The 71264-nt window shown below is 36.2% G+C and overlaps 7 protein-coding genes and 1 pseudogene across 10 annotated transcripts; 3 read left to right on the forward strand and 5 right to left on the reverse strand.

The window, feature by feature from the left end:
• Positions 1-3979: 3979 nt before the first annotated feature.
• LOC131000401 (nifU-like protein 1, chloroplastic) lies at positions 3980-6098 on the forward strand. Its single transcript, XM_057926288.1, has 3 exons — positions 3980-4423; positions 5502-5638; positions 5725-6098. The coding sequence occupies exons 1-3, from the start codon at positions 4099-4101 to the stop codon at positions 5911-5913; spliced, it is 651 nt and encodes a 216-aa protein (XP_057782271.1). The 5' UTR covers positions 3980-4098; the 3' UTR covers positions 5914-6098.
• A 19-nt stretch (positions 6099-6117) lies between these two features.
• Positions 6118-10882, reverse strand: LOC131000400 (SWR1-complex protein 4). 4 transcript variants are annotated; one of them, XM_057926287.1, is made up of 17 exons: positions 10489-10882; positions 10315-10404; positions 10158-10223; positions 10015-10074; positions 9849-9905; positions 9288-9417; positions 9078-9145; positions 8828-8920; positions 8668-8715; positions 8319-8480; positions 8003-8113; positions 7498-7593; positions 6903-6977; positions 6752-6812; positions 6622-6656; positions 6459-6517; positions 6118-6353 (listed from the first exon to the last, which is right to left on the reverse strand). In XM_057926287.1, the coding sequence occupies exons 1-17, from the start codon at positions 10597-10599 to the stop codon at positions 6344-6346; spliced, it is 1332 nt and encodes a 443-aa protein (XP_057782270.1). In that variant the 5' UTR covers positions 10600-10882; the 3' UTR covers positions 6118-6343. The 4 variants fall into 4 exon arrangements, with proteins under 4 accessions (XP_057782270.1, XP_057782267.1, XP_057782268.1 ...); XM_057926284.1 differs by having other exon boundaries at positions 8828-8968; positions 10489-10856; XM_057926285.1 differs by having other exon boundaries at positions 6118-6517.
• A 2319-nt stretch (positions 10883-13201) lies between these two features.
• Positions 13202-14306, forward strand: LOC131000402 (uncharacterized). Its single transcript, XM_057926289.1, has 2 exons — positions 13202-13543; positions 13671-14306. Exons 1-2 carry the CDS (start codon positions 13217-13219, stop codon positions 13674-13676), a joined length of 333 nt encoding a protein of 110 aa, XP_057782272.1. The 5' UTR covers positions 13202-13216; the 3' UTR covers positions 13677-14306.
• A 7468-nt stretch (positions 14307-21774) lies between these two features.
• Positions 21775-25502, forward strand: LOC131000403 (gibberellin 2-beta-dioxygenase 2-like). Its single transcript, XM_057926290.1, has 2 exons — positions 21775-22293; positions 24686-25502. Exons 1-2 carry the CDS (start codon positions 21917-21919, stop codon positions 25314-25316), a joined length of 1008 nt encoding a protein of 335 aa, XP_057782273.1. The 5' UTR covers positions 21775-21916; the 3' UTR covers positions 25317-25502.
• A 15734-nt stretch (positions 25503-41236) lies between these two features.
• LOC130997990 (uncharacterized) lies at positions 41237-41779 on the reverse strand. The gene has a single exon (XM_057923429.1). The coding sequence runs from the start codon at positions 41777-41779 to the stop codon at positions 41237-41239; it is 543 nt and encodes a 180-aa protein (XP_057779412.1).
• A 7638-nt stretch (positions 41780-49417) lies between these two features.
• LOC131000404 (probable pectinesterase 53) lies at positions 49418-52292 on the reverse strand. The gene is made up of 5 exons (XM_057926291.1): positions 51925-52292; positions 51629-51821; positions 50208-50411; positions 49879-50114; positions 49418-49794 (listed from the first exon to the last, which is right to left on the reverse strand). The coding sequence occupies exons 1-5, from the start codon at positions 52272-52274 to the stop codon at positions 49629-49631; spliced, it is 1149 nt and encodes a 382-aa protein (XP_057782274.1). The 5' UTR covers positions 52275-52292; the 3' UTR covers positions 49418-49628.
• A 1227-nt stretch (positions 52293-53519) lies between these two features.
• LOC131000405 (transcription factor MYB108-like) lies at positions 53520-54548 on the reverse strand. The gene is made up of 3 exons (XM_057926292.1): positions 54340-54548; positions 54093-54222; positions 53520-54001 (listed from the first exon to the last, which is right to left on the reverse strand). The coding sequence occupies exons 1-3, from the start codon at positions 54512-54514 to the stop codon at positions 53530-53532; spliced, it is 777 nt and encodes a 258-aa protein (XP_057782275.1). The 5' UTR covers positions 54515-54548; the 3' UTR covers positions 53520-53529.
• Positions 54549-58676: 4128 nt separating this feature from the next.
• On the reverse strand, positions 58677-60663 carry LOC131000407 (uncharacterized; annotated as a pseudogene).
• Positions 60664-71264: the final 10601 nt, after the last annotated feature.

The raw sequence follows: 71264 nt of genomic DNA on the forward strand, positions 1-71264 counted from the left end.
ATGGTCAGCCACCGTCTGGCCCAAGGAAAGACGAAGGTAGGAGAGGCGGCTGCTTCAGATGGCGTGAGTGTAGAGATGAGGGGGTGGTGGTGGTCGCCGGCGAGGTGACGTTGGGAAACGACTGGTCGTGGCGGTGCGGCGAGAGAGGAAGATATGATGGAACCAAAAATGAAATTGTTGCTATGAAATCGAAGATGTGAGATGGAGGAAGCGACTGGTCGTGGCTTTCTAATGAAATTGAAGATATGGGAATGGAGGTGGAAGCGTGAAACTCGGATAGTGGAAGATATGGAATTGTGTAAAATTCCTAATTACACCCTCTAGACCGTAAAATTTGAGAGCATTTATTTTTTCACGCATTTTTGTTGTTCTTTTTTTAATTATTCGAGAATCTTGTAGCCGTCAGATTTACTAGATCTAACGCTAGAGAGTAATTCTCTATTCTCTACTAATGTGGAATTCTCTATGGATCCCTCCCCTATATATATATATATATATATATATATGACAATTAGAATTCAAAAAGTGATATACTAACCATAACTAATAAGTCCATTCGTGGTGAACATCAAAATCAAATAATATATTTAAATAAATAAATAAATATTTTTAGATACGAATATAAATAAAAACTATAAAAAATAATAAAGAGATAAAAGTACAATATTTTAAAGTGAGAATATATAAAACTACCCAAGTACGATATTTTTTCATCAGTATATACATCTTGTTCGTTAGATATACGTCTTGTTCATTAGTATTATGTACTATGTCTTATTCATTGTCCTCATGTATGTTACACGAAAAATAGGGGATCTCACTGGAACGTGCCCCTATATATATATATAAGTAAAAATAAATATAAATGATCTCAATTAAAAATAAATTGTCTACAATATAATCTAAATAAAAATATCAATATGAAAAATAAAGGGTTTAACATGAGATATTTGTCGTTCATTTTCAAAAATAAAATGTATACAATTTCAGTAATCCACTTGAACTGACTCCCGCTCATCTCATTTTTCTTCCTCCTCATCATCCCCATCAGACTCTGTTGATGAGACGTATTCCTCATCATCAATGTCATCATCGTCAACAGATCTTGTAGTGTGATAATTCATGGTCGGATTAGGAGTTAAATCTGAAAACCAATCAAATCCTCTCATTTGGTCTGAGATGGAATCATCAAATGAAGTGGGCAATGGAGTATGCTCATAAGTGGATAAAGAAGGTATATCCACTGAAGATCGATACACTTCTTGGTGCGGTGGACAACTGCTCCCTTTGTGAGTTACATAAACATGCAGCTCGACCTTAGTAGTGCATAATCGGAAAAGTTGATCATTAGTACTTAAGAAAGAGCGGATCAGCCTACCACTTCGAGTTCTTGATAAATAATATAGATCGTAGCTTGGATTGAAAGAGTTTGCAACCAGATAATAGTCGATACTTTGTCTTTAACACCAAAATGCTTATATTATCGGCTTGAACATAACAAAATGTTGCACTCCCACCATTGTAAAGAATATCATTCTAATATCCTCCATAATTTACAATAATATTCTTCCACTCCGTCATCTAAAACAACAAAATGAACACAAGCATCGTATTACAATATTGTAATTATTAATAGGAAGTAAAATTTTCAATGATGTAAATTCAATATAGCAATTTCAACGTGAAAGTGAATCAATTGCGCAACCATAGTACATCAAATAGAACTTTTTTGCATATCAGATTCTTCACGTGAAAGGGCATCAATTGATTCGCATTACAATTTTTAGATTAATTAGATTAATAAGCGTGCGGTAAATTACTTAGATTAATTAGTTTAATTAATTTAACATTTCTTTTGTAAATGCGCATAATTATGCCCATCAAATAATCTATACTATATTAAAAATGGAGTTCTCAATTTCAAATTGATTTCAAATTAATTTCAAAATTGAAAGACAATTTTGTAATTATAATAAAATTGAAGGTTTATGGTTAAACTATATTTTTCTTTTTATTTTTCATTTCTTTAACTTCTTATTTGATGTTTTATTTCTTTCCAAAACTGTGAAATTCGATTAATTATAAAATATTTAATATGCATATCAAATTAATGATCACGATAAAAGCTTTAATTTGATATATTTTATGTAAATATTTGATTTAAAATGTACAAATTAAATTTGTTTAAATATTAAAATTTTATAAATTTCTCTCTCACCTCTCATCTTTTTGAAAAAAAATGTATTTTTAATTCTTTTTTATTAGTATTTTTATTTTTTAAACTTATTTTCTTTTGCTTTTCACAATATCAAAATTTATAATTGTAAATTCTTAGTATTTTTTAATTTTTTAATATTCAATTCAAATATGTTTAGCTAAAATTAAATTTTATTATATTTAATTATGAGTATGCTAATTAAATTAATATTACTTTTTAAATAAATATAAAAAAATAAAAAATATTTTTCCGTGCATTGCACGGGATGCAAATGGTAGTTACTACTAAATGGCTATCAAATTAAGATTATTACAAAAAGGTTTTCTTATGCGCAACAATATCTAATACTACAAGATTAATTTATGAAAGCATGATCTCAAAAATTAAACAAATCATAATTGCGCAAAAAAGAACTACAATTGCGCAAAAAAAAAAAAATATGACAATTGCGCAATATTAATTTATGAATACAAGATTAATTTATTTTTTGTGCAAAAAATAAATAAATCACAATTGCACAAGAAATATACACATTAATCACAATTGCGCAAATATGTCAAACTCCCATCAGATTTCTTATTATTATAACAATGCACAAAAAAAGTAAATATTGCGCAAAAATTGAGCAAACTCCCATCGGATTTCTTATTAATAATAAATCACAATTGCGTAAAAAGAAAAATTCAGCAGATTTCTTCTGCATATAATACAATAATGCGGCAAATCTAACTCTCATCAACTATACGCACGAACAATAATTTTGCGCCTAAATGTTGCGCATATATAACGTCTATGCGGAAAAAATTATCCCGTTAAATAAAGGAACATTGTGCAGTACACGAAATTCCAAATGATATTTCAGACACCCAATCATTAACGTCCGTGAATGACACGAAATACAGCTTTATCCTGCCAAAGAAATATTAAAAAATAGAATGGATATGGGGTGTAGCAAAAATAAAAAATAGATATTTGATAAATATACTTTTGAAAAGATGGGTAGTTTAGAATTCCTCCCTCTAAAAAATCTATGTAATATAAAAGAGGAGTTTTTCTCTCCATCTTTTCCCTCTATTTTTCTCTCTTGTCTCACCAATTTTTTTACTTTTATTTTACTCTTGTCTCCTACTAATTTTCTCTCTTTATCTCTCCTCTTTTCATTTATTAATTCTTTTCTAAAAATAGTATTTGACCCTTGAAAAAAAAAGTCACACTTAAATTTAAGTTCGTGACAAGATTTTTAATATGGTATAAAAATAATCAGAAGTAAATTTAAAATGAATAAGTTGTGAAAGAAATTAAAATTTAAAATATTTTATTTTCTCTCTCTTTATTATTTTTTATAACTTTTTATTTATGCCTATGTATGAAAATATTTATTTATTTATTAAAACCTATTTTATATTATTTATATTTTAATTATATTTAATATTTATATTTATTTATTTAAATATGCCGTTCAATTTCGATATTCGATGATTCATCGTGCATCGCACGAATTGACGTTTTAGTATTTATAATAACTTAGAAAGGGCTGACATTTTTATAACATTTTAAAAATCATGCCAAATTACGAAATAAGTGATTTTTTCATGCATTACTTGTTTTTCTTTTTTTAGGGAGAATTACTTGTCAATTAATCTTATGTTAATCGGTTTTGTTGAAATTAATTGTTTTACCGATTGTTTTTGTTGAAATAAATTGTTTTATCAAGTGAGTTGTATTTTACCGCTAGAAAAACAAAATGAGGTTTTTTCTTTAAAAATGAAAACGAAAAAGAAAATGAGTGGACAGAAAATGTTGGGTCCACCGGCTTCTTAGACTTCATACAAATCGAGAATTTTCTCTAATCGACTCACGGAGCTTCGCCCAAAACGACTATGGCATCCATGGCGACGGCGACGGCGACGGCGAGGACAACCTTCACGACTGCAGCACTAATCTCGTCACCTAAATCTTCGAAGATCGAATCTATCGGATTTCAATCAATCCAACCGCTCAATATCAGGCGGTTGAAACAAAATCACCGGGGTTTTAATGTTGTAAAAGCATCGGCGTCTGGACTGTACTCCGCCGAGCATCTCGAGCTCACTGCGGAAAACGTAGACAAGGTTCTCGACAACGTCCGGCCGTACTTGATCACCGACGGCGGGAACGTCGATGTCGTGTCGGTTGAGAACGGCGTCGTCTCGCTCAAGCTCCAAGGTAAGCCTATTTTTGTGGTACTAATTTCCCCTGTTGTGAGGCAGCTTCGAGCAACTGTTTTTTGGTTTGGGAAGAATTCTGTTCTGGTGATGCTTAGAGATGAATGAATAATTAGAAAATTATGCGCGAGTTAGTAAACCAATTGATTTCGTGAAACCGAGATTAGGGATTCAATTCGATTGATTTTGCTGTGATTGGAGTCTCCACGCCCACTTTGTTGTGGCACTAGTAGCGTGCAGTAGCACTTAGAACACACAAATATTTTGATGTTTTTTGTGGCTATAGTCTATAGATGATCTTGTTGGCAATGAAGAGAAATGCTGTAAATCATAGAGAAATATCATTTAACGATTCATGAAATTGCCTTGATAAATATAATCCTCTTCAACTCGCTCAAAACTACACTAGTGAATTTCAGAATATATAACTTCTGCCTAACATCTATATGAACTATGTGCAAACGAACTATCAACGAGTAGATACTTTCACCAGGTGTAACGCGTAAAGAAATGATCTCTGACTAAGTGTGATGTGATGAATGTTCAAAACTTGCTAAAACATTCCTAGGTAGTTACATAGGTTAAGGTTATATTGCTTGTTGATGCATGTTGAAATGTCTTATCTTCCAAGATTAAGTTATATAGCCTCATGAACAGCTATTTTGTTATTCTATCACCTAGTTATTTGTTTTCACGATTAAGGGGTATTGGAAGAAGCATATTTCCATGTATAGTTGCAGTAAAACCGAGTGTGGTTTATCGGATAATAGGAGCATTGTCAAAGCTGTCTAGCTTAACAACCATCATGAAAATGGTAATTGAAAGAGTAGTCAAGGAAAAAATTGGCCATGAAATCAAGGATATATGTAATGTGTATGGTGAGCAGATCACCGAAACAATATATTGCTATATGTTATATTTCATGAACGGTTGCCTTGTTATTCAATCATTTAGTTACCAATTTTCACGACAAGGGTTGTTTGAAGAAGCGCATTTCCATGTCTAGTTGAAGCAAGCTATTAACTTTTCCCCAGCAACTATGAACTGAGTATATGCAATTGTGCTTTCTCGGCTGACAGGAGCATGCGAAAGCTGTCCTAGTTCAACAACAACCATGAAAATGGGGATTGAAAGAGTTCTAAAGGAAAAATTTGGAGATGAAATCAAGGATATATGTCAAGTATATGATGAACAGGTCACTGAAACTACAGTTGAGGTGAGGTCATGACATCTACAATGTCGTTTTTGTTCACTGAAGTGTATGCGTAGATTGTAATGTCATATGTATGCTTGCATCTACAGGCAGTGAACAACCATCTAGAGATATTAAGACCAGCCATAAAAAACTACGGTGGCAGTGTAGAAGTGTTGTCTGTCGTAGGCGGAGACTGTGTTGTGAGGTACATCGGGCCTGACTCTATCGGATCGGGGATCAAAGCAGCCATCAAGGAGAGATTCCCTGATATTGCCAATGTCCAACTCACCAACTAGCTATTCGGCCGAGGAATGAATTTTGAGTATAATGCTTTCTAAATTTTACTCAAATTCATATGTTACTAATGCTAGTTCGTTTCGCAGATGCAAATACGTTTTGTATATAGCAATAATTGACATAAATTTGCAGCTCGATGTACAAAAGGAATTATGTAAATTGATTTTTTGTTTTCTTTGTTTCACTAGACAGCATACATGCAATAAACAAGAAGCATACAAGCAAATTATCTTTGAGCAAATGGGGTGTACAAATGGATGAGTAATATTTACATTGTTAATAACTTAGGTCAATTAGTGGCACAGTTAGAAAAACATTCTCAAACCAAAAATAGTTGACATCATCTTGCCCCCCATCTGCAAAGTATGGTATCTCCTCTTCTTACCAACTATCAAAAGCTCATACATATATCTCCTCTGAGGAAGTCTACTAGTGTTGTCTGCAAATTTGGCGGCAAATAAGCCATTAATGGAAAATGCTTCAGGGCCTATATATATGTATATATATTCATGTGTATATATTTTACGAATCTGAAGCATTATACTTTCGTGGCCGTTTGGACTGAGCAGGCGAAGATGGAGCATCCGATGATCTTCCGGGTCCCTTCACAAAACCACCAAAAATAATTGCAACCACGTGCTTTAGATGTTGATACAGATTGATCTACAAAAATGAGAAATTAAATAACATGGTATAATGGAGCATACCTTGCGTTTCTGTTCCTTTTTGACGAATCTTTCCCCTAAAAACAGATGCAAGAATGTAATGTTAGAACCAAATAACATGCAAATGCTCAAATACGGGTAAGCAATAGATTACTAGTGGAAAGGGTATTACCACCAATCTGCAATGATTCAGGTGTGAATGTTCGATCAAGATCTGCAGCTCGCTGTGATTGCTGGTGCAAGAACCAATGTTTTATACAACAAGGAGGAGCAAGATTTATGGGATAAAAGAGAAATTTTGTTTAGTAAACCACATTGCCTACCTTGGGAGGTGTACCAGGAGTTTCAGTATATGAACCGTCACGAAATGATGGACCCTCTGCCTCCTTGTATTGCAACTAATAATCAATGGTCAAAATCAAAAGATGTGGAAAATTGAAATATAGGTAAGCCCTATATGATAACACTCGTTTCAACGTAATCAAGAAAAAAGTTGCACTTCAGATGATTCGTAAGAGGCAAATATAGAATACATGAAAGAGAATGCAAGTGCAGAGAGAATATATGAAGACGAATACATTTGACCTTCTTAAAGATCATTGAATAATTCGTGCGCTTAAAGTTATTCAGATTGAGAAGCACATATCGAACATACAAAATTACAGCAAAGAGCTAAAAGAATGTGAATTATAAGTGGCGATTATCACTCAACAAAACAAACGATTTATAGTTCTCAGAAATCAAAACAATTAACTTTTTCCGCTTCCCAAAACATGTGAACCTGGCAGATTACAAGTCAATGATCGAAATGAATATATCATATAAGTCGTAGTTAATATTACCAAGACAATGACAAGTTTAGGCAGCTAAACTTAAATTTCAAATGTAAAAGGTGATGTAGCAGAGCACAATAGAAACCTGTTTCTGAAGATTTAATAGAGTCAATATCTCCTTTCTTAGTTCAAGATGCTCAGAACACACAGCCTTTGTGGGAACCTTTGGTTTCAAATTCACCTGTCAAACGCGAGCAGCTGCTTCATCAATCCTTTCACAAAAGAATTATTAACGTATTATCTCAAAGTCTAGAGTGTTCACACAATCCCAGTACAAATTACAGAAATCAATTAGACACCCACTTTCCAAGTCAATATGCTGCATTTAAAAGAAAAATACAGCATATGCCAATATCTTGCATGCATTTCTTCTCTAATAACTATTCCTTCTAGTTTCTATTAATAGCCTGGACTTGGAGAATAAAGATCATTGTTCAATACAAAATTTCAAAAGTCTGATGGTAACGATGAGACGATGGGATAGAGAAGAAAATGCCAAACTACCAAAACTTCTGAATACTGTTTATGCAACGAACAACATGATTTTTTTTTTTTTTGGGGGGGGGGAGGCTAAGGAGCAGGAAACAAACCCCAAGATCTTGTAAGGTCTGCTCCACCCGCTTGATGGTCCGAAGTCCTGCTGACGAACTTACAGCTTGCACCATTTGATCAAGTGCATATGTTCGCAGATATACACGTAGCTGCATATTTTTCCAAATCAGGATTAGTAACAGTAAATTATCATGGAAGCATGGCATGCAAAAAGCAAAGAGAGAAAGCATAACATATGCAAAAATAGATACAGAGGTAAACCCCGTGAAATAAGGATGCAAGAGGTAGCCTAATTGGAAGCACGAGGCAATCTAGTGAGCTAGGAACTTAGTATCAGAACTTATTTCAGCATACCATGCGAAGAGAAGCCACAGCTGCAGCAGTTTCCGATACAGGATTTGTGGAAGGAAACTGAGAGTTTGTGGAAGGAGCCGCGGTGTCAGCAGTCATGCCAGCCTTGTCAGCATTAACTAGTCCACTCTCTGATAAGGTAGGCACTGGTGGCTCCTGAGAAGCCTAAAACCGAACAAGAAGACCAGAACCGAAAATACTCATTCAATAACGAAAGAAGGGAGGGAGGAGTATAAACCTAGCAAATTAAATATGCACAAGTAGCTTTCAACACGTGCTCCCGCAAAAATTAGACATAATAGAATAAATGAAGTGCCTTCCAGGAAGTATGGAACGTATGCACTATGCAGACCTTTATAGCTTTCCGAGCCTCAGTTATTCTTTTGGCATGAGCAACAACCTGGAAAGTATAAGTTGGGAGAATAATTAAGATAACAAAATAAAAAGAGGTGAAGATTATCTCGAACATTATCTGCTAACATCAACAGAAGGTCTAATTGAACTACTCAGACCTCAACATCCTTTCGCTCTTGCTGCTTCGTATGAGATAGCAGTAAATTCAATGCACGCTTGCGGTCAGTGTCTTGAGAAGCATTGTAAGGTTCCTTCATCATTGGACAACGTTCAGATGGTGAGGAGAATGAGTCATATTTCTGATCAAAATTAAAAATGGGACACTCCCCCTATTATAAAAACCACAAACAAGCAGCCAGATAACGCATCCAAGAATGCAATATTAGAGGGTAAGCAGTTTTATCAAACCTTAACAAGTGGATGTCCTGAGACATCACCAGGAGATGGGGCCCTAGCAGTCAGGATGGCACGAGATACTACCCAAAAACAGAAAACAAGATCAATGAATAATAGAAATTAATGAAATAATCTTCTTAGTGTGAATCATTCAAATAGCATAAGTTGCTGAGTCATGGCATGTCATATGCACACAGTAATCTGAGACAAACATAGCCATACCACTATAATAACGATCTTTAAGTTCCTCAACGGTTTTCGACGATGGAAACCTATCAGCTATCACGACAAAGCGGAGATCAAACCGCTCACATAGATCAAACAATTGATCTGTCTCTTCCTTTGTCCATGCCTAAAGGAAGGAAAGAAAAATATGAGCCTGAGACTGGCGGCATAGGAAATCTGTACAAGCTCAACATAAGAGCAACCTGAGCAAATATAAGAAGGAATCATGTCCTCTGAGTCCTCAGAATTATTGATAGGATTACAACAGTCAAATAATACCAGTCTATCTGGCATATACATTAGAGATTTAACTTTGTTATGGAACACATGATCATTTTGCTTCTACGAGTCAGTATAGCAACTTATGGACTAAAAAATCCAAGTCCAATTAAGAATCATTGCCGTATGATATTAAGACAACCTAGATATACTCAATTAGAGTCTGATCCCAAACCTAAGGTGATCAACATAAAGTCTACATAAAAAATCAAGTTCTTAATTTGATATGTATGATAAAAGGAAGACTAACTATTGAAAACCCAACTCCGGATTACTTACATGATCAGTCAAATGCTTCTCATACTCCTCGTCAGTATACTTGATCACATCAACAGACTGCATTACATAGATTAGCAATTCAACTACAACCATTTATAAAAAAGAAGACTAATCCTGAAAAATCGCAAGTATTCTGGGATATATTTGAAATAATAATTTAGCTTACTTTGTTATACTTGGCAAATGAATAATCGCCAGTTGGCGGAACACTATTTACCACTCGAACCTACAAATATAAAAGCTCAAGTACTTGTCGAACTTGCATGAGCACAAATAGACTAGTAACTGAATAAATTCCCCAAAACATACCCAATGGTAAAGCTGCAAATTGTCTTTCCGGGCAGAATTTGAAAATGGGAGCCATTGCCAAGTAATCTGCAGACACAGTTCTATACTTTAACTAATATCACTCACAAGAAGCTAAAAAAACACTATCACTCACAATAAACTAATTACACACGCGAACCTTCTCATTTTCGGATTGCACTTTTCGCTTCAAGTGATTAACATCAATGGCGGGCATCAGAGGTGCCAACCCCCCTGTAAGGGCATAAACCTACATCATACAAATCAGCTTACTAAAACGCAAAGTAATTTCATGAAAACCAAAGGAAATCACAAAAATTAGGCTTCTTAAAACCTCGCGCGAAATGCCATCAGGTTTCCTCTGAGATTCTTTAGGAGGCTTCGACTTCTTCTCCTGCATACTCGGTGCATTCTTCGGCAATCCTAATATATCCTTCGCGTCCATCTGTAGAACTACGGTTCTTTCCCCCCAAAAAAACGATATGAGATTCTTACAACAAAATGGATACCACCCGCAATTAGATTATTAATGATCGAAATCCGTGACGTAGTAGTATATGAATGGATAAATTGGGCAACAAAGGGTGATTCGAGGTCCAATTATCTGAAATTACGATAAAATTAGGGCTTCGAATAAGGGGAATTAGGGTTTTTCGAGCGCGAAGGTTGGGAGGGGATCAAACGGATTTAATTTCGATTTGGATTAATTCGAACCGTTTATCTTATCCGTACCCGGTAGGGGTGGTAAAACGGTTCCGACGGTTTTAACCGTAATCGAATCGGAAAAATCGATTTTCGGTTAATCGATAATCGGTTTTTATCGATTCGGTTCGGTTATCGGTTAGTGATGAACACACTAACCAGTTAACCGATTTAACCGATCGGTTAACCGGTTAAACCAATTAATCGGTTTATTTTATATTAAATTAATTAATTTATATTTTAATATTTTAATTTAAATAATATATTAATATTTCAATTATCTATAAAAAAAATTTGTTCTAAATTATCACAATTTATGAATTATGAATTCGTGTAGTGGATAAGACCTTATTCTTTCTTTCAAATGTCAAGAGTTCAAATCCTATTGCACACATTCTACAAATTTGAATTTTTTTAAATAAAAAACCGATTAATTCGGTTAACCAGTTAACCGATTAACTGAATTAACCGGTTAAATTCGGACAAATTGAGAAATCGTGGATTAATCAGTTAACCGGTCCAATAATCGGTTCAGTTACTGATTAGGAAAATGGCCCTTAACCGGTTCGGTTACCAGCCCTAGTACTCGGTGTTAGATCCGACCTGATTATTGGAATGTTATTTGGGCCAAACAAGTATTGATTGGAGCATTAAAAAACAATAGTATTTTCTATACATATAGATAATTTATACAGACTGCGGTGGGAGCCCAATGGTTATTGGGCCTCTTCTTTTGTTTCGGATATATACTTATGCAAGCCCTATTTGTGTTGAATAAGTTTAACAATTGCTATTTCTTGTGCTGAATAATTATATCTTCAGTTGTGCATCTCCTGATTACTATGGATATGGGTTCATGGACTGTTCGACTCTCCCCCTCTATTTTTATAACTTATTTTATTGTTTATTGTTGGGGGATTGACACACGAAAAATGTACCTCTCTTTTTCTCCCATCTGAACAGTTGTTAATTGTCCGCACTAAGCCCATGTTTGCTTGCATTTTTTAAGATTGAAAAGAGATTCAATTAATTAAATTCATTACTTGCTTTTTGATTTAGATAATGAGTTAATCATTATTCTTATTTGAGGATAACTCAATCGCTCAATTTGTTACCCTTTAAAATAGAAAAGAAACAAAAAGAAAGAGAATTTCTTACTAGTGATTTTTTTTTTATTGTTGAACCAAACACACAATAAGAGTAAAAAAAATGATGCAACATGCTCGACCAATAAAATGTAGGAAGAATTGGACTCTATGACTATATGTGTAGTTTTCAAGGGATATCCAAGCAGTGCCAACTTTTTTCTATGAACAATGAAGTTTATGGTTCAATTAAGTACAAAACTATATTTGTAATGGAACATATGGGTTTATAGTAGTTGGCTTCTATTCGACTTACTATAAGTTATTTATAGATGTATGTATGGTCGGTTTCAAAAAAAAAAATCAATTATATGTATGGTTTAAAGCACGCCTATATATGACAAAAATCAACTAATCTTCATCATAAATTACATGAATATAATTAACGAGTAACTTCAAATACTCAAATGTGAAATAAAACTAATTAAAACTGCGTCATTTTCCCATTGTCATTTCAGAACAAGCTTACAAAGGAAGAAGACAACGTTCATTCTTTGAGAATCTTTGTCACCAAAATTCAGCAGCTAGTTCATGTCTCGAACCGAAGTGGATTAATTTTCCAATCGATAAAAATCAAATTAAACAAAAAACAAATCATCAATTATTGCAACATTGGTACAAATGCACAAATTAAACAATAGGGGGTGCACGTTCGAGTGTGCAATCTGGTCCCCCAATTTAATAACAAGCATAATCCACTCTTATGTCACACAATATATAAAAGCTAGAAGCGTGATTAATTTCTTAAATCATTGGATTAGACCAAAGGCCTTCGCCTAATGCTCCACCTGGCAGTCGATTAGTGAGTGTATCAGAGAATTAATAATACTCCATAATTATAGTTATTTTTATTATCATTTGAATCGCCGATGGGTGTGGAAATTCTTTGTTTGACACTTGCCGGCCGGCAGTTATTGACTTCTAATCCCTTAATTTATGGAACATAAATATTTTTACTCAATTAGTAGGAGTATTATTTAAATTTGGGTTAATAGCCAAAAATACACGAAGTTTGCCCGAATTTGCAAATTGCACATGACCTTCAAAATTGGCCTCAGAATACATGACCTTCTGATTTTATCGTGATTTGCACACGGCGAGAATTCCGGCTATAATTAAGTTTGACCGGCAACGACGTGGCAATACGCGTGGCATTTTTAATGCTGTGGCAATACGCGTGGCATAAAAATTAAAAACAATGTAATTTTTTTATACATGTGGCATAAGAGAGAGAGAGAAAGAGGATTTTCGGAGGCGGGCGTCTTCCTCTTCTTCTCCAGCATCTGGCGCCGGTGTGGAGAGAAGGCAGGCGACGCCCTCGCCGGAGAAACAGAGGTGGCGGCGGTGCCAGATCTGGAAAATGGGTGGAGGCAGCGAAGCAGCTGTGTTGTCCGCCAAGGTGATAGCAGCGGCACCCGTTGCTGCCAGTCGAAGAAAGAAGGAGACCGCGCCGGGCTGGAGGAGACGACGTCGGGCGCAGCGGCGGCGATGGCTGGAGCAGCGGCCGCGCCGAGCTGGAGGACCACTGCTAATTTGAAGTCTGTAAGTTTTTGCACGACAGAGATGTTTTATGTGTGCATTTTCTCTCTCTAGGTTTTAGCGGTGGTTTTTTGCTGTGTGAGTGCGGAGATTTTGTTCCTCTGTGAGAAAATTTGGAGTGCGCTGCCAGATTTGAAAAATGGGTGGAGGCAGCGAAGCGGCTGTGTTGGAAGAAGGAGTGCGCCAGATCGAAGGAAGAAGGACTTCCCGCTGGGCTGGAGGAGACGACATCGGGCGCAGCGACGGCGATGGCTGGCTGCTCGCCGGAGCAGGGGGAGCGGCGTCGGATGGCCGTCTGGCCGAGAGGGTGAGAGGGGCCTGAGAGAGGGAAAGAGGTCGAGGGTCAGAGAGAGGGAGTCTGGGAGAGAGAGAAGGCGCCGGGCGGCGCCACCGTTAGCCGTCTGAAATTATGGCGAGGTGGGCTGATTTGTGCAGCAGTAATGGGGTCGCCGGGTGTAGGCGACCACCGCGCCGATCTCTTCTGTTCACATTCTTTCTTTCTTTTTTAATTTTTTTTTTAAAGTTTGACAAAAACGACGTCGTTTTAAATGCCCGGCGGGAAGTCCACGTCTGCAATTTCCGGCTGCCACATCAACTACGCTCACGCAGATGGTCAACGCGGGTGCAATTTGCGTTTAAATTAAAAGTTCATGTATTTTGGGGCTATTTTTGAAGCTCGTGTGCAATTTGCAAATTTCGTGAAAGTTCGTGTATTTTCTGGCTATTAACCCTTTAAATTTAATGTTCAAATAACTTTTTTGTTTTTGTTTCTAAATCTTAACGACGTTGAAAAATCCTGCACTAGTTGATAGTATTATTCTTATTTAAAGATTGAAAGTTGAATCATCCAGGTTACATGCATCTCAAGGTTGTCGCCCACTTAAAGAGTCCTTTTCATGGTAAAAAAATGTATATTAAGAAAGTGAACAAATTTAATAATAATAATAATAATAAGTTTCGGATTCTAATGTTACGTACTAACACTTTCATTCATCTCGTCTGCGTCGACTTCATATTTCTCACTCCTCAATCATCAATCATTTTAGGATAAAAAATAGTTTAAAAAAAAAAATCTGCAAATTAAGTATTTTGATTGGTTTGAAAAATCAACTGAAATCGATCAATTTTGTATCGGTTTTTCAGCTAGAGTTAATTTTTCAGTTGGAATCGATTGATTCAGATTCAAGATTCTCAATTCAATTCAATGTAATTATTAGTTTCAAAATTTAGTCATCAAAGATCGAATCAAACTGATGCACCCAAATAAATAAAAAATGTGTAATGAAGATAAAGAAATTTTATAGGGGCGACATTCGGCCGACCACCCTTGATAAAGGTATGAATGATTAAACCAGAAAGTGCGACTAACCTCGAAATTGGTAGAACTGTTTGGAATTAATTAAGGCAGTAGTTAATTTAATAATGCTATGGAATTAATTAAGGCAGTAGTTAATTTTAATAATGCTACATAAATATAACTAAAGTCGTGCTAGGGTCAAAATTGTTAGCCGTTTGGATTCTGAAATTGCCGCCAAATCGGGGGCACCCAAACAACTTCTCACATGTTTGCAGCTTTTGCAATTTCGAGACTTTTATGTGGGCGGCTAATATTTAATCATGTTAATTAACCTTCTACGGAAATTAACGATTCATTAATCTTTTAATGAGAGTGGGAGTGAGAAACTGATCTTAGTTTTCTTAAACTTACTTTTCTTGCAAAGTAGTAAATGGTGCGGGCAGGGGTGGATCCAGGATTTGAGGTTAGGGGGGCTAAATTTATTGATGTACGACGTCTAAAGACATTTACAAGGGGGTTCGGGGGCGGGAGCCTCCGAAACAATTTTTTTTAGCATTCCGTACACTTCATTTTCATGTATTTTTTAACAATCAATTAATATAATAGATAATTATTTGCAATTTAATTAATTCAACATCAAGTAGACTGAAAGTATACAAAAACATATTTTTATGCATTCTTTTGAAAAAATACATTTCATTTTCTAAACAAATAAACTAACTTTCATTGTTAAATAATTAGTAATTTTACTTTTAACTTTAGAATTGATTTAAATTCAACATTAAAAATTAAATAAGAAAAAAATTAGGATAAAAATAACATAAATGTAACAAATCAATGTACAATGTCAAATAATTAATATGGATAATTGGATATACTATAAATAATGTATTATATTTTTTCTTCTATTTCTTATTTATATACATATATATAGATATATAAAATAAAATATACATCTATATTTAAAACTAAATTTTTTTGAAAAAAAAAAAACTCAAAAATTGGGAGGGGGCTTCAGCCCCCCTGAATCCGCCACTGGGTGCGGGACACATGAACGTAAATTTATCTGAATTATCAAATATTCAAATCATATAACTGATATTTATTTGAATTAATCGTATATTACAAACAATTTATTCATATGTTTTTTTGAGGGAAATTTATTCATATATTTATATTAACTTGTTTGTATTTATTATTGTTTCAGCCTTTAGATCATCAAAATTTCTGGTTAATTTATATCATTGTTGAATGAATTCTTGGTCCTGAGTTTAATCCCTAATTTATATTTTAAGAATTGTTTTTATTTTATCCTTCATATATATATATATATATATATATATATATATATATATATATATATATATATATATATATATATATATATATATATACAGGGGCGGAGCCAGACTTTCGCTCCAGGGGGGTCCATTTGTTTTTATAAATAAAAATAATAAATAAATTAAAATAAATTAGAAATAAATAATACTAACACAATTATAAATATCTTTTAAATTACAAAAATACATTTCGTTCATACTAAACAACTTCAAAAAATGAAGATGGATAAAACTTGGGATTTTGGCAAATAAAATCATGAACTATTTCGAATTTAACAATTTTAACTTGAATTTTTAAATGTGGCGAATTAATCGGCATCTTTTCAATTTTTCCAAGTTCGTCCCTCGCAATTTTTTATGATCATCAGATTGTTGACTTGGAATTTTTGTGGATTAATTATCCACATAATATTCATGTTACGAAAATAGTTTGCAATAAAATTACTAAATATTGAAAATTATGGTGCAAATACATGATACATCCCTTACTTATTTAAAGAAATTTTTAATTAAAACTAAACTACATCGTTTAGACCTCACGAAAATTGTATGAAGATAAATTTATATATATTTTTTATTTTTAATACTAAAATTATGAAAATATACCTACTATTTTTTAAAATCCCAGGGGGGCCTAGTGACCCCCTGCCCCACCCCTAGCTCCGCCCCTATATATATATATATATATATATATATATATATATATATATATATATGTATATTGAAGATTATGCTATTACAATTTTTTTTATTAATGATCAATAATGACTCCCCATTATTTTTAGTGTTGATTCAAAACCATGACATTTTGATTGAAGGAAAAGTGTATTATCCATTGAACTTATTTCTTTGTCATACTATTGATTAATTTGAAGGCAAACATTTTAAATATGTAGCATCTTCATGCCTTGGGCAACAGAAAAAGACTATTACTTAGGTTTTCTAATTAATTGAAGACATATAAAACTAAAGCATAGATCGAGTTTAGGGGGCTTCGACCCACTCTTCGCATTTGATGAGGATGATATTTGATATCAAGGGACTTTAGGTTTGATTGATAAAGAACTCATATCTAAATTAAGAACAAAACGAGACTAATGGAGAATAATGATCACACAGATCTGAATTTACTATTATATGACGAGACGTGGCTCGGAGATAAAGATAGCAAAGAACAAAGACGAAACCACTACTCATATATAAAAATAATATAAAAACAATAGAGCTGAACGGCTTTCACAAAGCGACAAATCAGTTTGTTATGGTTTCAACACGCGGCGTTAATTCACAATATACACTTCCCGAATATGCTAACAAATTAAATTTAGAAGGAGATCTTAATTGACGTGCCATGTCACCCGCTCAAACTGAACACGTGAAGACCAAATACCCCTCAGATTAAAGAAACGCATAGTTGATAGGGCGAAATTATCCCTTCAGACGCTGAGCGAAAAAAAGACTATTTTACCCTTCATTATGTAATCTCTATTAATAGTGCATCATTTCCTTTGTAAAGAACGCTCTTCCATCCTTTTTTTTTTTCTTGACAAAAACGCCAAGTATTTGAGTTCTAATTCATAACTCCGGTGCTTTAGCTTATTTCAATTTGAATTCATTCACGTTTTCACCATAATCTTCCACTCTTGGCATTGATCACGAATGGCTGGTCGAGGGGTCACTCAGGATCAAGGCAAGCTTAATTACTTTCTATTCCTCTTCCACACAATAATAAAAGACATTTCAAAAATAAAATAAAAAACGCATCAATTGACAAGTTGATTATCTTTCAATAGTCTTCACACGAAAATAAATAATTTCTCCTTGACCAACACATGTGAAGAGGTAATAATTTTCAGCTTATGCGTAGATTTCTATGAGTATTACTATAGATAATTAATTAATGATTAAATGCGGGCGTTGAGTTCCTCGTGTGAACAAGATAAAAACGTCTGAATTTGGGCTAATATATATGTACGTCGAGATCAAGAATTAAAATAGGTAAGAAAAAGTCAAAACATTCACATATAATACGCGTTTTATGTCTGAACAGATTTATTACACAAATTAATTAATTAATACGTAATAAAGTTGTGATGGAAAATAATAAAAATAAGCGGTAAAAATAAGGCGACAGGCGGCCACTGCAATTAAAACATCTGCGCCACATTTTCACCTAATATTTGCCGCCCTTTTTTTTTTCCACTTCGTTCGGACATCATTTTCGTTTTTATTTATTTTTTCTAGTTCATTTTTCTTAAAAACATCAAACAAATTAATCTATATCTGCTGATTTTATTTTAATATTAATCTCATCATGTCTTGTTGATTTCAGTTGCAAATTTGTTCTCGTCGAGAAAGGTATTAACCTATCTGTCAAACCGCTTTCCAGTTAGTAGGCTGTCTCTCTGTCTTTGTAGTTGGTCAAACTAAGAGAGTATCAACATTCTTCTCTCTTTTCAACCGCTAATATATAAAATATAAAAAAAAAAAATGTGGGCCATCATCTCATGTTAATACTGAGTTACTACTATTTAAATCTAAACAGGTGCTTGATATAGTAGTAATACTTTTTTTTTTGATCAAGCAAAGAATTCATTGAGACAAGCGGTACCAGGGGTACCAGAACGTTTACATAGTTCGCATAATTAAATTATCATCACTCCACAAGGAGAAATCCATTTCCTTATCTAAAACACCAAAAATTCTATTCCAACACCAAGTTCTAGCTTTGATTTCCAAAATGAAATCTTTAACTCCCCAATCTTTTCCTTCGAATTTCTTCTCGTTCCGCTTCTTCCATAAAATCCAGCTGCATCCCACCCAAATCATCTTAAGGAGATTTCTAACCTTCTTTTCTTTGCTTAATATAGTAATACGTACTATACTTTATCTGTCTGAATAAGTGTTACTAGTATATTTTAAAAATGACTTTACCTATATATGAATAATTGTCATATTTTCATAATTTTATGCAAAAATAATACTCCATTCGTCCCACGAATCTTGACACGTATTCCTTTTTGGGTCATTCTACGAATCTTAACACATTTTCAAATAAAGTAATTATAATTAATCCAAAAATAAGGGGTCTTAATTACATTCTCTCTCCTATTTTATCACTCACTAATCTACAGCTTCTTAATTTCCGTACCGAAACCAAACGTGTCAAGATTTGTGGGACGGAGGGAGTAATCAAGGAACTAAATATAATTCACTTCTATTGATCACTTTTTCAATAACGTACACATTCTCATTCATATTCTCCATAATAGTCACAATTTTTCATTTCATTTGGTATGCATTTGTTGAATATTGATAGGGACACTAGCAGCTTGTTTTGGGGTGGGGGTGCATTTATTTTTTTGTTGGTATATTTCATAATTTATAAAAAAATTGCAGACTTCAAATTTGGGTGGGTCCAAATTTAAATATAGATTGTATTTAATGTAAATTAAAAATATGTTATCTGATATGATTTCTATTTAGATATTGACTTGTCTTATTATATACTCCTTTCATCCCACGAATCTTGACACGTTCGGTTTCGGAACATGAATTAAGGAGTTGTAGATTAGTGTTTTAAGTGTGTTAGGTAATAAAGTATAAAAGTGATAAAGTAGGAGAAAGAATATAATAAAATGATAAAAGTAGGAGATCAGAGAATGTAATAAAGTGATAAAGTAAGAGAAAAAATGCAATATTTTTAGATTAATTATTACCTTATTTAAAAATGTGTCAAGATTCGTGGGACGGTCCAAAAAAGAATGCATGCGGATGGTGTTTTACATAACTCTCCTTTCATAATTATGTTGACGTTTGATTATTTTTAAATTTAAATCCGGACACATAAAATAATCTCACACAAAATTCCACCATAAAATGTTGTGTTCGAGCGAGCTCACGAGATATTACAAAGATGAATTTAACTTATATCGGATGATTGCATAGGGATGAGTTTATACTCATCATGAAAAATAACATTGCTATGTCAGAATTTAATTAAAACGAATATCATATAGCACACTTTTGAATTCGGATATATATCCAGTCAAGATATCATTAAATATATATTATGTTCAATTAAATTGCATGCAATAATATAAATATATACTCCCTCCGTCCACGAAATAACTCCCAGTTGGGGGTTCGGCACGGAGACTAAGAAAGCTGAAAAAGGTGATGAGTGGTGTAAAGACTAAAAGGATAGTGTTGTAGTATGTTATACTTTACTAATCTTTAACTAGCAATTGAGAATAATATAAAAAACAAACAAAAAAAATAATAAAAAATGAAATTTAATGATAATATAATATAAAAATTACTTTTTACTAATCTTAATACTAGAATAATAAGAATAAGAAGAAGAAGAAGAAGAAGAAAGAAGAAGAAGAAGAGAAGAGAAGAAGAAGAAGAAGAGAAGAAGAAGAGAAGAAGAAGAAGAAGAGAAGAAGAAGAAGAAGAAAAGAAGAAGAAGAAGAAAAGAAGAAGAAGAGAAAAAGAGAAGAAGAACAAGAAAGAATAAGAAGAATAATAAGAAGAATAATAATAATAATAACAACAAAAACAACACAACAATAATAAAACAATAACAATAAAAATAATAATAATATAATAATAATAATAATAAAGGATAATAATAATAATAATAATAATAATAATAAGGATAATAATATAATAATAATAATAATAATAATAATAATAATAATAATATAATAATAATAATAATAATAATAATAATAATAACAACAAGAATAATAATAAGAATAATAAAGATAAAGATAATAATAATAAATAATAATAATAATAATAATAATAATAAGAATATGAATAATAATAATAATAATAATAATAATAATAATAAGAATAATAACAATAGTAATAATAATAACAATAGTAATAATAATAATAATAATAATAATAATAATAATAATAATAATAATAATAATAATAATAATAATAATAATATTTAGTTTAGGGGAGACTAATTACATAATTAATGATGGAATAAAGTGGGCCCAATAGATAAAAGTGTAGTAAATTTAAAAGCAAGGGAGGGTATAATTGTCCAAAAAGCAGAGTAGGAGTTTATTTCGTGGACAAATATTTAAGGGCGAGTAGGAGTTTATTTCGTGGACAGAGGGAGTATATATTAGGGATTTTGGTAAATCAACAATAATGACGTACATCAAACTATATATCTACACAAACGCTACAAACCCACAAACATAGGATATCGTAATAATATACTCCATATAAAGTCGTATGTCAGGCTCAGGCCTTCTCAAATAAATAATTAATTATAAAACCATATAATTAAAAATAAAGATAAACCTCTGTCGAACTATTTTTCACCGACTCACTCGAGGCATCTCAAAAATCATTAACTTTTTTGTGGTTAAAAAATGCAACCCACTGTCGGAACTAATTGGAGTTTGCTGTTTGTAGCGTCCTGACCGTGTACGACTTCTCCCCCCCCCCCTCTCTCTCTCTCTCTCTCTCTCTCACACACACACACACACACATATATAATACATTTATAGTCAGTAGTCATCAATAGTATTTATTTCTAATCAGAAATTTGTAACTATTTCCATCATTTAATGTTTCAATTATTTAAAAATCGTTGAAGGTGGTCGCCCCCTCTCCCTCTATTTAACCGCCAAACTCAACCCTACAAAAATCCCCCCTTCCAACTGCAAACAAATCTCTCTCTCTCTCTCTCTCTCTCATAGCATTAAAATGGTGCCATCTCCGGCTCCTCTGCGCACGAAGAAAACCCGGGCCGTGGGAGTTCCGGTGATCGATTTCAGGCAGGAGAGATCGAAAGTCACCGGATTAATCCTGCAAGCGTGCCAGGACTTCGGATTTTTCCAAGTCGAAAACCACGGAATCTCCCAAGAGATCATCTCGAGAGTGGAAAGCGAGGGCCGCAATTTCTTCGCCAAAGCTGCATGCGACAAGCAACGCGCCGGCCCGCCCACGCCCTTCGGCTACGGCTGCAAGAACATCGGATTCAACGGCGACAAAGGCGAGCTCGAATATCTCCTGCTCGAGGCCAATTCTCTCTCCATTTCTCGTAGATCCAAATCCATCTCTTCCGATCCCAACACCTTCAGGTAATTCATTAATCAACCATCCTCTCTCTCTCTCTCTCTATATATATATATATATATATATATATATATATATATGATTTATGAGTTAAGACTAATTAAGAATGTTTGTGTTGAAATAAAAAATTTAAGTATATATATGTAAAATGTTGTTGTTGAGAATATCATGAATGAGTTGCTTACATGCAGAACGTAGTATTTAATTATTAGTAGTTAACTTATGGAGTACGTATGTATATATTTATTTTTTTATTACAATTAATGTGTAACAACTTGCTTACGCTACCTGTGACTAGCTAGAATAATGAAATGTTGGGAGATTTTTTTTGCAAGGTATATATGAACTATATATATAGAGGGCTTCTTCTTTTTTTGGAAAAAACTTATCAAATAATCATGTTGGACTTATAGTACAATAATGAGCATGAGTGACTACTCATAACAACCGTGGACTTTGGTATATAGTTTGACCAGAAAACAAGATTAGTTTCTGGAATAACATTGACAATTCTATATTAAGACCGGAAATTTAGTGATTTCTAGTGGAATTAAATGACAATTAATGCTCGTCCAAATACGATACTGTGACAACGACCATACATACTAGTGAAGAAATTCAAGGACTGTGACTCAAAAAATACTGTTCAGAGCCATATTAATTGACAATCATATCTATAGACTATAGTAATAGAGTAATGTTAAACAGCCACATTGTGGGCACCCACAATTTACTTAAGTAGAAAATAATTTAATTTATTTTTTAAAATAAAAATAAGATTTAGTTATTTTATCATATTCTCTACACAATAGTTATTTTTTTGCAATTTTTTGGTAACTTTTTAATTTTTATTAAAAAATAAATTAAAAATAAAAAATGCAAAAAAAATTAAAAAAGTAAGTACAATGTAGAGAATATAATAAAATAACTAAATCCTATTTTTATTTAAAAAAATAAATTAAATAAATCAAAATTGTCCTTATTATATTAGTGTGTGGGTGGCCACAATATGGCTGCATAGATTTATTGATAGTAATATACACAAGAATATATATGTAGGATTTACTCAGAGTAGTCGGCCGTTATGAATTACTTTCGTTGCTAAGAATTGGATCCATAAATAACCTAACATCAAAAGAAGTGAATATTGTTGTACCACTTAATTTATGACACATGGTGAAAAGGAACTCCTTCCTATAAATGGTAATTACTATGTTGCCTTTGTGAAAGCTTAATTTGCCATGGCATGCGATTGAAAATTTAGGTAAAAAACATTCAAGATATTTACTCTTATTTTGTGTGGTTGGGCTCATGATTGTTCATTTCGCAATGTGGGATTACTAATGAATGAATCGCATCACATCACCCCAAAAAGTAAGGAATAATTTGCTCCCTTTCGCATCTACAAACAATAGACATATTTACTATACAATCTTAATGACTAGCAATTATATCTGGTCCCATTTGTGTATAGTGGAATAAAGTTATAGATAATATTTTAAAATATAAACTACAAAATGTGAATTATAATGTACTCCCTCCTTTTTTTTTATTAAGTGTCCTATTTTATTATTTTCTTTGTTTGTTAATAAGTGTCCCATTTCAAAATTTGAGAGTATAATTATGACATTCTTCCTATTTTATCCTTATTTAATATTTGTGTGAATATAATAATTAGTTGTACACATGCATTTATTATGATAATTATCAAGGCTACAAATGTAAATATATTATTTTATTGGTATGTGTATTTTGTTGGCTGAGGGCACTTAATAAAAAACGGGGGGAGTATTTGCTATGAAAAATAATAAATTCAAAACAGATACAATTTTTAATTGTTCCTAATTGAGATTCGAGACGAAAACTACGAATTCATTTAGTAAGTTAATGAGTTCATCATAAATTTTTATGATCTAAGAGCTTAAATAAGTTCATAATTTATATTAATAGCACTAAATTAAGAGATGAAATAAACTCTCATTTACTTACACAAGATGGCATTAATTATTTTTGTGATGTGAGCAAGCAAAATGCATCACCGCACATTTGTCAAACAATCACTCATAACTTCCACTCACATATAGATTTCTAAAACACACAAAGTAATTAAAATTCCAATAAATAAATAAATCCACACATTTAAAGTCAACACATGCATCAATGGGCTTCACACTGAAATAATGTGGCGTACTAAACTAATATACCTGGATGCCAAATATAGGAAATATTATTCATGCTGTCATGCCTGAAGCCAACATAGTGTAGCATAGACATAGTACTAGGTAATTGTCAAAAGGGCATATGATTTTGTTCTAATCTTCTTCTCTTTCTTCTTCTTCTTCTTCTTCTTCTTCTTTAAAAAAAAGTATTGTATTTAATTTAATTATAATATTGCAGCGGCGCAGTGAATGATTACATAGAAGCAGTTAGGAAGATGACATGCGAGATTCTAGAAATGGTGGGTGAAGGCCTGTGGGCCCAGGATAAATCTATTTTTAGTAAGCTTATCGAAGATGGAAGCAGCGATTCCTGCTTCCGGATCAATCACTATCCTTCAGTCAATGCCGCTGCCGACATCGACGACGATGATTGGCGGACTCACCCCAAACCGTTGGACGACCCGTCCAAGATCCGGATCGGGTTCGGCGAGCATTCGGACCCCCAGATCCTCACCATCCTCAGATCCAACAACGTCGCGGGCCTCCAGATCCTCTCCGGGGACGGGTTGTGGGTCCCCGTCCCGCCCGACCCGCACAACTTCTGCGTCTTCGTCGGCGACGCCTTTCAGGCCCTCACCAACGGCAGATTCACGAGCGTGCGGCACAGGGTGGTGGCGCGCTCGGCCAAGGCGAGGATGTCGATGATGTATTTCGCGGCGCCGCCTCTCGCCGCCACCATCTCGCCCATGCCGGAGCTGCTCTCCGCCCAAAATCCGAGTATTTATAGGGCCTTCACGTGGGGGGAGTATAAGACCACCGCTTATTCATTGAGATTGGCAGATCATCGTCTCGACCTCTTTAGAAAATAAAAATTAATCAACATTTTAGTATTTATTTAGTAGTAATTAATTATATTTTGGTGTTTCGGTTTCAAAGCTTTGAAGTAATTAAGAGGGGCGGGTGTAGTTGCACATGTACATGTTCTATACAAAACTTTTAGTTTTTGTGCAACGGTTTTAATTATATATATAGAAGGTAATTAAGTTTTGATGTGAGAGCTGGTGCCCCCATCTTGTTGAATTAGAGAATGACTACAATTCAAAAGTAAATTTCTCGATTTATCGTGAAACTTTGTTCCATTCCATGATTTAAGGAGTTATTATATATTATTTGTATGAAGTCGGCTTTTATTCAGTTCAATCATCATATATATGGACCTAGTGTGTCCACGGCGCAATGATAAAAAAGCAAAAGCTCCTGCGGGAAATGAGGATTTTGATGCAAGAAAGGGAAATTGAAGATTCTAGTATATATTTAATATTTTTGTTTCTGCAAAAAATATTACTATATATAATATTTGTACTGACGAATGTATTGCTGAAAATAGTAACTCTAGTTTTCTGTGTGTCGTCTTTCCATTTAAAAAAATAAAGAAATTAGAAATAAGAAACAAAAGAATCAAAATTTTGCTTCACATAATGATCGGCCAATTATGGTAATAATTAAATGTAATTTTAGTTAATTTAATTTAATCTATTCTTTATATACATATAAGAAGCCATTATTTTTTAAAGAAATCATGAAATTGTTATTCAAATCAATTTGAAATTGATTTCAAATTAAAAATTACTATCTTTTTAATATATATAGATGAGTGATTGTGGTTGCATTGGGTGTGGGCTCACATAAAAATGAGTGATTGTAGCTACAAAAAGAGAAAATATGATCATGTATAAAAAATGACAGTTATATATATATTTTTTTGATCGGTAAAATTAATATTTTATTTAGATAAAAAGCAAGGCACCAGGGATGCCAATCAAAACAAGAAGGAAAGATTGAAACCCTTTGAGCACCACATGGTGAAAGGGATTCTCAACTCCAAAACTTTATAGACCTCATTCCAACTCCAAAGTCTACCCTTGATCTGTAAAACAAGTCTCTCAATATCCCAAATCTTTCCTTGAAAACGACTCTCGTTTCTTTTTTCCCATAGCGTCCAAACCGTTCCCACCCATAACGCATTTAGCAATCTTCTTCCTTTCTTCTTTTTGGCAGCAGAGATGAAGGAAGTGTAGTAATGAAGAGTACCTCTAGGATTTGCCGTTTTGATGTGTAACCATTGGAAGATTTGGTCCCACACCGCTGCAGCTTTCGGGCAATGAAGAAAAAGATGTTCCGTCGTCTCCTCTCCAGCAAAGCAAGAGTTGCATCCTCTCTCTTCCCAGCTAATTTGAATTTGTCGTCTTCTTAAGTTGTCACAGGTAGCCAAACGATTTCTAAGACATCTCCACGCTGTCACCTTGGCTTTGTGCGATGTTGGAGCCTCCCAAACCATTGCCATCTCAGCCGGTTGAGTTTGTTGTGCCTCTCTGGAAGCCGCCACCAAATCATAAGCCGACTTTGTTGAGAATTTACCGTCCGTAGTTGCCTTCCAACTCCATCCATCAGTTAAACCTGTAGAAGGGACAAAAGCAGCAACAAGTCTCAAAAGTTCCTCTACCTGTCCAGTCTCCCTTTCCCTCAAATCCCTCCTCCAATTCACCGACCACACCCACTCTTCTCCTTCCCAAAACCCACTCTCTCCGACTAGGCTTTTCTTATTCGAACACAAGTTATACAATCTCGGGAAAGAGAACTTGAGAGGTTTGTTAACAGCCCACACGTCCTCCCAGAACATTGTATTCATCCCATCCCCGAGACGGTGTTGAAGGTGATCAATGAACCATCTATCGTCTCTTCCTCCCCCTTTCTCCACAATTTTCGCCCACCACCCCAACTGCCCACTTCTTCCCATCACCGAGCAATCCCCCTCTTCGCCCCAGACAAGTTCCCCATAAATCGATTTGATCACTCTCGCCCACAAAGCTTCCCCATCCACCAAAAATCTCCAAAGCCATTTAATTAACAGAACATGATTAAACAATTCCACATCCCGAAACCCAAGACCTCCTGTTTTCTTATTGGAACACAAGGAGCTCCATTTAAACCAGGTGATTCTTCCCGACTGAGAGCCTCCACCCCACAGAAATCTGGAGAACAAGGAATTGAGATTCTTGAGCACTGTCTTGGGAATAAAAGCGTATGCCAGTTGAAATACCGGAATAGATTGAAGCACCGCTTTGACAAGTGTGATCCTCCCTGCCAACGAGAGAGGTCTTTTTCTCCAGCTTGCAATTTTGTTTGAGACTTTATCCACCAAGAAATTCCACTCGCTAACACCATTGCTTCGACCTCCAATTTTGGTTCCCAAGTAAAGACACGGAAATGAACAAATCTTGCAATGGAGAAACGAAGCCCATGTCCTCTCGACTGACACATTCACTCCCACCGTCATCAGGCTGCTCTTCGCGAAGTTGACAGCAAGACCCGAGACAAAATGAAAGAGAAGCAACAGACTTTTCAGTGATTCCACATTACGCTCATCAGCCTCTAAAATAAAGATGGTGTCATCCGCGTACTGGAGGTGTGTAATCGGCACTTCATCCTTACCAATCTTAGCAGGAAACAATAACTGTCGTTCCACTGCTCTCTCAACGAGCGCATTCAACCCTTCTGCAACAATGAGGAACAAGAAGAGAGACATCGGGTCTCCCTGTCTCAAGCCTCTCTCCATTTTGAAATCTCCCGTTGATGACCCGTTAACAAGGACACTTGCCGTGGCTGACTGTAGACACCCTTGAATCCATTTCCTCCAAATCCCATCGAAGTTCATTCTGTCCAGCAAAGTATCCAAAAAGTCCCATTGAACTGAATCGAAAGCTTTGGCAAAGTCAATCTTAAAGAAGATCCGGCTTCGTCGCTTCTTTTTTGACTCAACAACAGCTTCATTCAAAATTACCGCACCATCGAGAATGAACCGCCCTTTAACGAAAGCGCTTTGATTATCAGAGATGATCGACCCCATCACCTTCGTCAGTCTCCCCGCCAAGATCTTGGCAATGATTTTATACAAGCTGGTAATGAGCGAGATTGGGCGAAATTCGTTCAACGAATCAGCCCCTTCTTTCTTCGGTATTAAAACGATGAAAGAAGCATTACCTCCTTTAGGAATTTTACCGTTCGTGTGGAAGTCCTTCAAGACCTGGAGGATATCCTCCTTAACCACATGCCAAGCCGATCTCCAGAATGAAAAGTTAAAGCCATCAGGTCCTGGACTCTTATCGCCAGAGCAGCTCCAGACCGCTTCTTTAACTTCTTCAGGTTCGAAACCTCTAATCAGCCAATTTCTCTCCTCATCAGAGATTTTCCTTCTCACAAAGTCAATGGGAATAACAGGCATCTGTCTATCTTTCCGCTTGAAAAAGGTTTCAAAATGATTTCTCACCCTAGCTTTTACCTCTTCCGGTTTGGAGATCCATGAGTTATCAAAGGTTAGTCCGCCTATGTCATTCTTCAACCGCCTCCCTTTAATCGCCTTATGGAAGAAGCCAGAATTCACATCTCCCTCCTTAAGCCATTTCAGTTTAGCCTTCTGTTGTAAAGTCATCTGCTTATGCTTCAGCTGAAGGGAAAGGAGAGCTTGGAGCTCATTTCTCCTGATAACATCCACTTCGCCTAAACAACTCTGCTCGTCAAGCTCATCTTTCTGTTGTAACTCCTTCTTTAATTCATGAATTTTAGAATCAATCTCACCAAAGGATGTGCGATTCCAAACTTTTAAAGCCTCGCGAAGTTTTTTCAATTTCTCCTTAACCACGAAAAAGCTCCATCCCTGACAGTCAGTCCCCGTTCACACTTTCTTTACAACATCTTCAAACTCCGGGTGATTCGTCCAAGCATTTAGGAACCTAAAAGGTCTTGGTCCCCAATCCTCTGTTCTAGTAGTGAGAACAATTGGACAGTGATCCGAGATCGAACGTTGAAGACCGCGTGCAGAGCTTCCTTCCCAAGTAAGCATCCAAGTTTCGTTAACAAGGAAACGATCAATCTTGCTCTTGCATTTGCCATTGGGCTTGTACCAAGTGTACTTTCGACCTTGTGTATGTATTTCCTTGAGATCGTTCCCCCTAATAAATTCCTCGAAAAACCTCGCATCCGACGCTCGAAACGTCTCCCCACTGCCCACCCTCTCTTCTCTTCTCCTAACTGCGTTAAAATCTCCCAAAATACACACACTTCGATCCGCATTCTGTTCAACAATAGAACCAATTGCATCCCAGAGAATTCTCTTTTCCTTTGATTCAGTTGGCGCATAAACATTGATAATGCAACACAAGAGACCGTCCTCCTTGTACCTACCGTTAACAACCACGGCCCCCGGTAAATCCCAATAACTAGATGCTTCGAATACCTCCCTATTCCATAAACACGCAATTCCCCCAGCTCTCCCCTCAGAGTTCCTGATTGCCTTATCTGTGTTATTAAACCCCCACCAAGAATTACAAAAAACATCACTAAAAGTCTCCATTTTTGTCTCTTGTAAACAACAAATGTCAATCTTATGCCCTCTTACAAGTTCAATAACATCTCGCTGTTTCGCAATACTCCCCAAGCCCCTAATGTTGTATGACAGTAAATTCATGGACAATTCATCCGACTCCCAGCATTATTGAAGGAAAGGAAATTACCTTGCATCTCGATTTGGCGGACAATCACCTCTTCTTCAGTCTGACTTGAAAGCCCTAACTTCTTCCCAAAGTCCCAGATTTTCTGACCTGAAATTCCCCCATCCTCTGTCAAAAGCAACTCTTTTTGTCTCTCCCCAATGTGTTCCTCCCCTGCGGCCTCCTCCCCTCTCCCATTTAGTGATTCTATTTCAGAGATGAAACGCCCCCAATTCTCCTTCTCCCTCGCTCTATTCTTCTTTTTCCCTTTACCTTTTTTTCCTTTTGTGCATTGGTGATCAGCCCTTTTGTTGTTGGAAGGCAGCCTAACTTCCCCTGCTTGGGAGCCCGAAGAATCATCAATTTCGGTCCTAGACACTCCTTCAGAATGGTTGTTTTCTTCTACAATAACATTCTCGTCGAGACTCTCACTGTTATTTTCCAGATCATCAATTCCCCCTTGTAAAAGAATGGGTTCCTTTTCTCTCACATCAGGAACCGTGGGCAAGGAAAGAGGTACCTCAGAAAGAGTGGCATGATCGGCCCTGCAAGAAGACTGGCCTAAACCTGCGGCAGCAACCACTTTCAAAAGCAGTCTCGAGCCTCCCAACGTTGTCTCCTCATGATTGGTAACCTCGACTGACGTATCTGCAACGGTTTGTTGCGAAGGAATCGAAGCGATCAATTCTTGGAGAACTGAAACGTCTTGCGAAGGAATTGAAGAGTTCAATTCTTGAAGAACAGAAACGTCTCCATCTCCCACACCGATGTCATCCATCATTCCGATTGTAGCGATAGCCGGATCCATGGATTCCGCTCCATCCGACCATCCTGAATCCGATTCCGATTCCGACTCATCTAAATCCGGTTCTCCGAACAAGGACGAGAGTGGGTTATCCTGAATTTCTTCAATGCGAAGTGTGAAACTAGCTCCATCAATGCAACACTCCAAAACTTGCTCAATGGATTTGAGACCTGTAGAGATTTGGATCAAAGCTTCGTCCAATTTCTCTCTTTCTTTCGTCAGTTCGTGAATTTTCAAAACCCGCCCAAAGTTTGCCGTCACCGAATCAAAGAAACGAGAGTTCCATGCATGAAGCGGGATCCCAATCCATCTCGTCCAGATAGCTCGCTGCTGGTGTACATCAACGAAGTTCCATTTCCTCTTCCAAAGAAACCAGAAGTCACTCCATTCATCCAACTGTAGGAACCGTATTTTGACATACGGTTCGTGTGCCCACGATCCATTTCGGATATCTAACAAGTACATACAAAAACCATAATCCTACAAGGTAGTAAAAGAAGTATACCTACGAAACGAGAAGTGATCGACTCCAGAGTTGATCTTCCGAATTGTTCCCACGGCAAGATTCGACGTTGGATGGCAACGATCTTCGAATCCTATCTCAACTCCAATGAACAAAAACTCTCAATCTCTTTCTTTCTCAATTTCTCTCTTTCTCAAATTGTCTACAATTGCTACGTGATTCTTCATTCTTAAGAATGATATCACATACTTTTCTTTTCTTTTACTTTTGATTAAAATAGCAAAAGATAAGAATAATAGCAATTATTATGTTTGCCATTTATTTATTTCACTTTTGGCAAAGTGATATCTTTAGCAATTATTTATGAGAAAGAATCTAGAGATAATGAATTGTTTGCCCACTTGAGATTTAAGCCTTAATTTGGGCCAATCGGGGATCTACTAGCTCGAATAAAGTTTGGCCTCCCAGTGCTCGATTTTTCTTATTCAGCCCAGAATATAAATCGAGACACTAGTATTAATTTATTCCACTAGAAAATTAATACTGAATTACCTCTTTATTCTTTAGGTGAGTCGGGGCTAGTATTAGACTTAATTAATCTCCGTGTTTAAGATATCGAATATCCATTAATTAATTAATTCCTCTGACGGTCAATTAATTAATTAATTAGTCGTTTAATTATAAACGACATCTCGAGTGCTACCACTTAAACTTATTATCGTATCGGAACTAATTCCACCTGCAGGGTTTAATACGATAAACTTATTAAGTTCCTCGAGAGGATATTATCATCCTGTTATTAGCAGGACACGGATCCTTATTGCAATATAATCGCATGTCAAATAATAATTGCTATCACCCAAAGTATCGAGTATATTGAGCTTCAAGAGAACTCTCACCCATGATAAATCAAAGCAATAGTCAATCTATTATTCACACCGATTAATCCAACTAAGGTTAAGACTATTTAAGTCGCCGAGATCTTGATTCTTAATTAGTCAGAATATAAGAATTCATCTCACTGTGATCCTGTTCAATACACGAAGGTACTAGCATAAATAAATAGCCAAGACAAACTATTTATCCATTTATGCTACAATCTAAACCAGCAACTCGTCCATAGTTGCCTCGATTGTGAACTCAATTTATATCTCAACTTTTTCCAATTATATGATCTTCTGTGATCTACAACACACCATATAATCTATAGTATGAGATAAATTGGACTATAATAGGATTATGCAATAACAATAATTCAGATAGGAAAATAGTAGTGAATAAGGTATCAATATATACAAGCATAAAAGCGTTGCTTTAAGTATATAACCCTTCAATTCTCCCACTTATACTAAAGCAAACTTTTAGTATACAACGTGACTAATAAACTGATAATATCCTCTAGCTATCCACTCGCTTGTAAATCTCTATTACAAATTCTCCCACTTATACTAAAGTTTAGTTTAGTATCGGGAGGTCACGAACTCCAAGGTCTTCAACATGCTTGTTGAACACCGCACCAGGAAGACTCTTCGTGAAGGGATCAGCAAGATTATCAACTCCCGCAATATGTAGTAATGCAACATCACCATGCTTGACCACTGACCGAATGTAATGATACTTGCCATCAATGTGTTTCATGGATTGATGACATCTTGAATCCTTGCTATTCGCAATAGCAGCCTCGTTATCACAATAAATTGTGATGCACTTCGGCAAACTAGGAATCACATCAATCTCAGTTAGGAAGTTCCTGAGCCATATAGCCTCTTTAGCAGCTTCACAAGCAGCTACATACTCAGCTTCCATGGTGGATAGTGAATTGCATTTCTGCTTTACACTTCTCCACACAATGGCTCCACCCCCAAACTTAAACACATAGCCAGTAGTAGACCGCCTCTTGTCCTTATCACCTTGATAATCGGCGTCTACATACCCTACTGGTGTCAGATCATGAGACTGGTAAACTAACGCATACTCCTTAGTCCGTTTAAGGTACTTGAGTATGTGCTTTACAGCAGTCCAATGAGCTTGACCTGGATTCGCCTGATATCTTGCTGCAATGCCAACGGCAAAACAGATATCAGGCCTGGTACACTGCATCGCATACATGAGACTTCCTACAGCCGAAGCATAAGGAACTGTCTTCATGCTCGCTATTTGCTCAGGTGTTGAGGGACACAAAGCTTTAGATAGCGGAACACCATGTCTGAAAGGTAGAAAACCTTTCTTAGCATTCTGCATGCTGAACCGTGCCAAAACAGTGTCAATGTAGGATGCTTGAGACAAACTTAACATTCTCTTAGATCGGTCACGACCAATCTTTATTCCGAGAATATATGCTGCCTCTCCCAGATCCTTCATTTCAAACTGTTGGGATAACCACTCCTTAATGCCAGACAATACATTCACATTATCACTAATGAGAAGTATATCATCCACATAGAGTATAAGGAAAACCAAACTCCCATCGATACAGACCCTATAAACGCAGCTATCGTTGACACACTGCTCAAAACCATAAGTTTTGACCACGTCATCAAAACGTTTATTCCAGGATCGTGAAGCTTGCTTAAGTCCATAAATAGACTTCTTAAGCTTCCAAACTAGATGCTCTTCACCTTTCTTGATGAACCCTTCTGGTTGTAGCATATAGATATCTCTATCTTTTTCAAGATACCCATTCAAGAATGCGGTCTTGACATCCATTTGCCACACCTCAAGGTTCATATGGGCTGCCATGGACAAGAGAAATCGGATAGACTTAAGCATGGCTACTGGCGAAAAAGTTTCCTCAAAATCGATACCAGGTCGTTGAGTATAACCTTTCGCCACCAGTCTCGCTTTGAAGGCCGTAACCTTCCCATCTGGTCCTCTCTTGCGTTTGTATACCCATTTGCTACCAATGGCCTTTCGACCCTCAGGTAGCAAACATTTCTCGTATACATCCATGGCAGTTATGGATTCAAATTCTGAAACCATACATGCCTCCCACTCAAGAGCATCCGGATCTGCTAGTGCTTCGGAGTAAGTCCAGGGATCTTCTTCGATAAGCCCATCGTCAATTGAATCTTTAGATTTATTGACAAATGCATATCGACTGGGCAGTTTGCCCTTTGATTCCCTCTCACTTCGACGTGGCACTATTTCAGATTCGGTATCGACATTCTGTGCATTTTCTGATGAGACTTGCGTTACTACATCTTGCACAGTTGGCTGAATTGGCTGACTTGTCGTGCCAATTTCTTTGACCTCTCCGAATATAATTTTACTCTTATTTTTATGGTTATTTATGTAGTCCTCTTCCAAGAATCTTGCGTTAGTGCTAATAACGACTTTTTGATCCTTAGGACAATAAAAATAACCCCCTTTCGTTCCTCTAGGATATCCTATAAACAACTTTACTTCAGTTCTAGAGCTCAACTTATCGGCATCCTTGTTCAGCACGTGTGCTGGACTGCCCCAAACCCGGATGTGGTTAAGAGAAGGCTTGCGCCCTGACCACAGCTCGGACGGGGTCTTAGCAACCGACTTAGAAGGCACTAAGTTTAGAATGTAACCAGCTGTTTCTAAGGCATATCCCCAAAACGAAATGGGTAAAGTAGCAAAACTCATCATCGATCTAACCATCTCAAGAAGAGTTCTATTTCTTCTCTCTGCCACACCATTCTGTTGGGGTGTACCCGGTGTAGTCAACTGAGATGTAATCCCAGATTCTAACAAGTATGCTCTAAACTCGTTACTGAGGTATTCGCCACCGCGGTCAGATCGCAATGACTTGATACTTTTACCTTGTCGCTTTTCTACTTCCGCCTTGAATATTTGAAACTTGTCAAAGCATTCAGACTTGTAGCGCAACAAGTAAATGTACCCGTACCTTGAGTAATCGTCAATGAAAGTGACAAAGTACTCGTACCCTCCACGAGCTTGAGTGGACATAGGTCCGCACAAGTCAGAATGAACCAGTTCCAACACTTCTTTGGCCCTATACCCCTTGGCCTTGAAAGGCCGAGTCGTCATCTTTCCTTCTAGGCAGGATTCGCAGACTGGGATTGGTTCTACTTGAAGAGACTCCAAGATACCATCGGAAACCAGTCTTTGGATCCTCCTTAGATTGATGTGACCCAATCGTAGGTGCCAAAGAAGAGTTTGGTTCTCTAGAGAAGAAGCTTTTCTCTTCTTTTGGTTTGTAGTCAAAGTAAAAGCAGATGAAGAATAATCAAATGGACATGTAAAAGTATAAAGAGAATCAGCTGTACTTCTAAATAAAACTTGACCATCTTTAATGAATACTGCACTGTCTTCTAAAAGAACAGAATATCCATACTTTCGTAATTGAATGGTAGAAATCAAGTTTTTCCGAAAACCCGGAACATAGAGTACATCTCTTAAAACCAAAACATGTTCATCAATTAATAAATTCACATCTCCAGTTGAAACAACGGGTAAGCTTGCTTCATTTCCCATGGAGAGTGCTAGCTCGCCTTTACTAAGCTCCCTTGTCCGCAGGAACCCCTGCAAGGTGTAACAAACATGGTCAGTTGCACCCGAGTCAACAACCCATTGATGGGAAGATCTCGAAACTGAATATGTTTCTGTTACTAGAGCAATAGAAATACCTTGAGCTTTCTTCATCAAGGGACAGTCGGATTTCCAATGTCCTACTTGTTGACACTTGAAGCATTTCCCTTTCCCCTTTGGCTTGCCAACGCCTCCGGTCGGGCCTAGCTTCTTCTTGCTCCCACCTTTTTCTTGGCCTTTCTTGCCATGGGGCCCTTTCTTCTTCCTACCTTTCGGTGGAAAACTGGGTCCTGTGGCAGTGGCCAAAGCCTGTGGACTCTTTCCCATGACCCCTTCGGCCGCTACCAACTCATTAAGCAGTTCATTTAGAGTGAACTTTTTCTTGCCCATTACGGCATTGAGTCGGAAGTTTTCGTAGGATTTGGGCAGAGTGTGGAGAACCATGTCTACCTTAATGGCATCCTTGATTCCTCCACCGAGCACGTCCAGCTCATTGAAATGATTAATCATTCCAAGCACGTGCTCGCGCACAGACGAACCTTCCGTCATCTTTGAAGACATGAGTTTCCTCATGAGTTCAAAATGGACCGATCGGTCTGATTCCCCAAAGAGCTCCTCGAGGTTCCTTATAATTGCAGCCGCAGTCTCCAACGACTGATGTTGCAGCTGCAACGCAGAAGACATAGTGGTCATAATATAAGCTTTCGCCATATTATTCGCCCTATGCCACCGCTTATGGGCCTCCCTTTGCTCTTCGGAAGACCGAGTAGTAAGGTTCGCGGGAGCAGGAGTAGTAAGCACAAACTTATACTCCTCCGCGTCTAGGACAAATCCCAGATTGCGCTTCCATTCCGAAAAATTCGGACCAGTAAGCGGCTTAGCAGATAAAACATTCAAAAGCGGGGTAATAGTCATATCTGAAATATTAAACAAACAAATGCAAATAAGAAAACACGTTATTGCATAAAGATTCGTAGCAATAATATTGTAACCTTTTGATAAAACAATATTATTGAAACCTCCGTTAGCCCAATCGAATTACACGCAAGCCACGTTCGTGTGGACGTTTACGCGCTCTTCGTTTGACCAGACACCCAGTCTTTGGTCTCATTCCATTTTCAACTTATCCTTATGAAAAAATGGGACCAATAAACGGACCTTGTCTAGACCACGCAATTTCAAGAAGGGACTCCGTTGGGGAGTTGTACTTGAAATAAACGCCTAAGCTATGACCACAGTTTAGTCAACTTTATGACTATCTTTTATTTTAACCCCTTCTAGAATAATCCATGAAAGACTAACCCGTGCAAGCCACGTTCGTGTGGACGTTTACACGAGAAGCTCCCACTATTCTCAAGGTTAAAATAATTAATTTTAATCATTTCTAGAATAATTCGCAGAAATTAATACATGCAAGTCACGATAGTGTGAACGTTTACATGCAAAAACTCCCACTTATTCACAAGATTAAAATATTTTTTAATTTAGAAGTTTAACCGACAAAAGCTGCAAATTAATAACAAGTGCAAGCCACGTTCGTGTGGACGTTTACACCAATTATCAATTTACTTTGTCTTAAACCAACTGTGGAGGTCTATATCAATTTTATTTAAAAAATTGAATTATCCGCTTAGTCTTTTACTTCAAAAGGTTTACAGGTTAAATCACGTTAACACGGAAAACCTAAGCATGCATTTCTATAACACATGTAATAAAACATGCTCGCTTGAAATTCTAAAACATGCTTAGAGAAAACGTGATAACACATAGCATGATATACTATGCGCATTTAAAACCACATAGAGCAAAAAACATCATGCTATTAAAACACCTTAACGGTGATTAAATTCCACGACATAAAAGAAACCCGACAAAAAAAATGTCGTCTTATCGTGGAAACCTGGAACCTGTTCTTCCCTGCCTATTTTATTACAAATGAATAAAATAAGGGAAATTAAATTCTAATCTATTACATAATAGATTTCTTCGTCTTTTAGCAAGTCTCGTCGTCCGCGAAACACTCCTTCCATTAAGTAGCCCAAATTAAATAAAAGATCCCAAATTAATTAAATCAAAGAGGCTCAAATTAATTAAATAAAAGAGCCCAAATTAATAAGCTCAAATTAATTTAATTAAATAGGCCCAACTTAATTTAATTAAATAGGTCCAATATATTTAATTTAAGAGGCCCAAAAGAGAGCCCAATGAAATTAAATCATAGAAGTCCAAAAGATAGGCCCAATTCGTCAATCTGTTGCTGAACAGGTCAGCCAACTTCAACGCTCCGTTTGACCCCTCAAACGAACTCCAATCGTATTTTATGCAGAAATACGACTTCTTCGTCTTTGAAAGAGCTTTCCGTGGCCACTTGTTTCACCTCAATCGGACTTCTGTAGAGGAAGTTATAGCTGTTCTTCGGAGACTGCCAGAACTTGATTTCCTGCGAGAGGCACGGCGGCACCGGCTGAATTCCGGCACCGGGCGACCAGCGGGAGCCCGGAATTTCTGTGCTTCTCCATTTTGCATTCTATCACCCTCTGTTCTTGATTTCTATTGTTCTCCAATAGATAAACCAACAAAGAAAAAATACAAATGGAAATCCTAATCTAATCACGCATAGCTTGTCGTGATTTTAAGATTACAGGCCAAGATCGACAAATCAAATAAATGATCCACGATAAGACGACGAACAATATACAAAACCTGCATATTGATATAGCAAAGTTCTACCAAGATCTAATGGTTTTACTACTCATTAATCCGATAGAGCCGAAATGTCCGGACCTTGGCTCTGATACCAATTGTAGGAACCGTATTTTGACATACGGTTCGTGTGCCCACGATCCATTTCGGATATCTAACAAGTACATACAAAAACCATAATCCTACAAGGTAGTAAAAGAAGTATACCTACGAAACGAGAAGTGATCGACTCCAGAGTTGATCTTCCGAATTGTTCCCACGGCAAGATTCGACGTTGGATGGCAACGATCTTCGAATCCTATCTCAACTCCAATGAACAAAAACTCTCAATCTCTTTCTTTCTCAATTTCTCTCTTTCTCAAATTGTCTACAATTGCTACGTGATTCTTCATTCTTAAGAATGATATCACATACTTTTCTTTTCTTTTACTTTTGATTAAAATAGCAAAAGATAAGAATAATAGCAATTATTATGTTTGCCATTTATTTATTTCACTTTTGGCAAAGTGATATCTTTAGCAATTATTTATGAGAAAGAATCTAGAGATAATGAATTGTTTGCCCACTTGAGATTTAAGCCTTAATTTGGGCCAATCGGGGATCTACTAGCTCGAATAAAGTTTGGCCTCCCAGTGCTCGATTTTTCTTATTCAGCCCAGAATATAAATCGAGACACTAGTATTAATTTATTCCACTAGAAAATTAATACTGAATTACCTCTTTATTCTTTAGGTGAGTCGGGGCTAGTATTAGACTTAATTAATCTCCGTGTTTAAGATATCGAATATCCATTAATTAATTAATTCCTCTGACGGTCAATTAATTAATTAATTAGTCGTTTAATTATAAACGACATCTCGAGTGCTACCACTTAAACTTATTATCGTATCGGAACTAATTCCACCTGCAGGGTTTAATACGATAAACTTATTAAGTTCCTCGAGAGGATATTATCATCCTGTTATTAGCAGGACACGGATCCTTATTGCAATATAATCGCATGTCAAATAATAATTGCTATCACCCAAAGTATCGAGTATATTGAGCTTCAAGAGAACTCTCACCCATGATAAATCAAAGCAATAGTCAATCTATTATTCACACCGATTAATCCAACTAAGGTTAAGACTATTTAAGTCGCCGAGATCTTGATTCTTAATTAGTCAGAATATAAGAATTCATCTCACTGTGATCCTGTTCAATACACGAAGGTACTAGCATAAATAAATAGCCAAGACAAACTATTTATCCATTTATGCTACAATCTAAACCAGCAACTCGTCCATAGTTGCCTCGATTGTGAACTCAATTTATATCTCAACTTTTTCCAATTATATGATCTTCTGTGATCTACAACACACCATATAATCTATAGTATGAGATAAATTGGACTATAATAGGATTATGCAATAACAATAATTCAGATAGGAAAATAGTAGTGAATAAGGTATCAATATATACAAGCATAAAAGCGTTGCTTTAAGTATATAACCCTTCACCAACTCATTGAGAACTTCTTGTGTTGGCAGTTCGCAAATACTTCGGATTAGCACCAAACTTCCCCCCATTTTTTTGTAGACGTTAAATCGGATAATTGTTATATATTTTTGGTGGATAGAGGTAGGATGAATTAATGATTTTATAGATCAAACTTTTTGAATTTTGCAGAGTGAGCTACATTAATTATTTATTGTGTAAAATTGCTTCTAAAATTTGTGATTGGACTGAGACAATAGATCTGAGTTTCCCAACAACAACAACCACAAAAAAAAAAAAACAGAATAATTATGATCAGTCACAAACGAGTTCAATTAAGTTCACACCAAACTCGGTCAGTGTGGATAGATAGGTTTTCTTCAAACCTGCGTATTTTCTCTTACTTGCATATATTGCAAGAAATTAAATACTAGTACTACATATATAATTGGGGAAGCTAAGCTATTTATTGATAGTTTGATAGTACTTCTTTCAAAAAATAAAAACTTTAGAGGAGCAGTAGACATCTCTATATTTGGTAAAAAGTATCACTTCAATTAATAAAAGATTGATTCTAAATCAGGTGTGGTGTATGTGACAGTGGTGGGTCTTTCTGTCTCTCTATATATACACCACGTAGAAATCTATATTAGATTCAACGTTTCCCATTATTCCATTGGAAGAAAATATTGGGCAACAGCTTTAATTAGCCAAATTGATCAAGACATATGAATATGGATTAATGGCAAAATAAGGCCTCGACACGACAGCTACTACAATATACTATATAATAATAGGATAGGGTTAAATTATAAATTTATTTTAAAATATACATAATGAAGTGTGAATATATAATGAATTCACTATAGAAAAATGAATTTGAAAAAAAAAAATTTAGGACCACAAATTCACTTAGTAAAATGATAAATTTATCTTAGTTATCGGTCTTTAGGATATGATAATATATATGAGGATCGGAATTTATTTTTTATTTTTATTCAATTCCTATAATTATATATGTATGTCACATCGACAATTTTTTTTGCCTTTTTCCTTAATAGGTCGACATGATTGTTCAACTACGATAATTAACACGATATATATAGTTATTGCATTAAACGCGATCAAACTACTTGGTATTATGTCTAAATCAACTGTTCACTTCATTTCACATTTAATTTCTGGCAGTGCCAACTTCTTTTTTTTTTTTTTTTTTTTTTTTTGATCGAGAAAAAATTCATTTCATTAGAAGAGGTACCAGAGGTACCCAAAAAGATCTTACAAAACCGTTTTGATCAGCTCATTAGAGCACCAGCAAGAAAGATCCATCTCCTTTCCAACTATCCCGAAGATCTTATTCCAACACCACGTTCTAATTTTGATCTCCGTGACGATGTTCTTTGACTCCCATTCCATACGTTCAAACCGTTTCTCATTCCTTTTCTTCCAAAGAATCCAAACGCAACAAACCCAAATAGCAGACAATAGCTTTATAATCTTTTTTTCTTTCCCGAAGCAAGAAAACGTACCAAAGTGACTTTCAACCCTTTGGGGACGCACCATTTCCACTCCCAGCCACTTCTGGAGCTCGTTCCAAACTTCCTCTATCTTGGGGCACCTAAGAAACAGATGATTTGTCGATTCTGGAAGGAGTTTACATTCGCTGCACTTGGATTCTTCTTCTCCCAAATCAATACTTCTCTTCCTCAAGTTATCGCAAGTTGGGAGCCTATTTCGCATCAATCTCCATGCTGTGACAATCGCTTTTTGGGGGGCCGGCGACTTCCAAATTGCTGCACGCCATTTCTCTTCGTCGTTCATCCTCGACTCCACAATCCGGTTTGCTTTTATTGTTAAGTACGCCGATTTTGTGGAGTATATACAGTCTGGTGACGCCTTCCAGACCCAGCTGTCGTCTCGACCTGCAACCGGAACAAAATGAGAGATAGAGTGTTTAAGTTGTTCAACTGCCTCCTTTTCTCTCTCGAGCAAATCTCGCCTCCACTTCATCTCCCATATCCAAGAACCCTCTTCCCAAGTTCCCCACTCCCCTACCGTGACATCCTTATCAGCGCTCAGTTGAAATAATCTAGGAAAGACGAACTTTAATGGCTTTGTCCCAATCCATTTGTGCTCCCAGAATTTGGTCTCATTCCCGTTCCCAATTTTTCGACCGATATTGTCCAGAAACCATTTCCCAGATGACGTTTCTCCTGTTGACACAACTTTCGGCCACCATCCGCCCTTATTCCTTCTAGTACCCTTGAGTTGAAGGCCCTCCTCTCCCCACTCAACGTCTCCATATAAGGATCTCACGACTTTTGCCCACAATAATTCTCTCCCTTTCCAATATCTCCATATCCATTTCGTGACAAGAGCTAAGTTAAACCATTCGAGGTTCTTGAACCCCAGCCCTCCCTCTTTTTTACTAAGGCAGAGATCACTCCACTTGACCCAAGTGATTGGGGTTGTACTGGTACCCCCACCCCAAAGAAATTTACCAAGCAAAGAGTTTAAGGCTCTTACAGTAGCTTTAGGGATGATAGAGAAGGAAAGCTGATAGGTCGGTATTGCTTGAAGAACTGCCTTCACTAAGGTAACTCTTCCTGCCAACGGCAATTTCTGGTTCTTCCAGCAGTCAATTCTCTTCTTAACCTTTTCAACAATGTAGTTCCAGTCCGCGTTGCTTCTGCTTTTGCCTCCGACTTTGATGCCCAAAAATTTGAACGGTAATTTTCCAACTGAGCATTGTAGCTCGTTTGCCATCCTCTCGAGTTTGCTATCATCAATCCGGACTCCCATCAGGCAGCTTTTACCAAAGTTAACTTTCAGCCCCGAGAGCATCTCAAAAAGTATAAGAATGTTTTTGATCGCCTCAATGTTCCCTTCGCAATCTGAAAGGACGAAGATCGTATCATCCGCATACTGGAGGTGTGAAATCTCCACCTTTTCTCTTCCGATCTCTGCTGACTGAATTAGCTTCAAGTCCGCTGCTTTGTTGACAAGGGAATGTAATCCTTCCGCTGCAATGAGAAAAAGATACGGTGATAGAGGATCACCTTGTCGAAGTCCTCTTTCCAAACTGAAATCTCCCGTTGGTGACCCATTGATGAGAACGTTCGCCGAGGCCGTAGAAAGGCAACCTTTGATCCACTTTCTCCACGTGATGTCAAAATTCAGCCGTTCCAGCATGATATCAAGGTAGTCCCATTCAACCGAATCGTAAGCCTTTGCGAAATCAACTTTAAAGAAAATTCTGCCCTTCCCTCTCTTTTTTGCTTCCTCAATTGCCTCGTTAAGGATAATGACTCCATCAAGGATAAAACGCCCACAAATGAAAGCATTTTGGTTTTCAGATATTATCTTGCCCATAACAGACTTCATCCTCCCTGCCAAGACTTTAGCAATAACTTTGTACAGACTTCCGATAAGAGAAATGGGGCGGAAGTCTTCGAGTGAGCTGCACTCCTCTTTCTTTGGAATGAGGACAATATAGGACGAATTGCATCCTCTAGGGATCTGTCCATTGGAATGAAATTCATTCATCAGACGGCAGAAGTCCGCTTTAATGATATCCCATGACGATTTCCAAAAGGTGAAATTAAAGCCATCAGGCCCCGGGCTTTTGTTCCCATCACAGCTCCACACGGCTTCTTTGATCTCTTCTTCCGAGAAGGGTCTGATCAGCCTCGAGTTGTCCTCAGGGGAAAGTTTTCGGCTCACGAAATCTGTGGGAATAACTGGTAAAACTCTTCGCTTCTTCTTGAAAAAATTCTGAAAAAACTCCGTAGCTTTAGCCTTCATCTCCTTTGGCTCGTCAACCCACCTATCCCCAAACATCAGCCCTGCAATCTCGTTCTTTTTTCTGCGTCCAACAACTGCTCTATGATAAAATTTTGAATTAAGATCACCTTCTCTAATCCATCGAACTTTGGCCTTTTGTTCCAGTAGGCTGCACTTGTTTCTTGTATAGAGAATGATCTTTGCTGTTGCTTCGTTCCTTCTACAAACCTCCTGTTCGTCGAGGCCAAATGCATCATCGATGATATCCAACTGTTGTAGCTCATCTTTCCAAATTTTGATGTTGTGGTCGATGTTTCCAAATGAATTTCTGTTCCAAGCTTTCAAGGCAATTTTTAGGGCCTTAAGCTTTTCCTTGAAAACATAGCAGCCCCATCCCGACACCGACGTTTCGTTCCACACTTTCTGGACCAGATTCTTAAATTCCGGGTGCGTCATCCACGCGTTAATGAAGCGGAAAGGCTTCGGTCCCCAGTCAACCACCGTTGTTGAGAGGATAATCGGACAATGATCTGAAAGCGATCTTTGAAGGCAGAGACCAAAGGTTGAGGGCCAAACATTGAGCCATTGTTCGTTGACCAAGAATCTGTCTAATTTACTCTTGCAGCCGCCACTGGTTTGGTACCAAGTATACTTCCTTCCCTGTGTTCTGATCTCTGTCAAATCGCTCTCTCGAATGAACAAATCAAACAATCTCATATTTGTTATGCCGTAACTCTCTCCTCTGCCCACTCTTTCCCCTGATTCTCTAACGGCATTGAAATCTCCAAGAATACAAACACATTTGTCCCTATTCTGCTCAGCAATTAACTTCAATTTATCCCAAAGCTCAATCTTTTCAGCTGACTCAATTGGTGCATAAACGTTAATAAAGCAATAGTCTTGGTTACCTGGCTTCCCTCTGCCGTTTATGACCACCGCGCCCGGCATGTCCCATTTGCTTGTAGCCATGAAGGAATCTCTATTCCAAGCACAGAGAATTCCCCCTGATCTTCCCTCTGCATCCCTACTTGCTAGATCATAGTCGTGTCTTCCCCACCAGTTATTACCAATTGATTCGTCAATACAAGCCATTTTTGTTTCTTGAATGAAACACAAATCCACTCTCTGTTGCCTGATTAAGTCACCGATCTCTCTTCTTTTGGAAGAGCTCCCCAAGCCTCTTACATTGTAGGAAAGGATAATCATGGATGATTTACCTTGTCTCCTCCCTGCACATTGTCTCTCTTAATTTGAGCCGAAATTTGCGTCACCATCTCGTTGTCTCGATCAAAGCTTGAAAGGCCTAGCTTTTTCCCAAAATTCCATACTTTTGTACCCTCATTAGTCTCCTGCTCTTCCTCTTGTTCTGTCAACTCCACCATTGGAGTTCCAATGTTGGTACCTTCATTTCTGAGTTCATTTTCAGAATCAATTTGGGCGATGAAACTACCCCACTGCTTCTTTTCCAAAGTCTTTGCTTGAAGTCTTTGAACCTTTTTATGCATCTTGGCCTGTGGATGGCAATCTCGAGCTCTATTTCCCCCTTTGTCATTAAAATTTGGCTGACGTCGCCTTGAATCTTCTTCCTTCTCGGAATCAGCTGTTGCCTCCATATCCTTGCTTTTTGCCTCTCTCCTTCCTCTTCGCTGGCCTTTATGACACCTTTGATGCTGATCAATGGAAACTCTAAGGGAGTTTGTGAGTTCCTCAATTTCCTGGCCCTGCTCATTCACGACCCTCGCCTCATCGCCGCTCCCTGATTTCTGTGTTTCAAGGTTTACTCTAGTCACATTGTTACTGTAATCCTGGGCATGTATCTCAATAGGCAATACTTGGGCCTCGCGATTTTGAGCAGCCTTCACATCAAAAATTTGGGCCTGGGTTTTAAAATTCGAAGGCGATCCGACGGAGATGCCATTTGGGCCTCCGAGCCCATCTTGATTTGGCCCCTTTTGACTTGGTCCAGCCGCCGAAGAATCATTGCAATTCTCGATCTGAGGAGAGCAATTATTGTCTCTCACAGGATTCGAGGAGCCGCCGCCCTGGCCTACCGAAACGTCTTCCTCCAGATCATCGGATTCGAGGCACTTTCCGATGAGAGCATTCGCCGGATCATTTGAAATCTCTCCCCACGACCAATCGGAATCAGATTCAGTATCAAAAGGCATTTTATCTTCATCACCAGCTGCTGCCTTAAAGCTACAGATTTCTTCCACCCTTATTCTAAAAGAGACTCCATCAATTCTACAGTTTAGAATCCTATCCACGGACCGGAGCCCCGTCGAGACTTGAACTCGTGCTTCATCGAGTCTTACTCTATGTCTTGTTTCATCCTCAATCTTCAACACCAGACCAAAATTAGCACAGGCCAGATCAAAGAAACGGGGAGTCCATGAATGGAGTGGCACCCCGATCCATCTCGTCCACACAATACGCTGCTGATTCACATCAATGTTTCTCCAGGGTCTATACCATTGAAACCAGAAGTCACACCATTCTTCAAGCTCCTTCAGTGCTTCCTTAACTGATTTTTCACTAGTGTTTTGAATCAGTACCAGGTTCCCTCCGAGAGACGTTACTTTAAGCCTCCCCGAACATTCGCAATTTATTTCCTCCAAAACATCATCCCATACAAACTCATTTTTAATGAAACCTGTGTATTGTCCGCCAAGCCATTCCGTCTCCGACTCCGTGGATTGAAAGTGGATTTCTTCGTCGAAGAGCGGTCTCGCCTCACTGACCCTTTCTCCTTTGTTCCCTGTCAAAGCTTCTAAAAAAGATGTCCCTGCTTTCCTCCGACTGTCGGATGCAAGACGAGTTGTGTACTGTTTCGGGGTGTTCTTCCCTAATCTCAGAGTGCTCTTCCTGTCCGTAACCTCGCTTCCTCTGCTGAACTTAGGTTTGTACACCCTCACTTTATAGCTGCCAATCCAGAGATTGTTCAGTTGTTCCAGAAGATCCTCTTGGTTCTCGACGTTTTCGAATCTGACAAATCCGAAAGATTTCCCTTTTACATCCCGTTTGGCTGGACAAAAGACATCGGCTGTCCTTTTCACTGCTCCGAACTTCTTCTTTAAGAAATCAATGCTGCAGTCTTCTGGGATGTTATTGAAGAAGAATGTTGTCAAATTGGTTCTTTCTCCCCAGCATTGTTGTCTCTTGTGTAGGGGGTTCCCTTGTATCCAGCTTTTTGTTCGACTGTACCTCCTGTCAGCAAACTCATGTGGAGGTTTTGTTTTGGATCTCAGGTTTGGAGAAAATGTCTGCCTCGCCGGTATTCTCTCGGAAAAAGATGGGCCACCGCCTCTTCTCCTCACTTCTCTCCACTCTCCCATGGCAGTGCCAACTTCTGTTAATTCAATTTGAACCGAATATGATTGAATCAGAATTATATGTCAATTATTCTTAACCCACAAATTAAATTCCCGGGCATGTGCTTTGTTCATATTATGTTGATTGCAATTTTAGCGCCCCCCCCCCCACCCAAAAAAAAAAGAAAAATAAAAAGAAAAAGAAAAAGTGATTATCGATCGGTGATAAATGGATTAGGCACAAAATAAATTGAGGATGAGGATGATATCTCCAATTTGCTACCCCCAGTATATGATAAGAGATGCCACATTTTTGACTTTGTATAAGATATTAACATTATAATTTTTTTTTTTGAAACGAAAAGTATACTTGATATTAAACCAAATCAGCAAATATCCGAGAGCCAGTCGGAAAAATCGAATTTCCAGATCATTATATCAGAGACAGAAACAGAAAGACGAGCAAGCTCATGAGCTGCTCGATTAGCTTCACGACGAGCATGAAGAAAATCCACAACAACAAAAGTTCGAGCATGAGAAAAAACATCCCAAAGATCATCACAGAACGAATCCGAACCATGGTGAGAGTCTTGAAGAACGTGAATGGCGAGCAAGGAATCCGTACAAATTAATTGCAATTTGTTCATATAATTAATTTGGACGTATATTAACATTATGGAGTACTTGATAATTTGTCTTGAAGAACGTGAATGGTGAGATATTAACATTATAATTGATAGGACGTATACAAATATCTGCAAAACATTGTTTGGTAGAATGTTTATATTTAAAATTTAAATAGAATGTCTTTGTAATTTTAAAATTACATTGGTGTGATTATGGAGTATTAATTATATCTTGCATTACTTACCCCATCCCATTTTAGATGTGCGTGATATATAAAATTATGATATGAGTTCAAATCAGGGTGCGAGTCAAAGTTTAAAGTAAAGGTATAACTCGATTATACGGTACACTTGGGTGTACTAAGAGCACCGTTTTATTTAATCATGCACTCTTATCCTCTGTTGCGAACTAGACTAAGATTAATTAGAAGCATTAATTGAGACAACTGACAGTAGTGGGGCATTTTATTAAACGAATATAATGATTTTAAAATTTTATTTTTATTCACCTGATTTGAATATGAGTCGAAGCATAAGACCATAACACTAAACTTTCTTAACGATCATCATGCACTAATTAGAGAAAAAATAAAATAAAGTAATTGCAAGTTGTCTTGATGAAATAATCATCATACCTACAACGACGAAAATTTATGACAGCTATTTTACAGTAGAGCCAATGATTATCACTTGGACCTTATGATTTAAAAATTGTTAGTTGGTAAGCAGCTTTATTCTCCACATATATATGCAACATCTAAAAATTATACTATAGTAATATTTTTTCAAAAGATAAAATAATTATATACTGATTTTACTTGCTCGAGCAATTTTCCGAATTATAGTGTTTGATGAATTAGGTTTCATCTGATAATTGGCATACTATAAGTCTTTTTTTTTAAGAATTGCAAAAGGTAATTATTATATAATTAAATAAGCAACTCACATGTAGACGTGACCTCTATATTACATAGAGATTAAAAAATTACCCGCACGCAGGCGAGATCATTATCCATACGAAAATGAAAAAATTACCAACATAAAAATGAAAAAACTACTCGCACAAAGGCGAGATTGAACCAAAAATCTCACATAGAAGAATTTTTAGGTGGCTCGATTTTTGCCACTTGAGTTAGGCCTCATTGGCTACTAATTGATACTTCCTCCGTCTCACTCTAATAGGCTAATTTTCCTTTTAAGGGTGTCCCACTCTAATAGACTTATTTTTCTTTTTGGGTAAAAAAGTTGTACTTCACTTTAATACTACCATTTTCCTACTAAAAAGTAAGTTTTCTTAATCTCCGTGCCCAAAATAAGTGAGCCTATTAGATTGAGACGGAAGGAGTAAGTTATATTAGGGAGGCCTCGGTTGGCTACTAATTAATACTCCCTCCGTCCCTGAAATAAGTTCCTCTTTTTCTTTTTTGGGACGTCCCCCAAATAAGTTTCTCTTTCTTTTCTTTCCATTTTTGAACAAATATCCCACCACTTATAATACTTATTTATTCTTACTTTTCACTTTTTCACCACTCCCAATACATTTTCATAACTTCCAATAATAATTATAATACTTTTTCTCCAATACACTTTACAATATTTTCTTAAAACCCGTGCTGTCCTTAAAGAGAAACTTATTTTAGAGACGGAGAGAATAGTAAGTTATATTAGCGATATTGCACTTGCACTTGCACATGGAGATCCAATTCTCGATGACAAAATAAAAAATAAATATACCATCGTATGTATACGACTTCAAATTAAGATCACTTCAACTCCAAGTACACATGGAGTATTTTCAATCCCATCAACATTAAGATCACTTCAATTCCAAGTACACATATGGAGTATTTTCAATCCCATCAACATTTTATCATTAGAAATGGAATGATGAAATTCAGTGATAGAGTACCAATAAATGAAAGAGAAGATAAATTTGGGGTTTCAAAAAAGTCAAAGGTGATAGGTAGAAGGGTTTATAAGCCAAGTGTCGCCATCAATATAATAAGTGCCAATAAATGGCATGGCCTCTTCGTCTGTGAGCACCCTCGCCCACGCTACACGCCCCGTCACGTTAGCCCCTCCTCCGCTACATTTATATTCACCATAATACACTTTCCTACACACACACACACATATTATCAATTAATTAATTACTGCTTTCACTTAATTAATTAATTATATAGATTTAATTCCGACTTACTGGTCGCGGGATTTCTTGCCCCAGTCGCTCCATCCTTGGGGAAGCACGATTTTATCCAAAAACGTGTAGGAAAACACGACTCTCGAATAATCTCCCCATGCCCTTCCCAAATAGATGGACCCGCTCCCCGTCACCGTACAATTCTTGAACGAAAATCCGCTCCCAATCGACGAGTTCGACCGCTTTTGAGCTGTGACCGACGCCACCTTCTGCGTCACCGACTTCAAATAGCAATTCTGCATGCCCAAAAGGAAATTAAATTTATTGGGTTGGATGGATGATGGGCCTTGATGTTAATGGGCTTTTGAGGCCCAAAGAGGAGGAGTCACCTCGTAGAGCGATGTGCCGTAGCCGAAGATGAAGTCGACGGAGCCTTGAATGAAGCAATTGTTGAAGTAGTGAAGGCCCTTGTGATCGTAGAGGGTGTCTTGGCTGCCGTAGAAGCTGCAGTTGTAGAACGCCGCCTTCGTCCCCGATATACGCAGCGCCGCCGCCTGTCCGCCCCTCGTCCCCACCACGTGCGGCGCCGTGTTCTGCGCCTCCGATTACGATTATATAAATGACACTTTTATTAATAACAAATGAAATCATGCGTATTAAAGATTTTTCTTTTAAATGCAAATAATATTTTTTATAAAATTAAATAATACGTTATTAGTATAAAAATGAACGAGGCATTACAAATTTACAAGGGATAATTTTAATGAATGCAAATGATATTTTTCTTATGTACAAATGATACTTCTCAAATACTTATTTTTTTTTTAATAAAAGTAAATAATGTTTTGTGTAAAAATAAATGATAAATTACAAATAATTAATACCTTTAATGCATATGAATAATGTTTTTAAGACAAAAGAAAATACTTTATCGAATGAGACGAGACGAATAAAAAAACAAACAAACGATGGACCGGACTGATTTGGCCGCACGTACGTACACCCTCACGGGAGAGTTTTTCTTTTGAGTTTATCATGGCATAGCGTCAAATTTTCCGATTGCAGTACCATCATGTGAATAGGAATCAATTCAAGGTAATTTGAATTTGGGAAATAATTCCTTAGTTTTTTGAATTGCTAATGAATAAATAAATAAATCTGTCTCACGTGATAGGAGCGCCGACACTTGATATCCGGGAGAAGTTCCAATTATTTAATGGGAAAATTAATTTTGTTTAAGTGCATTTTTTGGAGCATAATATGATTAGTAAATGCTTATTTGTATATATAGTAGTTCCTCCTCGGTCAGTGTCATTTAATAGAAGACAACTTCTAATTAATATAATTATATTTTGTATTGTTTCCCGTGGATTACGAATCTATGTATAAAATTATAAAATTACTAGCAATGTGTGTGTGGAGTAATATATTATAGCGAGTGGGAATTATTTTTGAAACATTTGAAAAAATAATATATGTTTGCCTTTTTATCTCTATAAACGAAGTGATAATATAATGATGTATAAATTTATCATTTAAAGTGGGAATCACATTTTTTAAATCTTATTTAATTTATAAGATAATATATATTTATCCAATCCTTATCAGGTGGTATAAAATTATCATTTTCCCAAGAGATAATGTGCTGCTCGAAAAATTATACAACCTGCCCATATTTTTTCATACATCAAAGCAAACGAGATATTATAAGTGGGTAAATATAGCTTATCTCTTTCTTATACTTCAAAGCAAACACACCCCCTAATATATATAGAAAGCAAGTTAAATAGGTGGAGCGGGAGATGATGACCTCAAATTTGACGTTGATTGCCGTAAAATAATCAGCATCAACGGCAACAGTAGCACTTTGAAATGTCCTCAGCGGCGTCCCATCTCTTCCTCTCACCGTCGATGCGGTGTCGTTTCCGGTGATAGTCGGAGGGTCACTCGCATTTCCCACCAACGTCACGAAACTCATTGTTTTTGGGATATTCACCTTTTCTCTTCATCAATTTAATCTCTTCATATATACAAGTTTAATACTATATAGTATAATTAACAACATACACAAATTAACTTAAAACACACATATATATTTATATATACCTGTAGAGGCCGGAATTTATGCGTATGACAACCCTACGAGTATTGTGAAGAGGAATGGTGTTGAGCGCGTCATTTATGGTGATGAAATCGGCGCTCCCATCCTGGCTCACGCTCACTTCCATTCTATTCGACTCGGCCTTCCACCTCAAGTCGTTCAGTTCTTGGGTAACGGCTACGGATTTCTGCTGCTTGTGACGTCGGACGTGCCACGAAACCCACGCGTCCAAGTCCGCGTGGGCGTCGGAGCGAACTATGATTGGGCATAAGAGGAAGAAGAGATTAATGGTGAATCTAAGACTAAGAGGCATGATGTTTGTGTGTAGGAAATTAGCTAGGACAGCCAGCTGCATGAACAACAAATATGGGTACTACAAATACTAGTGCTATAACGTATGGGTTATGAGAATGACATTCTTGATTGATTCACACTTTTACATTAATACCCCTCTTGAATTCAACTTTCAAATTGGTGCATATATGGTGGATGGAACAAAATTCATCTCATTCACAGGTTCCTACTCACAATCTAACACCGCCTTTTAAATTGAGTTACTTAAACAACATTCATATATAATTAACTATTGTGACATAATAGGATTAAAGAGCACAATCAAACAGAAAACGTAAAAAAAGACACAGATTTACGTGGTTCACCAAATTGGCTACATCCACAAACAGCGAGACCCCCGTACTGCGAAGCGGAAAATTCAAGACATAACAATATTAACGATCAATTTCATCTACATTAATTCTTACATCTCTAGTTTTTTTTTTTTTTTTTTTGAGATAATCTCTAGTTTTAATTTCATGGCCAACTAATACTTGTAGAAAGACAGGATTATTTTATTCGAGCTCACACATATATGTTTAATTAATTAATCTTTTGATTTTTAGTACAAATTTTACGGTCTGATCATGTTGACACGAGGAATCGAACATCTGAATGAACTTTCCACATCATAGTATATTTTAGTAGTTGAGGGATATTTTAGTCATATACACGACATTTTAGGTGGTGAGGTAGAGGTCCCAAAAATTGTCCCCATTTACGCATATGGTTACGACAAGCTTGAAGAAAATTAATGGTGCATGAAGCAGATGGTGGTGATAGCAACAAATGATGAGTGCACCGTAGCTGTAATCCATTTCTCAACATCCTCTCATGGTGGGGATACTATATTATACTACCCTACAACACAAGGGCACTTCTACCTTCTAAATTAAAACCACATCCAAAGTCAAAAGCCTAATTTGTTAATTAGTATACATGGGTGTGGATAGAGTAATATTCTAATCTCATTAAGGATCATTCTTTTGATCCACATGCATCATGTATAATTACTTTTGTCTGAAAAATAGAACCAGATTTTACAAGTAAATTCCATATATCAGTCAAATTTATATATATGATACAAATCGTGTGCCTTGGTAGTGTTGGAATAAATGACAGATATACATGCATGTACATGGGTTACAAATTATACGAGAACTAATCGAAGATGAAACACAACATGTACCATTTTCCAACTTCTGCAGTCCCATTTATATATATATATATATATATATATATTACATCTAATTATTCATGAACGCTAGCTCCTTAAATTAAAGTAAGTAATCATCACTCAATAGCATATTTGATAATTCCCCACAAGTGAAGCAGCATGGATTATGATCACTTCCATCAACACTACCAAGACCATGGCTCTGTTGTTGGAACAACGTGGAACTATAAAGTCCACAACCACTATGCTCAGATAAATTATCCGTAGCTGCAATTTGATTGGCTTCTATGATCTCCAACGGAATAATATTGTCACACAGATTGCCCCAATAATCCATCTGTAGCGCCTCCTCGTGATTCATCAGTATCTCATCTTCAACATTATTAGTATTACACTGGGACTGGGATGCATCAATTTTCTCAGACAGCCAAATGTCACGGCCGAACTCCCTCAACTCGGCGCTGTTCGTGTCGAATTTCAGCTGCTTTGCATGATTCACAACTCGACTTCTCCAATAGTTCTTGATCTCGTTGTCTGTTCGATAAGGCAAGAATTTGGCTATTCTCGACCACCTTCGTTAATTAGTTCAAACTTCTTCATCAACTCATATGAATTACAAAAAATTTATCATTTAATTAGAAATTCAAATATATATAGACATACCGATTTCCATAGAGGCAGTGAAGCTCCATAATACGAAGCTGCTCCTCAAGTGTGAAATTCCCTCGTCGCACATTTGGTTGTAAGTAGTTTTTCCATCTCAATCTACAGCTCTTCCCCGTTCGCCTCAACCCTTTAATTTTTTTTTTTTTTTTTCGTAAATTATACTATATATTAACATGCAAAATGTGCATTAATTCATGCATGCATGTGTGTAGTATGTATAAGAAATTAGGGTGCAGATATATACCTGAGTCTCGAGCAACAAAATTCCAACGGCCTTCGCCATGAATGACGATGTAGTTGATGAGTAGAGAATCTTCATGAGAAGACCATGCACCTTTTTTCACGCTTAAAATCTCTTCTTTATTATTATCACTCTCACCTAAGATGCCATTTGTGGCTTCCAAATTTGTGGCTTCCATCTATCTAAACAAAGATGTGGTAAAGATACGAGGTTGCACGACTGTAATTCCTCCATCGTATAGGCCCTTTTATAGTAGGTAACTAGATATTTTCTTCACCCAATAAATATTAATAGTTTAATTATATTCCATTATAGTGGTTCTAATCAGGGTCGGCCCTGACATTTTGGAGGTCCTAGAAGAAAACGAAAAAAGGGGTCCCTTGAAAAATGAAGTTTCTAGATTTATTTTGTTAACTATACATAGCACACTATCATCTTCTACACTTGTGGGACTACATAACTTTAATTTATAAAATGTCATAAATTACAAAATAATGATCAAATAATTGTTGAAGTAATTAATTATAATTTATAGCATTCTGAGAAGTAACATCTTCAATATCAAGTATTCCCAACACCTCATTTTCAATCCATAAAATTGTTATGCAATAAAAACATTAAGAAAGCAACACAAAATTTTAACAAACTTATAATACTTGCAATTTAAAAAATAATTTTTCAAAATCAATAACAATAATATATTTTAATGAATTGAAAATTATACTACATATGAAATTAATTCTGAAATTCAGGGCCCCTCAAATTTTGGGGCCCTAGGCCTTTGCCCCTTCAATCTTTAATTAATATAGTCGTGTCAGATTGTCTGATAGATCTTGTACTCATATCTGAAATCAATTTTATATTCTATGATATGTTTATAATTTTGATGCTATTATTGGTTGTGTTTAATTTGCATTAATTGCACGATATTTTCTGCTAGATTCATCATCTAACCATAATTTTCTTTTGTTTTGCCAAAAATGGACTATATCACTCGCTCCACTCATATATATGGAATAGCAACTACTTATGATTATTTTTTATTTTTATTTTAATATTGAGGGAAACTTGCAGTTGCTCGATGTTGAATTTTTGTTTTAGTGATCATAAGAACTACGTCAAGGTACGATGAAACTAATGGTCAATTTCAATCAACATATATACATAGTGATATATAAGTGCGGAATATTTCTTTATGTAAGTTGGGCTTCGCAAAAAACATAAGTATTTAGTCAACATCAGTTCAATATTCGCGGGAATAATTTGACTTCTTTACATTTTGGTAAACACGTGGGCCTACCCCAACTTGGCTATCCATTTAACATAATTAATTCATTAAAATGGCGTAGTTTGTTAATTAATATTCCCACTGATCATAATCTTCAAACTAACCACACAAATAACTACGAAAAAAAAATCATCAAGTTACAATAGCGAACCAAATAAGAGATCGCTACTATTTACAAGCTATATATACTTTTATTTATTTTTAATTTCTTCCCGCAATTAATCTGTGTAGCTACAAAACATAGTACTATATGATATGATAGTTAGAGGGGTGTATTCGTTGTGGAATTTGATGGATTTCTATGAATTTTAAAAGTCTGGGTGTATTCGTTCAAGACTTTTAAAAGTCTGCAGAAATCTGGGTGTATTCGTTCAAGACTTTTAAAAGTCCATATAAATCTGGCTGTATTCGTTTAAGACTTTTTAAAATCCATACAAATCTAGGTGTATTCGTTATTCCATTGACTTAAAATCCGGAATGACTTTCATGGATTTCATTCAAAAAATACACACGATGAAATCCGGCCAAGAACCACGAGAATTGAAATCCATGAAATTTTAAGCGAGCGCTGAGTTCCAGCGCCCGCGGCCAAGAAGCCAGCGAGCGCTGGAAGCCAGCGATCGTTGAGAGTGTCAGGATTTTAGGCATCCATAGTTAAAGTGTTTTATACAACAAAGTAATATTGATTAGACACCTACCATGAAGGATGTCTACCAAAAGTACATCTCATTTTACAAGCAGCATAAACAAGAAAAGATAGAGACAAAGGCAGCCTTCTCCCATGCCTAAGTTGTACGGAGAAAAGGAATTAACTATCGGTTGCGTATCTGGAATCCTAAAATCCTGAACTACAAGGCTAAACCAAAAAAAGGGTGGTATCAATTGCATGGGTTTCCAGCGCTCGCTGGGTTTCCAGCGGGTGCTGGAACTCCGCGGGCGTTGGGTCTCTTTTAGCGGGCGCTGGTTCTCTGCGGGCGATGGTTTCATGGAATTCAATTCCAAAATTATCTCGTAAAGTCTTCGAAAATCAGTGAAAATCGGGGTGAAATCCAACCACGAATTCTTTGAAAGTCGTCTGGAATCTATGTGAATTCCATGGAATTTAAATTCCATGGACTTTTTAAAGTCTGTGGAAATCCACAACGAATACACCCCCCTTAGTCACAAAATTTATATTATTCTGTCACGTTTAATTTTGGGTCTTTCTTTAGAGAAAATTAATGGTAGTCGTCGTTAATTAAACAGCTCTTATTCTAGAAAGAGAGTCAACAATGAGTTGGGTTGATTCCAGATACGGAACAAGCAGGAATTTGGTCAAGAATACACCGGCCACAATTAATTTAAATACATAAAAATAGATAAAATAATAATACCCTATAATAATACATATGTATAAATAATACTACTGTGATTCTTTTTTGGTCAATGTAAATTATCTTTCGACAAAAAGGGTGCAATACAAAAGGAGTTGTGAACTTACATCACATAGTGATGTAGATGTGTGGCGTATTATCAACCAAATCTTTTTAAAGAGAGAAGATCATGAATTTGAATGATTTTTTTTTTTTTCTTTCTAAATGTTCATAAAAACTTCCTTTTCGAATTTTGTGGTGTAAATCAAAATGTCCCTATTGAAGAATTAATTCTACCTTAGCTAGAAATTACCGAGTGGTGGAGAGATTCTGATTTTTTTTCACTTAGTGGGGAGGTGGGCAGCAATAGTAAACGGTAATTAGGAAATAAGAAATGATAATTGCAGCCAATTAGGTAGTGTTTAATATTTTTCTGAGGGAATATAGGAAGTGAATGGAAGGGAATGGATTAAGATGAATTTTCCCACGCGTGGCTGGGCTTTTGTTATTCTCACAAAAGTAAAAGATTGTTTGACAAAATTAATCACTCACTCTCTCTCTTTTTAACTCATCTTATTTTCGTTCCCTATATCGTTAGATTTTGTGGTACACTCCCCAACGACATCCTATGTTACTTATTAGTGTAGTGAACTTTCTAATTCTTTTCTTCTACAATATATACAATACCATACCAGAAGAGTTTCAAGTAAAAATCACTAAATAATATTAAAACAAATAACTATTTTAGACCTTTAATGATTAAGATCAACAATGAATGCATCAATTGTGTTCAAACTTCGGAGAAAGTAATTTTTTTTCGAGTGTATTAATTTTCATATTGAATGCATTATTTTTTGTAGTTGATGCATTAATTATACTGATCATATATATTTGATTTGGGGAAGGGGAAACGATGAGATTTAAATCCTAAACTTAGCTGTTTACAAATTGAAATTTGCACCGCTTCCCTTAGGAATTAATAAAAAAATCGCTACTACTAGGGACATTAGTTCTATTCAAAAATCAAAGAATTTGATCCGAATAGACTGGGGAAAAAAATGGCTAGGACACAAAATTTATAGCAAAAATTAGGATTGTAACGAGTTGAGCCGAGTTTTAGCGGGCTCGAGATCAGCTCGTTTTAATATTCGGGTGTTCGAGCTCGAATTTTATCTTGTTGTTCGAGCTCGACTCGTCACCCACTTATCGAGCTCGAGTTCGAGTTCGGTTTGAACTCGCCTTCTGTAATACTGTATAATATCGGATTCGAGTTTGAGCTCAAGCTCGAGCTCGACTCGTAAGATATTCGTATACATGATGTTCGAGTTTGAAATCGTTAAAAATTTTGAATTTTTTTTCATAATTAATATGTTACTAACTCGATTGAAGGTTTATGAACATGCTCGCAAACATATTGGCAAACAATCGAGTTCGAACATGTACGAAAGGTTAACGAGCCAGATGCTATCAGACTCGAGCTCGGCTCGATAAAATTATTGAGCTTGAAATCAAGATCAAGCTCGGCTCGTTTACTATCTAATCAAATTTCAAACGAACTTTTTTCTTAACCAAATCTCGAATAGCTTAGAAGTAGCTGTGTCGGTTTACAATCCTAGCAAAAATAGATAAATTTGTAGGCACAAATCGAATTGAATAGCCCAACCGCATTTGGCTTGAAAGTCGAGTTGGATGGTCAAATCGATTGAAATACTTTTATTATAGCATCACACTGTCATAAATAATCACATCATTAAATAATTCTCCTTTCTAACACATACGGCTTTAGATGAGGCCATTTAACATATGTACACATACAACATACACACGGACTTACTATGGTCTATGGAGTTATACCTTCCCATGGTGTTATAGAAGTTGCGATGCCATCAGCATTGACCTCTGCTACAGACTTATCAACATAAAATGCAGCCTCCTTATGAGGATTTCACCACACCGAAGCCAAGGGACAAAGGTACAGTCAGGCTGAGAGGAAATTTATCTACAAAGAATCTTATGGTCACAAAACCACAAACTCGGACATTTATGATTTATCAAACTTTTTATATGCTTCCTTTTGGAGGAAGGGAAAATTATATGTGAAAAACGGCAAATTTGGTGTAATGTGATTTTAGTATCTATTGAAGAGTAGTTAGTACCTCCCTCAGTCTGCTTCCACAACCATTCTGAAACAGCAGCATCATACGAAGCGACATGCTAAAAGGCCTTCCAGGCTAGCCTTTCTTCGAAATTGCTCGTCGTTCTGCCCTTCTTTGAGATACTCTAGGAGTTCGGGGTAATCACTGGAGTCAACTACGACCAAAACATCCTGATGATTCTGTCAATAAGAAGAAGGGAATTAGAAACAGGAATAAGAAACAAAGACCATGAGTTTTGTAAGACTAATGTGCTAATAACAAACATCGGTTTCTATTGCACTAGATCTTGAAATGGATATCTAACTAAAGTTATGCTGTTAACAAGAATAGTTAAGCCCGGATAACCTTTGTGGCTGCTCTTATCATGGCAGGTCCACCAATGTCAATGTGCTCAATTCCATCTTCAATAGAAATCCCAGTAGAAGCGGAAACCTTGTCACGGAAGGGATATAAGTTCACAACTACCACATCAAATGTACCTACAGAGAAACGAGAATCAGCTTATGAATATAGGGTGAAAAGTTGAAATTACACAGCTTTTCAATAAAGACTTGACCACATAGAAAACTGCCAACTCACCGATTCCATGATTATTCAAGGCTTCCATGTGAGACTCTTGATCTCTTCTTGCAAGAATACCTCCATGAACATTAGGATGTAAAGTTTTTACACGACCTCAAGCTGTAATGGATGAAGACAAGTATAAGAGACAACAATGTTAGAACACATCAACATGACTGGTCATTAAGCTCATCAAAGACAAGCTGGAAAACCAACATTAATATCTCTCTGAATAACCATGGACACTGCATCAAGCTTTAATACAGTTCCAAAAACAGTCAATATATAAAGCAGTTCACAACAGACAGGGAACAACATGTATTGCATTCATCAATTATTGATTTATCTTCACCAGAAAACTGGATTTAGTTTGGTTTCCAGTTTTTTAAGTGACAGGGGAAAGGCCTAATCTCTCTAATTATATGAGTTTCTTGAAGGACCTTACAACTAAATGGATTCAATGTCTAATGAAGTATGACAAAAACGCTTACCATTTCAGGGAATTGAGTGAGTTCCTCCACCTTGGTAACAGCCACACCAGCACCTTCTAAAGCTGATGCAGTTCCTCCCGTAGAAACAATTGTGAATCTTCATAAAATAATAAAATAAATAATTTACTTATTTATTTTCAAAGTAGGTAAGCATTTGTATAAGGCAAACCATTTCCATACAGTAAGGAGCCATATAATCTACAAATAGATATCTTACTATTCCGATATTAACTTTAGACTCCCAGTTGTCCAACACTCGAAAATGAAACTTATAAATTGGACAAAACCATCACCTCACCCCAATTCCTGCAGCCCAATGCCAAGCAAAGATAAATCCTTCTTGTGTGACAGTGACGCTAGCATCTTTCCGAAAACAGTAGAGTGAAATAAAATATGCTCATAATCATAGTGAAAATATCATAACAAATAAATAAACAGAAGGTTGTCAAATACTCTCTCTGTATGTGTGTGCGCGCACATATATTACCAGAAAGTGTGGGCTTGGATTCCATCTTTGGAGTTGAAAGAGTTTCTCCATCGCCTTAACTCGAAACAAATTTAAGTTATGCGAAGTGGTCGCAGACTACAACAACATTTCAACGAGGAAACGTTACGAAGAAACACCACAAATCCAAAACAACATACATTGATAGTAAACTCGTATGTAATTGAAAATCAAATAAGTAGGTACCAATTTGTGCGACAGAAAGGCAGTGGTGGGGTGAAAAGCCGAGGAGGTTGCGCAGGCGACGCTTTGCAGCTGGTGGCCTGCGCTGACAAGTGAGGAGGTGACGGCGGAAGCGGTGCTGGTAGATACGGCGGAGTTCAGATAAAAGGCCTTTAAGCCAAATAGCTTCCTTTATAGCTTCTGTGGCTGCAACGTATTCAGATTCAGTCGTGGATAAAGCAACAATGCTTTGAAGTTGAGATTTCCAACTAATGCAAGAACCACATAGAGTAAACACATAGGATGTGGTGGATTTCCTATTATCTCTATTATTAGCATAATTAGAATCAACATATCCAACAAGTTTCACACCATCAGGGCACTTAGAAAAATTTAAGCCTATATTCATGGAGGATTTTAAAAAACGAAGAAGCCACTTCAAGGCATCCCAATGAGGCATGCCAGGATTAGACATATAACGACTAAGCACACTCACAGCATAAGCAATATCAGGCCTAGTACTAATCATCAAATACATCACAGATCCAATGGCATTTGAATATGGCACTTTTTTCATAGCATCCATTTCAGAAGCAGTCTTTGGAGACTGTTTCTTACTTAACTCGAAGTGAGAAGCAAGAGGCACATCCACAGGTTTAGCGTTAAACATAGAAAATTTACTCAAAACCTTTTTTACATAGGAAGTCTGGTTTAACACAAGGGTAGAACGCTTTCTATCCCTAACAATGTTCATGCCTAGAATTTTACTAGCATCTCCTAGGTCTTTCATTTCAAAATTATCACTCAGACATTTTTGAATATGCTTGATGGACTCGAGACAAGGACTAATAAGCAACATGTCATCCACGTAGATAAGCAAGAACATAGGCACAGAGTTGAGATCTTTAAAGTACAGGCAATGGTCATGCTCACTTCTTTCAAACTTTAAAGACTTCATGCATTTATCAAACCTAATGTTCCATTGTCTAGGTGACTGTTTTAGTCCATATAAGGCCTTCTTAAGCAAACACACATGATTTGGTTTTTCAGGGTCAACGAACCCCTCGGGCTGTTTCATATAAATAGGTTTATCCAAATCACCATGCAAGAAAGCAGTAGTCACATCCATTTGCTTCATTTCCCAACCAAAATGAGCAACAAGAGCAAGCATAATACGCACAGTGGTAAATTTCACAACAGGAGCAAAGATTTCCGTATAATCAATCCCCTCTTTTTGAGTATATCCCTTAGCAACTAACCTAGCTTTGTACCTAATTGATTCAATCTCACTTTTAATCTTGAACAACCACTTACAATCAATAACAGAGTAAGAATCATCATAAGGCACAAGAATCCAAGTATCGTTCGCACGAAGAGATCTCATTTCACTTTTCATAGCATTTAACCACTGGTTCCAATTTTTCGATTGCTTAGCTTCATGAAGAGAAGCAGGTGTTTGATTATCAATGTTTTCAAACATATTGAAAGCAAACAAGGCCATTTCAAAATCATTAAACTTTTCAGGTGGTTTAATGGTCCTTCTAGGTCTATCCCTAGTCAATTGATAATCATGCACATCTTCATTAATCACATCTTCATGAGCATTTTCAGCATGTAAATTAGGCAAACCATTTTCATTTTGATCATCTAACACAGGTTCATTAGCACGTTCAACAGATAAATCATCAAAAGAAGGTAAAACACGTAATTGCTCCACCTCACTTGGAGCAGTCTCAGGATTAGAAGTAGAAGCAGACATTTGAGCATTTAAACATGGAAATTCAAACTCATTAAAAATCACATCACGGCTCACAATTGTCTTATAGCCAGGTTCACTTCTATTCCACAATCTATAACCTTTGACCCCTTCAGGGTAGCCTAAGAAAACACATTTTTTAGACCTAGGTTCAAGTTTATCACCTTTTTGATGCACAAACGCAGCACAACCAAACACTTTTAAATTAGACAAATCAATAGGCTTACCAGAAAAAACAACTTCAGGGCATCGACCCTGTAAAGGTACAGATGGGGACCTGTTTACCAAATAAGTAGCTGTATGAACAGCTTCACCCCAAAAACTCTTTGACATACCAGAGGTAGCGAGCATACTTCTCACCTTTTCTAACAAGGTTCTATTCATTCTCTCAGCCACCCCATTTTGTTGAGGTGTATAGGGCACAGATCTATGGCGCTTAATACCAGACTCAACACACAAGTCATCAAGCAATTTATTGCAGAATTCAAGGCCATTATCAGTTCTTAAGGCTTTTATTTTCTTTCCAGTTTGATTCTCAATAAGGTTTTTCCAATTTTTGAACTTTTCAAACACATCAGATTTATTTTTCAAAAGAAAAATCCAAACCTTCCTAGAGAAATCATCAATCACAGAGAGAAAATATCTATTCCCACCATGTGTAGGAATAGAAGAAGGGCCCCACACATCCGCATGCAGGTATTCAAGCACAGTGGAGCACTTAGACAGATTAGGGAACGAAGATGCAGGGAATTGCACACGTGATTGCTTGCCTAGTACACACGAGTCACAAAACGGCACAGTGGACAGTTTATCATTACCAAACACACCATCCTTCTTGAGGATTTCAAGCCCTTTATTACTCATGTGACCTAACCTATTATGCCAAAGTAAAGTCTTATCATTTTGCACAGAATTCACACAATTCACATTATCAGAGACAGACTCAGCATGGCATATATAAAGGTTATTTTGCTTTTGAGCTTTAAACACAACTAAAGACCCTTTCATGATCTTCATAACACCATTTCCCCATCTCCCCTCTAAACCTACATCTTCAAGTGCAGCACATGAAAGCAAGTTGTAACACAGATCAGGAACATGTCTCACATTCTTTAAAGTAAGCACATTACCAGAAGCAAATTTTAAGCAGACATCACCTGTTCCTATCACATTACACTTCTTCTCATTAGCCATAGACACATGACCAAACTTAACCTCTTCATAATTTGAAAACAAATTTCGAAAGGGAGACATGTGAAAGGTACAACCAGAGTCAACAAGCCATTCAGATTCACATAGAGATCCGGACACAGAGTTCGCAAAATGCAAGTCACTTACATCTGTAACAACAAACACATCACCCAAAGACTCACTCATAGAGGCCACATTCGCATGCTCATTATCATGTTTCTTCTTAGGGCATTCTTTTGCATAATGACCAGGTTCACCACAATTATAGCATTTACGACCACCTTTTGATCTACTCTTAGATCGACCTCTACTATGACCTTTCTTATTATCACAAGATTCATTTTCTTTCTTAACATGCTTTTGGAATTTGTTTTTAGGCCTACCCCTAACATGCATGGCCTTCTCCTCAGGCTTCCCCCCGTGCCCTTGCTTTAAATCAAGTTCTTTTCTCTTTAAAGAATTAATGACAGTATCCAAAGTAATACTATCACGGCCATATTTAATAGCAGACTTGACATCACTATATGAATCAGGTATAGCGTTGAGCAACACGACAGGAGTATAATCATCAATATGCTTGTCACCAGTTAACTTGATATCTTGCACAAGTTTAGTAAACACATCGAGATTCTCATCTATGTCTCTAGATAAATCAAGTTTGAATCTAAAAAACTTTTCAAGCAAGTACATTTTTGATGGCAAAGAAGTTTCAGTATATAACTCTTCCAATTTACACCATAGTTCTTTAGCAGAATCAAGCATCCCAACTTTCCTAAGCACAGAGTCGGACAAATTGAGAATAATGGATGAAAATGCAAGTTCATTCATGTCAGCTTTCTTTTCTTCAGTTTCATCTTTAGCATATGAATGATCAATAGCCTTAAACACATGTTGTTGGACTAAAATGCATTTCATTTTCTGCTTCCAGATACTAAAATCAGTTTTTCCATTGAAAGGAGCCACGCCAAAATTCACAGAAGCCATGTAAAACAGTCAAGAATACACTGGTTTAACAGAGAGACAAACACACGAGAACGAACACAAATACTATCCCACTTTAGAATCTGAAAGTGCAGCGGAAAGTAAAACAGCAAGGAACAGAGCAGATTCAACAGGGAAAACACACAATTTGTGACACACGTGCTAGCACAGGATAATCACTTAAGATTACTCACATAAGCACAACAAAAAACGCAAGTTGGTAAACAGCAACAAAGTCCCAATCCTAGACTGCACCAGTTGGCAGTTTTCTAGAAATTTAGATTGCAACCTATGCTGCGCCAGTCGGCAGCCTCTAGGAATTAAACAACAGGGAGGTTTCGCCAATTTACCAGAGCGAGGCTTAAGATCAAAACCTCGTCATACCTGCGGCGATCTGGATCGCTGATTAAGGAGAGCCACGGCGCGGAGGGTGCGACAGCGAGGCTAACGAGGCTCTGATACCACTGTTGTGGATATCTCGCCCCGCCGTCGATTCACCGTTGTCGCACGCCGAAGCCTAATTTTAATAATCTTTCCTGAAGCTCAGCTGCACACGGAACTCTTGCGAAGACCACGCACACGTTAGCTCACTGATCGTTCGAGCTAGACGTGCTCTTTAGTTTCCTACACAAAGAGAAAACACCAAGAGACTAAGTTAGAAGGTGCAGCTGTAACAGAGAGCTAAAGTAACAGGAAATAGAAGAGATGGGGCAGCTGAGTGGCTGCCCGGAAACGGAGCAGCAGCGGCTGTCCAGAAACGACGCGGAGCATCTGTCGGAGACGACGCAGCAGCAGCTGGCGAGACGACGCAGCAGCGGCAGCTGGTGAGACGACGCAGCAGCGGCAGCTGGCGAGACGACGCAGCAGCGGCTCTCTCCTCGGCTCAGAACTCGGTCTCTCTCAAACCCAAATGTAGTCCTCCTCCGGCAGCACCTCGTTCCGGCAACTCCACTGCCAAATCACCCTCAACCTCACTCAGGCTAACCCACGCAGAGATAGCTCAGTTCGGACGAAGAAGACACACACAAGCACTAAGCTTGTTCACACTTCGCCCAAGACACGGAGATGACAGGAGGTATGGTGAAGGCACAGGCAAGGCTTCTCTCTTTCACACAGAAGACGCAGAGGGAAGGGAGGAGAGAACAAGTGATAGGATATCAGCTAGGGTTCCACAATTTAACCAAGGAAGATGGGCTGCCAATTGTGGGCTAGGTGATGGTAATGGGCTACCAGGAATGGGCTTGATTGGGCCAACAATTTCAACAAGCGTACTTAAATGTCTAGGAGAGGGTGGCGGAGCGGCGCAGTCGCGCACTGCTGCTTGCAGCGCTAGGACGGAGGCTCCAAGGAAGGGCGTGCCCGCGCGCGACCGGAGGAGGCGGGAAGCGGTGGTGACGGTAATTTCTCGCCGGACGGCCGAGTTAGTTAAGTGAGAGAGAGCAAGGAGTGGGGGTTGTGTGATTGGATAGAGAGATGAGGGGGGTCAACGGAGAAGAGACGCCGGATCTTAGGAAGGGAGAGGAGGCGGCGAAGAGGCCTGATTTTTCTTTTAGAGAGAGAACCGGTGACTGATAACTGAGAAGCGCGGGAGAGGGAAGAAGAGAGATGTAGGATAGAAAAGAAAAGGAAAAAGAAAATAGAAACATATTTTAACGGGTTAATGCATTGGACTTAGTTATTTAATTAATTGGGCTTATTTATTTATATTGGGCCTCTTATTGCCTTTTTATCTCTTCAAGCCAATTGAGCTAATGAGTTTATTTATATTGAGCTTATCTATATAAATCTATATATTATTTTTTAAAAAAATTGTTATCAATTAAAGAATGGGAAAACCCTCACACTCTAATCCTTTAGACTAGAGCCATTGGTAACTTTAATTAATAAAATAAATAGAAATTCATTACAACTAGTACATCCTCCTGTGCGATGCACGGGCCACGATATATTTATTTATTTATAAAATTTTAATTTATATAAATATATTATTCCCTCCGTCCCATTCAAATAGGTTCGTTTTCTTTTTTGAGACGTCTCACTCCAATAGGCTCGTTTTTCATTTTCAGTAAAGAAAATATACTTAATTGGTGTAAACCACGCCACTTACTCTTGAAAAGTAAGTTTCTTAATAACAAAAAAATTATGTTAATTTAAATATTTGTATTTGATAATTTATCAACTTAATGAGTAGGAGTATAAGTATTAAATTTGATGAGTATTGTATAATAATTAAATTTACTGATTATAAAGCATATAATTTAAGTGAATCTCATTTTGAGCAAATAACACTAAAACTATCAATAACAATATTAATAGACGTCATATAATAATTTTGGGCTCTTAAAAGTACGAACTGCATTATTATTAAAAGTTCATATTTAAATAGCCCAAAAATAATTACAAAAATAGAAAAAATACGAATAATATAAAAACAAAATATAACAACAAATATGTTTATACAAAAAAATAAATAATTTGTACATATTATTAAATAAATCTATATTACAATTTAAATTCTAATTTTAAGATAAATAACTATTTTTTTTACAAATTCATATTGAAATTTCCTTCTCCTTAATTGCATTAAATTAAAATAATTATAATCAAAAGAGAAGAGAACATGATAAATTTTGTGGAGAGAGATTAATATATAGATAATATAATAACGTGGAGTGAATAAGGAGAGAGGGAGAAAAAAAATGAAAGAATATAGAAAAAGAAAGAGGAGAGAGAAATATAATCACTTTAAAATTTTAAATTATAATAACTTATTTATTTCAAATTCACATTTAATGATTTTTATTTCAAATTAAAAATCTTGTCATGATCTTTAATTTAAGATACATGTCGAATATATTTTCATAAATTAAATTTAAAGATTTTTAGAAAATCATCTAAATATGAAAAATAGGTTAGAAGAGAGAAAAAATTGGAATTGAGAAAAAATGGGTGAATGTATAAGAAAATGAGGAGAGATAAAATGTGGGAAAAAATGATAGTAGATGAAGCGTAACTTATCTCACATTTCTACTTTTCTCTCTCCTCTCACCCCACTCTCTTTTAATTTCTAAACTTTTATCCTTAATTGACATTATAATTGCAAAAATGCCATTAAATTGGCGGGAAGAAAACTGGTGTTTTATATTATATATAGATGTCATGACTTTGGGCGGCTATCCGCCTTTGAGGCATGCAAGAGTGACTTCCAAGTGGCACCCTCTCATTGGGTGCCACTTAATTATAGTACTATAATGTTAAATACTTATTAATTATTAATATTATTTATAATAAAAATAAGAATAAAATTCTATTATGTATTTGTAATTTAAATTTCTTATATGTATTTGTATTTTGTAATCTGCTTTATGTATTTTTAATTTTATTTAACTCTTGTAATTTTCATTTTATGATCAAGTAAAATTTGAATTTTAAAAATTATTTATATTTTCTCTATTTTTTAAAATCTTGTAAATACATTTAAAATTATTATGGCTAATATAAGAATAAAAATAAAATAAAATATAAAAAATATTTGGGTCATGTGAATGTCACTAATGGGAGTAGAAATAAGATAAATGTTGGATTGTGTATGTGGAAGAGAGATAAATAAATATTTTAATTGATGATTGGATTAGGGAAAGTAACTGATGAGGATAGTCTTAGGTGACTCAACCTCCAACCTATTGGTTGAAGACTACGCTTCATCGTCATAAATTTATGTATTGTGAAACGGTAATTTATAACGCTATCTATTTTCATTTATTTTTCTCTATTTTCTTTTTTATTATTCTTTTCTTTAAATTATTTTTTGAAAATAATCAAATTTGATTAATGAAAGATATTTAATATGCATCTTAAATAAAACATCTAATAAGATCTGTAATTTAGTGTTACAATCATCAATTTGAAGAACCATAATTGATTTTTCTCTTAAAACAAATAATTTAATTTTAAAAGTACTGGATATTGAACTCTTTTTTATGCAAATATCAAACTCTACTAATAGACTCTTTGGATATTCAACACTTATAAGATATAATCTATATATTATATAAAGAACCAGTTTAACAGCATCTAACTTACCGTTAATTTTTTAACAGAATATTCCTCTATTTTAACGTCTGTTTATTCAGCCTTCACCCACTAAGATTCACCCATTCAGACTTCACCCACTAACATTCGGATTTATTCAATTTAATTTATACAGAATGTCACAAAATTAAAATATAATCTCTCACACTGTTCTCTTAACAATAACAATTTTCTTTCTCTCTCACACACGATTTTTTTCACACGGTTTTCTCAAAATCTCTTAGAAGCAACTATAACTTTTCATAAATCGGAGCAATTTTTCCAACTACATAATCTTCAACTGCTCTCCATTCATTATGCACAAGGATGTTGTTATTTTTTATGATTGAGGCACAACATGGAAGGGTAGATGGGTAGCATAGTGGAAACCGGTACAATTAGATCAGAATGTTTTACGGATAAAGAAGCAAAGATGAAGATCATAAGAGACCGAATATGAGAGTGACAACATAGACGACGCATCCGGTGATGTTCAAGATACCAAAATCCCTAAAAACCTTTATTTCTTCCTGCCACCGCTGCTGTGTGCCGCCCCCACCCGCCGCATCACTGTCGCCGTTGCTTCCATTCTGCTCTCCATCGGGTGAGTATTGTAATTTCAGTCTTTATTCCAATGATTTTCAACGAGGTTTATAAATTGAATTGAAAACACAATTTTCAGCAAGTTTTTTGGTTTGTGGTCTGTGCATCCCTCAATTGCATGTTGTTTATGTGAATTATGTATTTGTCAAATATTATATATTTATTTAATAATAATATTTTTGTGCGGATGGCTTATTTATGCATTAGTTTAAGAAGTGATTGATATATATTTTGAAAGAGAAATAGATTTTTCAATCTATTTGCCTCATTTAAGTTTGGGATATTGTGATTACTAAACGAATATAAGATAGCCCCGAAGAGGATTTCACAAAAATCTGGACAAATCTTTTAGAAATTCAACAGTAAAATCTTATTATAGCCTTTTGAAACGAGCTTGAGCTAATCGTGTAATCCTTTGCTCAACTTTCTCAAATAATTTGTTATCCACCTTTTTGACGATTGAGATTTGACTTTTACTTATGTATTGATAAGTTTTAAAGTTCTTTTTCTTTTCTTTCTAAATTGCAATTGAGTAATTAAACAATGAAGTGATACGAGGTCTTTGGCAGTTTACATGTAGAAACTAATTGAAAGAGATTTTTCATGGTTTCTTGAAGTTATTCCTGCATTATGTAATGATTATGGTATATTGAAAGAGTTTCAAGGTAGTGAGCTAGGCTTAGATGAAATCGTGAAACGGGTTATTGGTTTGGGTGAGAAATGGTCATTTTTGAGCTATTACATATATAGATATGGATTTATGTACTCTAAAGTTTTCCATTTATTTTCCTTGCAATGATCTTAATTTGTGTTTCTTTTTGTTATAGGGTGTCAAAATACATACTTTTATACCGCATAGATTGGTGAAGAAATCTGGGTAAAAAAAATCGACATGAGCAGTTCTTACTAATCAAATATTTCTTTGTTCATCCAAATGAAATGCGTTACAAAAAAAAAATACAAATCATATCTATCGTATTATGATGTATCCAAAATTTGTAACTGATCATATGATTCATATCCTTAAGGCTGATTTTCCCTGCATTAAGTTATTCATTCGAGAGTTTTGAAGAAATAGTTATGATTGATGATGTTAATCAGCTGGTACATTTTCAATCTTATTTTATATTTTGTTTCATAATTGTGTATTATATAGGTATTTTGAATATGTTTAATTAATATTGTTTTGTAGATATTATTATAGAGCGATTGTAAAGTGTGGCAGCATAATGGATCAATTAAATTCTAAGTTACTTGAGTTGATTCTTGATTATGATGAGCAATAAGTAATCTCGATTTCAATTACCTTTGCAGTCACGTTTCTTTGAAGAGGTGTTTTGATGAAAAAATTTGTGCTAAGAGTTCTGGAAAAAAGATGAAAGATGGGGTGATAGTGGAGGAGGAATGAATTATGCACTCTTCAAGTTTATTTATATAATTATATAATTGTTGAAGTGATATTTTAGTATTTTACAAAATTAAAAAAATAAAAAACTTTATAATATATTATGGCCCGTGCAATATGATCAAATTAAATAATGTATAATCTAACATAAATTATTTTTATCAATTAATCTAACTTATAACATAAATGGTGATATTTTAGTATTTTTACAAAATTTAAAAATTTATAATATATTATGACCCGTGCATCGCACGGGAGGGTGTACTAGTGTATCGATGATTTATAAATTGACAAAATATTTGTATAATTAAATTTATAAATTAAAAATAAAATTTTAAATTGGAGGGATAAATATCTTATATAGGCTCGATTATCAAATACTTTGATAACTTGTAAACTTTATATA

The sequence above is a fragment of the Salvia miltiorrhiza genome, chromosome 8 (genome assembly GCF_028751815.1).
Source record: "Salvia miltiorrhiza cultivar Shanhuang (shh) chromosome 8, IMPLAD_Smil_shh, whole genome shotgun sequence".
Taxonomy (NCBI): domain Eukaryota; kingdom Viridiplantae; phylum Streptophyta; class Magnoliopsida; order Lamiales; family Lamiaceae; genus Salvia; species Salvia miltiorrhiza.

Excerpts from the sequence above, each read along its gene's own strand:
- LOC131000401 (XM_057926288.1), top strand. The coding sequence starts at position 4,099 with ATGGCATCCATGGCGACGGCGACGGCGACGGCGAGGACAACCTTCACG. Across the intron at positions 4,424-5,501 it reads CGTCTCGCTCAAGCTCCAAG|GAGCATGCGAAAGCTGTCCT; the intron begins GTAAGCCTATTT and ends CTCGGCTGACAG. Across the intron at positions 5,639-5,724 it reads TCACTGAAACTACAGTTGAG|GCAGTGAACAACCATCTAGA; the intron begins GTGAGGTCATGA and ends TTGCATCTACAG.
- LOC131000400 (XM_057926283.1), bottom strand. The coding sequence starts at position 10,599 with ATGGACGCGAAGGATATATTAGGATTGCCGAAGAATGCACCGAGTATG. Across the intron at positions 8,969-9,077 it reads CAGGACATCCACTTGTTAAG|AAATATGACTCATTCTCCTC; the intron begins GTTTGATAAAAC and ends AATTTTGATCAG. Across the intron at positions 7,594-8,002 it reads AGACCTTACAAGATCTTGGG|GTGAATTTGAAACCAAAGGT; the intron begins GTTTGTTTCCTG and ends CGCGTTTGACAG.
- LOC131000402 (XM_057926289.1), top strand. The coding sequence starts at position 13,217 with ATGTGGCATAAGAGAGAGAGAGAAAGAGGATTTTCGGAGGCGGGCGTC.
- LOC131000403 (XM_057926290.1), top strand. The coding sequence starts at position 21,917 with ATGGTGCCATCTCCGGCTCCTCTGCGCACGAAGAAAACCCGGGCCGTG. Across the intron at positions 22,294-24,685 it reads TCCGATCCCAACACCTTCAG|CGGCGCAGTGAATGATTACA; the intron begins GTAATTCATTAA and ends ATAATATTGCAG.
- LOC130997990 (XM_057923429.1), bottom strand. The coding sequence starts at position 41,779 with ATGAACGACGAAGAGAAATGGCGTGCAGCAATTTGGAAGTCGCCGGCC.
- LOC131000404 (XM_057926291.1), bottom strand. The coding sequence starts at position 52,274 with ATGCAGCTGGCTGTCCTAGCTAATTTCCTACACACAAACATCATGCCT. Across the intron at positions 51,822-51,924 it reads ATAAATTCCGGCCTCTACAG|AGAAAAGGTGAATATCCCAA; the intron begins GTATATATAAAT and ends AAATTGATGAAG. Across the intron at positions 50,412-51,628 it reads CAATCAACGTCAAATTTGAG|AACACGGCGCCGCACGTGGT; the intron begins GTCATCATCTCC and ends TCGGAGGCGCAG.
- LOC131000405 (XM_057926292.1), bottom strand. The coding sequence starts at position 54,514 with ATGGAAGCCACAAATTTGGAAGCCACAAATGGCATCTTAGGTGAGAGT. Across the intron at positions 54,223-54,339 it reads TTTTGTTGCTCGAGACTCAG|GGTTGAGGCGAACGGGGAAG; the intron begins GTATATATCTGC and ends AAAAAATTAAAG. Across the intron at positions 54,002-54,092 it reads CACTGCCTCTATGGAAATCG|GTGGTCGAGAATAGCCAAAT; the intron begins GTATGTCTATAT and ends TAATTAACGAAG.